Source organism: Amblyomma americanum, chromosome 8 (genome assembly GCF_052857255.1).
Source record: "Amblyomma americanum isolate KBUSLIRL-KWMA chromosome 8, ASM5285725v1, whole genome shotgun sequence".
NCBI lineage: Eukaryota > Metazoa > Arthropoda > Arachnida > Ixodida > Ixodidae > Amblyomma > Amblyomma americanum.
This window is the reverse complement of record NC_135504.1, coordinates 99493400-99565488: the sequence shown is the minus strand read 5'-3', so window position 1 is coordinate 99565488 and position 72089 is coordinate 99493400. Positions and strand designations below refer to the sequence as shown.

The 72089-nt window shown below is 47.0% G+C and overlaps 1 protein-coding gene, 1 long non-coding RNA gene and 1 pseudogene across 5 annotated transcripts in view; 1 reads left to right on the top strand and 2 right to left on the bottom strand.

Annotated features, from left to right (window-relative positions):
• LOC144102641 (prostaglandin reductase-3 pseudogene) overlaps positions 1-5184 on the bottom strand; it is a 6014-nt pseudogene extending 830 nt beyond the window's left edge.
• A 21210-nt stretch (positions 5185-26394) lies between these two features.
• LOC144100584 (pancreatic lipase-related protein 2-like) lies at positions 26395-53636 on the top strand. Of its 3 annotated transcripts, none has more exons than XM_077633481.1 (9): positions 26395-26620; positions 27537-27621; positions 28500-28648; positions 31486-31647; positions 37870-38187; positions 42926-43175; positions 44094-44285; positions 47247-47483; positions 53327-53636. In XM_077633481.1, exons 2-9 carry the CDS (start codon positions 27573-27575, stop codon positions 53329-53331), a joined length of 1362 nt encoding a protein of 453 aa, XP_077489607.1. In that variant the 5' UTR covers positions 26395-26620; positions 27537-27572; the 3' UTR covers positions 53332-53636. The 3 variants fall into 3 exon arrangements, with proteins under 3 accessions (XP_077489607.1, XP_077489608.1, XP_077489606.1); XM_077633482.1 differs by lacking the exon at positions 53327-53636 and adding an exon at positions 52588-52642 and having other exon boundaries at positions 44124-44285; XM_077633480.1 differs by lacking the exon at positions 53327-53636 and adding an exon at positions 52588-52642.
• Positions 53637-68858: 15222 nt separating this feature from the next.
• LOC144100583 (uncharacterized) overlaps positions 68859-72089 on the bottom strand; it is a 9233-nt gene continuing 6002 nt past the window's right edge. For both annotated transcript variants that reach the window (XR_013307745.1, XR_013307746.1), the window contains exons 4-5: positions 71087-71318; positions 68859-69348 (exon numbers count right to left, since the gene is read on the bottom strand). This is a non-coding gene — a long non-coding RNA (uncharacterized LOC144100583). The remainder of the gene's footprint in view (positions 69349-71086; positions 71319-72089) is intronic.

Here is a 72089-nt window from a genome sequence, read left to right as displayed (position 1 = left end):
ACAAATTTTGGCTATTTCCACGAGTTACGTGCACCACAGAAGTTGCTTTGCCTGCAAGCTTCTTGAAAGCTCATGCATTCTTACTCATGACGCTAAGATGTGTTCAGCCACAGCGCCAAGGCTAATGGCGTTTTGGAAATTCTAAAAACTGATATGGGTGTTACAGTTGGCTACAGGCCTGTCAATAATCAGATAGCTGTAGTACTTAAAAAGTTCACTACTCAATATTAGTTAACTAAAATCTGAGTTTGGGCTAGTTGGTTCATACTTGAAATATTTGAGAACAGCATAAAAGATCGGCACAGAAAACAACAGAAACGGCGCCCGTCCTGTGTTTCTAACTTTCTGTTGTCTTCTGTGCCGTTCTTTTGCGTTGCTCTCTCATGTCTAGTTAACTAGCCTGCTAATTATTTCACCTTTGCTGCAATATGACCCATTACGCCACTGACAGTGCAATGTCAAGCGCTCCTCTAACTCAGAAAGAGCTTATTTTTATAAATTGCAGAAGGTCTTAGACGATACACCCTGTATACAGCCACAGGATATAATAACCTACTAGAAAGACATCCCACTTGTAATGAACCGTAAGCATCTTTGCAGTACTTATTTAGAAGAAAAAATATATGAAGTTAGCATCTCTCACAAACAGTCAGCAGTGTGTGCAGTGAACAAAAAAGTCCTCAAAACAATTCTGAGCACTGGTTAACGCCGCACTTCTATTGCAAAAGGCATACTTTTAACGACAAACTTTAGAAAAAAACAGAACTTTCTCTTAGAACATTTAGTTCCTCGTTTAGTTCTCATTTAGTTCATGGGTTTTCTTTCTGTTTTGTACGGCCTTCTTTTGTTTTGGTAGAGCCGGTTACATCATGTGTACACTTGTTTGGTCATCTAGATAGGAGCAGGTCACATGGCGAGAGTCGCCTGTGCATTACCTAAAGAATTGCACTTTACGACGGGTGGTCACCGAAAATGAAACACTGCAATAAGACCTCTCGCTTCTGCAAGGACACCCGCTGTTTCTAAGAAGAAACGCAGGTATCCCCTGATTCTAAAACAGTCGGCCATTTTCAGCTTGTAAGCTCATGAACGGGCCAAATAATCAAGAGAGGTCAACCAGGTATACATGATAGTTTAAAATCAGTTCGAAATTCCAAGCGGTTATAGAAGCACAATAAATGCATCCTGTGCTATTGCGACTGACAGGTAATGTCTGAATAAGGACGAACAGTGCAGTTTAGTTGTAAAGCCGGCGCTCATTTTTGTCCGTGCCAGTGCTGATAGGTCGCTTATATTTAGTTAGGTCTTTTTCTCTTTTCGTTGAGCTCAGGCAGGAGGATCGGCCCAGCACAGAAGAAAAGGAACGTTGTCGCCGACGTCTAAGGTTCTAAGCGCTCATCGCAGCAGTGGTACTTTTGGTTGGTAAATTGGTCTCATTATTGTTTGTTTGTTTGTTTTTGATGTGGTTGTTGTGGTCCCAAAATGTGTGCCTTAGTGTTAGCCGCTGAATACTCTCCTGTGTGGCGAAATCCGCCCTCCACTCGTCTGTGGCCATCATTGTCCGCAGTTTCAACAAACACAGTCTGTAACCCGAAAGTTTCGAATTGGAAAGCAAGATTTCTTTTACCCAAACCATAGTTCCAGCTCCCATTCCTTTGCAAACCCAGGCGAACAATTACCTTGGTCAAACCAACCCAAAAGTGAAGCGAGATTTTCCGAAATTTTCAGTTGGAATGGTATCGTCTAGAAAAAACTTTCCCCTCCATGTTTTCCCAGTGACATTGTGAACAGCGCCGGAACAATTAGAGCAGCTTGGTTTCCTTGCGGCTAATCCAACTCCACCATCGCCACGACTCCTTGCGCCATGTTCTAATTGGTGTATAGCGGTTGCTAGCGCCTGCAGCTGTCTCTCTAATCCGGTTGGTTCATCATTTGTTTTTCCTTAAAGGCCGGGCATTACATTACGTTTCCAGCGCAGCTTTCTGTAGCCGCACATTTGTCAAGACCGCCGAACGCATCGCTACGGTCAAAGAATGGAACGATGGTAGTTATGTCAGCAGAGATGCTTGAGAACATCAGGTAGGCGCTGCCGCTTACTCGACTATCAGTGACGGTCATTTCGCGACATCCACCCTGAGATCTTGCATTCATCCGCCTCCTACTGCTGCCCTCGAGGCCCTCCCTGCGATCATCGGCACACAAGGTGACACCCGGCCGCTCCCTATCCTCTTTGGGTGTACGATGCGGCGGCCGACACCTCGAACTTCGAGCGAGAGTCGCGGCTAGAGCGACGTCCTGCTCAGACTAGTGTGGCCCGGGTGGTCTCAGTGTATATGTTCAGCGCACTCACTGCTATTTAGTTCAAAATATTTTTGTCACACTTTATGTAATTTGCCTTTATGCAAATAAACACGTGCGAGTGAAGACTTTCGTCGTCATTGGTGTGAATGACCCCACGCAGAAAAACAACAAACTGAAATTCGCCGGCGCAGTCCGCAGAATTTGTTAAAAGTTGTTTACCGGCACTAACCCATTAACGCTATCGCGCCATAACCTTAAGGCGGAGATTTCCTCCGATAGTTTTTTTCACAGAAAGCTGATTGGAGGGCTTAGTCGAAGTAACTGTTAACAGAAGCTCTTCTACACACATTGCGACTGCAAGACAACGGCGCCACAAAACAACCAGAACTGCGCCGAGGTTCTCGGGTGAGAATCCAGCCTTTGTTGTCGTCTCGCTTAATGAAAAACGTCAGCTTTCTCAGGTGGCGGTGGGAATAGCTACTGCTCTTTCATCACAATTCCCTGTGCTTGTTTTACGTGGGCTGCTCGACATTGCTAGTGAAGTCAACGTCAACTATGAGGCGGAGACGATGGAGCGATCAGTCATAAAAGCGATTGAAGACTGCGAGAACAGGATAAAGTATCTGAGCAAAGCCGCATTGTTGTCACGAAAGAGTATTGCTGTGACCATTCCAACAGTAAAAAACGGCGTTAAGTCCGCCTCTTCAGTGTGGAGACGTAAGACGGTGAATTGGACGTCTCTTCGACGTCTACAGATGTTCGTGCTTTAGACCCCAGGAACCAGGGGCCATATCCTACTTCGCGTCCATTTGGTCATCTCTGATTAGTCTCTCAAATATACCCTGCAGTTTTCAAGCGTCTGTGGGAAATGACCGAGCGATTGGGTGCTTGGCGACCGGACCTTTTCTTTGGCTGCATATCTCAGCCAATGGGAGCCAGTGGTAAATTCTGGTCGCCTGCTGTAAACAAAACGCTGCGATGCACTTCACCATTGGCTGCATATCGTAGCCAAGGGTGAGGTCCGGTCGCTAACTACCCAATGGTCGGGCCACTTTTCACGGACGTTTGAAAGCAGAGTGTATATGTCAGTAACCAATACCACGATGAAATGGACAAATTGGCAATGGACAGTATTTGGAATACTGTCTCAGATCCCCTCAGTCCCGTGCGCAGGATACGTAAGTAGAGAAGAGAGAGCTGCAAGGGAAGACGTGTGGGTCTTGCAACGTTGACGTCGATGCATGCAATTGTATGGAGCCCAAATCAAGGTGCTATGCTAAGAAATGCAGGGCAGTCAAGGTTGGTTAGCACAGACTCAACAGGAACTTCTTCCCGTGCTACAGGAGTCAGATGTCACTAATACCAATGTATACACTATTCTCAGGTGAATCGTCAGACGAGTTGCTGAGCCATGTGGCTTTCCGGGTAGCGCATGACCTGGAGGCTATTAGCCCCTCAACGGCTGTCATTGACGCTCACTAGCTAAACCCCTGACAGGAACACAGCAGGGCTCCCCAGCTCTGAGAGTATGCTGTGGGCCAACTTGTAGCTCCCGCTAGGGCACACACAGTGGCAGAGGATTGGACCGGGGTGTGTCATCCATGCGAACAGGGCAGTACGGACATGAGAACGACGTGCTGCAGGCTGTGTCGCACACTGCAAGTGCCTTGTTAGTATATATGTGAGTTAGCGCGGTTTGCATGACAAATTTGTGTCAGCCTGGACAGAGATTTTAGCCTTTTATATTTGTGTTCATCTCGCACCACACCTTCGTGCTCAGATTTATTTGTACAAAACGCGGGATGTTAACGACTCGTTCTGGTTACAGGAAGGGGCACGTTGCATAGAAGTTGTGGCCGTCTGCATGACCTGTTGCACCTGCAGTTATACATTGCCCCATTTTGATATGTGTATTCACCAAAGCATGCCGCAGCCCTTGAATAAATTTTAAAGCGTTATGTTAGGTCTAGCTTGAGTTCGCGCACTGTCACTCACTCTTTGGGGTATGGAGAAGACATCAAGACAAGCCGTTGCCCTCTTCACTCAGGTGCAGCGATCTGCGAAGGTGTGGCGCGCTGTTTGGTCACTCTGCTCATGCCTGTACAGCGCACACTGGCTACCTCAAAGCCATTCACAGCACAAAACTTCCCGCTGACGGGTCCCAGACGCGCGCGTGTCCCAGAAGGACGCGGGCTGGGGATTAGCTTGATGAGGGACGGAGGGAAGTGTCTTGAAGACCAATGCGCGAGCTCCGAGGGCTAAACACGACTAAAGCGACGACCTGTTCCAACGTGGGAGACCTGAGCGGTCCCAGCCTTTATGTTTAGTGGGCTCACTGCCCTTGAGTTCGATATGTTTGTATCGTAAAGAATAAATATTTTTTTATGTATGCGAATACAAACTTGCAAGTGAAACCACTCGTCTCCAATACTGTGAGCCACCTTCTTCAGATTCGCAACAACATAAATTCACTGAAGCCAAACAATGTCAACATGCCACAGATTAAACATCAGAACTTCGAAAGCTCGCCAATAGTTTTCATGCCTCCTAATATGCCGCAATAGGGAAAAAAATATGTGTTCCGGCCCTCTTATGAAATGGCGTAAAACGCCAATGCCAGACGAAGCACAAGCATACGCAAGCATAACGCAAGGAATCATAGGCAGAAGCTTAATGGCGCTATCTGTACCGTGTTCGCTGTGTGTTTACCTTAAACCCACCAACGTGGGCACCAACTGCGAAAATATCGCCGACCGACTTGAAGCCCAGGTCAAAACGGGGCTCGAAAATTTCCGAATTGAACCGACCAGCAATAGCGTTGACGTCCGAGACGTTGACTCCTGCATAGCGGGCGCGCACAAGCACCTTTTCCAGCCAGGGCATCGGCGTGGGCACCGTCGCAATGGAGACCGCCTAGCGTAAGTTGGGAGTCGTTTTTACGCAGACCAGCTTGCGAAACTCTCCAGGAACCTCGAAGCTCGTCGCCACGGCCCTCTGCTTTGGACACTGTCCTCACACTGGACGTACAATTGACCTGCGCAAATAGGATAACCTGTACATGCAAAGCAGTTGTTCCGGTTTGCCAGCTGTCACACTCTTGGTGGCCTTGCATAGTCGCAATACACTGAAGGTTCGAAGTGCGAAACAAAAATGCACTGCGGCTTCCGTGGCAGCGTTCATGTCGCCCGTATTCCGGTGTCATAGGAGATGCAACCCTGGAACTTAAAGTGGGACGTGCTGGTAATCGTTAATGACTGGTACTGAAACACAAAACAAAGAAACATAGAGCACGTGGAAACGCACGCACGATAATCGCGCTAGTTAGGAGGCCGAGAAGTGGGGTATGTTCATATAGGTCATGACGTGACTGCAGAGCAAAAAAGCATTCTAATCGAAAAAAGGACGAACATATAGGACAAGCACTTGTCATGTGTCCCTTTCAGAGTGTCTCCTCTTTGTTTTTTTTTTTGCTACAGCACCCGTCGCACAGAGACAAGCTTATCATAACTCTGCGCTGAAGCAATTTCTAAGCAGCCGGGCCGAGAAATCACCAGTTGTGTACAGAAGTAATTGTTGCTCGATCAGGGGAGTCAGATGGTGAAGGTTTTTCTCGACATGCCATGGGCATCTAAATGAGGGGTGTACAGGCAGGCGCCGTGTGTTTAAAGCATTCATCATCATCATCATCATCATCAGCCTTACTACACCCACTGCAAGGCAAAGGCCTCTCCCATGTCTCTCCAATTACCCCTATCCTTTGCCAGCTGCATCCATCCTTTGCCTGCAAAATTCTTAATCTCATCCGCCCACCTAACCTTCTGCCGCCCCCTGCTACGCTTACTTTCTCTTGGAACCCACTCCGTTACCCTTAAGGACCAGCGGTTATCTTGCCTTCGCATTACATGCCCTGCCCAAGCCCATTTCTTTCTCTTGATTTCGACTAGGATGTCATTAACCCGTGTTTGTTCTCTCACCCACTCTGCCCGCTTCCGATCTCTTAACGTTACACCTATCATTTTTCTTTCCATGGCTCGCTGCGTTGTCCTTAACTTAAGCTGAACTCTTTTCGTTAGCCTCCACGTTTCTGCTCCGTAGGTGAGTACCGGTAAGATTATGCGGTTGTACACTTTCCTCTTGAGGGAAATTGGTACACTGCCACTCATGATCTGCGAGAATTTTCCATATGCGCTCCACCCCATTCTTATCCTTCTAGTTATCTCCCTCTCATGATCCGGATCAGCTGTCACTACCTGCCTTAAGTAGACGTATTCCGTCACAATTTCTGGGCTCTCGCTGCCAATTGTGAACTGTTGTTCCCTTGCTAGGCTGTTGAACATTACCTTGGTTTTCTGCATGTTAATTTTTAGACCCATCGATCTGCTCTGCCTGTCTAACTCATTGATCATGATTTGCAGTTCCCCTCCTGAGTGACTCAGCAAGGAAATGTCATCAGCAAATCGCAGATTATTTAGGTATTCTCCATTTATTCTTTTTCCCAACTGTTCCCAATTCAGGCCTCGAAATACCTCCTGTAAACATGCGGTGAACAGCATTGGCGAGATCTTGTCTCCTTGCCTGACGCCCTTCCTTATTAGAATTTTATTGCTGACTTTATGGAGGACTATAGTAGCTGTGCAGTTGCTACATATATCTTCCAGTATTTTGACATAAGGCTCTTCTACCCCCTGATTACGGAATGCCTGTATGACTGCTGAGGTTTCCACTGATTCGAATGCTTTCTCGTAATCAATGAAAGCTATATATAGAGGTTGCTTATATTCTGCGCATTTCTCTATCACCTGATTGATAGTGTGAATATGATCTATTGTTGAATATCCTTTACGAAAGCCTGCCTGATCATTTGGTTGATTAAAGTCTAACGTTGCCCTGACTCTATTAGCGATTACCTTAGTAAATACTTTGTAGGCAACGGATAGTAAGCTGATCGGCCTGTAATTTTTCAAGTCCTTGGCGTCTCCCTTCTTATGAATTAAGATAATGTTTGCATTCTTCCAAGCTTCTGGTACAGTCGAGGTCATAAGGCATTGCGTATACAGGGTGGCTAGTTTTTCTAGCACGATGTCCCCTCCATCCTTCAACAGATCTGCTGTTACCTGATCCTCCCCAGCTGCTTTTCCCCTTTTCATTGCTTCTAAGGCTTTCTTTACTTCATCTTTCGTTACTGGCGGGATGACGCATTGCTGTGCACTGCTGTCTTTCTCATTGGCGCTCTGATTACATTGGCTACTGTACAGCTCTGTGTAGAACTCTTCGGCTACGTTAACTATCTTATCTATATTGCTAATGACATTGCCCTGCTTGTCTCTTAATGCATACATCTGGTTTTTACCTATGACCAGTTTCCTCTTCACTGTTTTTAGGCTACCTCCGTTCTTTATAGCATGCTCGATTCTCTCCATATTAAACTTCCTTATGTCGGCTACCTTGCGCTTATTTATTAACTTTGATAGCTCCGTTAGTTCTATTCTATCGGTAGGGTTAGATGCCCTCATGTTTTGGCGCTTCTTAATCAGATCTTTCGTCACCTGAGATAGGTTCCCGGTATTCTTTCGAACTGTCCTACCGCCTACTTCTACTGCGCACTCCGTAATTATTGATGTCAGATTATCGTGCATTGAATGAACATCAAGATCATCTTCCTCAGTTAAAGCTGAATATCTGTTTTGCATCGCTATCCTAAACTCCTGTGCTTTCCCTCTTACGGCTAACTCGTTAATGGTATTCTTCTTCGCTAGCTTCTTCCGTTCCCTCTTCATGTCTAAGCTAATTCTAGACCTTACCATTCTGTGGTCGTTACAACGTACCTTTCCGAGGATGGCCACATCCTGAATGATGCCAGGTTTAGCGCATAGTATGAAGTCGATTTCATTTTTACTCTCACCATTGGGGCTCTTCCAGGTCCACTTCCTGTTTTCTCGTTTGCGGAAGAAGGTATTCATGATCCGTAGATTATTTCTATCCGTGGATTCGACTAATAACTCTCCCCTGCTATTTCTAGCACCTATCCCATATTCACCTACCGCGTGGTCGTCAGCCTGCTTCTTGCCCACCTTCGCATTGAAGTCGCCCATCAGTACAGTGTACTGCGATTTTACTTTATTCATTGCTGATTCTACGTCCTCATAGAAACTTTCAACGGTCTGGTCATCATGGCTGGATGTGGGTGCGTAGGCCTGCACCACTTTCAGCTTGTACCTCCTATTCAGACTAATTACTATAGCTGCTACCCTCTCGTTAATACTGTGGAGCTCCTCTACGTTGCCAGCTATATCCTTATTATTGAGGAATCCCACACCTAGTTTTCGTCTATCCTCTAGCCCGTGATAGCACAGTATGTGTCCGTCCTTTAGTACTGTATACGCCTCACCTGTCCTCATAACTTCGCTAAGCCCTATCACATCCCATTTAATTCCCGCTAGTTCCTTAAACAGCACTGCTAGGCTAGCCTAGCTAGCTAAAGTTCTAGCGTTAAACGTTGCCAGGTTCAGATTCCAATGGCGGCCTGTCCGGAGCCAGAGATTCTTAGCACCCTCCGCTGCGTCACAGGTCTGACCGCCGCCGTGGTCAGTTGCACTGCAGCCGCTGGGGACTGAGGGCTGAGGGTTAATTGGTTTGATCATAGAAGGTTGTGGCCAAGTACTACACCAGGGTGGCCAAATCCTGCTCTGGTGAGAGAGTGCGTTGTCGGTTCTGGTCACCGAGATCAGGCCGCACTCCAGGCCTGGTTATGCAATTCCATCGATACGCGGATTTTTTTTTAACCCGGTGGAGAATTGCGCGGCACCAGGATTTGAGCCCCGGTCCTCTTGCACGCGAGGCGGATGTTCTACCTCTACGCCATCGCTGCATCTCCCAAGCATTAGTGAAGTTAGTGAAGCATTAGTTTCAAGCATTAGTGAAGTGATTAGAAAGATTTTTTCATCATTTTGTCTACATCATATCACCGGTGGTCTGTTGTGCTCATGTTTCCCTTTTTGCACTTGTGTCTTCTTGAAACTTATTCGTGCTAATTTACTAACACCATTTCAGCTCTCTGTACTCTATGAATTGGCTTGGCTATTGTCTTTTGCCGACCTTCCTTGGGTAGTCTCATAATCATTTTTTTTTAAATATGTTGCATGTAATGCCTAGCTGGTAATGCCTCAACCATTGCCTGGCAGTATTCTTAATAGAAAAAAGGCCCATAGGAATAGCCATAGGTGAGAGCAGTGGTGACATGATAGAGGGTGGTGGGGTCGTGGAAAGAGAAGTCGCAACTTGGTCACAGTTATGGTGTGACGAGGCAATTATATGTGAAGTTTGGTGATAGATTTGATAAGAGGGTGGCAGCGAAGGTGGTTTCAGGGGAGCAGCGTCCGACCAACCCAACTTGAAAGAACGGGCGGCTGACCGGATGATTGCGACTGGTGGTTCGGTGGTCCCAAACAGAATGCGTCCTCCGCTCTAGATACGATACCTTGAAGTGGGCAGTTCCATGATGTGCTTTTCTTCTGAAGCGTCGAGGCCGGCTTGTCATTTGTAGGCAGGGCTTCACTGAACTTCGAGGAAGTTCGTACTCGGACCAGGCCGTTGGGAATGTTGGCAGCATGCGGGCTGTGTTTTTGAAGTTGTGTTTTTCTCCACAGAATGAACGTGCGTTTTTCTCCAGGTTTCCGCAAATACTGGCTGCATGTATTGCAGTAAGGTCTGCCCTACCTGTGGCCGACGTCGCCCACTGATCAATGGCGAGATACGTGATGCAAAGCTACGATTGTGGATCTTAAAAGAGGAAGCGATGTTCGGCACGTTAGTAGAGGATGAACCGATGAACATGAGTACCTTCAAAGGAAACGAGCCTGTCACCAGTCTTCCCCATCATGCACCCAGAAAGGATGGTGCAGTATGGTGTGTAGAGCTTGGCCGTAAGTTCAGCGCAGGCAGTGTTCCCTCAATGCCGCGTATTACTTTGCGGCAGGAGTCAAAGGGTTGTCCACGTGACTGCTTGTGCGATGCGTGGTTCCGTTTAGTTCTGTGCTTTCTAAATGCGCGACATTCCGAATTGATGGGGCTCTTGAAACGAAGAAAACCCCCAGGTTTCAAGCCTAGTGGATGCGCAGTTGAATGACTTGGTATTCGCCAGAGGTGAGCTTAACTGCGCTCCGAGCCGCAAAAAATGAGCTGGACAGGCTTCAACTCGGAGAGGGTCAGTTTTCTTGAAGGCGTGCAAAAATGGTTTTCGACTCGGTTTTTAGGGAAGCAGGCAGGAGGAACTTGGATTTCTCTACCTTAATGCAGCCATCGGGGTCAAAGCCTAGTGCCATCGTGAAGGCTTGAAAAGCCTTCACCATTGCACAAAAGCATCTTCAAAAGCATTTGTTGTGTCTGAAAATTGAGGATCCTTTTCACTTCTCTACTTCCGAGGCTGCAGTTGACTTTCCAAAATCCAATTACCCGGGAGGTGTGATGCTTTCAGCATTGATGTGTAAGACCTATATCATTCTCTACCGCATGATGAACTCATGAAAAGTGTTAAAATGTGCATCGCTGATCACAATAATGAAATTGATTTTATTGCTAGATGTAGTGTGTCCCTTGGGAGCATCTTAGAGATTCTGTCTTTTTACCTCCGTTCAACTGTCATTGGATGGAAAGAAAAATCGTTTGTGCAGAGTGATTGCAGAGTGATGGAGTGTGCATAGGATCTAAAGTAGCACCTGTGATAGCCAATACGTTCATTGCCAGGTTATACCGATCCATCGAGAGTAGATGTGACGGGTTGGTTCTGAGGATGTTTCGGTATGTCGAGATTATATAATTTTTGTTAAGAAGGGGAACTTGAGACGTAGGGTGGTAGATGTACTGAAGGTTTTCAAAGAATGCGCTATGGGCTTAACATTCACGACTGAACTTCCTAAAGAAGTGTTACTTCAATTTCGGGATTTAGGACTGTTCTTAGAAGAGCGTCATGAGTGTGAGGAATACTCCCCTCGCTCTACCAAGTCTTTCTTAAATTACGAATCAGGCCATACGAAATTGGTAAAAAATGGCATTGTTTTTTCTAGCCGTAAATCTGCCATGAACAAGTCATGTCTTGAAACAATCAACCAAAGCATTTTGCGTCAAATTGGCCGATTAAAATCTAGCGGTTACTCTTCCCATGTGATTTCTAGCGAATGCGATAAGCTTCTAAGATAGATCAAGAGAGGGGATAAGCCAAAACAAGAAAAAAGAGAAGTTTGTGGTGGTGCCTTACACACAATGTGTGGGGCATGATTTAAAGAATGTTTCGGCGAGATACGATGTTGATGTGGTTTTTTCAGCGCCAAGAAAACTTAGAGGTGTGTGCAGGCAGGTGGAAAAGAAGGCTATGGCAACAACCGCGAAGAAAAAGAGTGGGGGCGGTCAGACCAACCATAAGAGCCCTTTTGTGCCCTGTAATGTCGGGGTTGTCTAAAGGATGCCGTGCACTTGCGGGGTGACTTATATTGGCCAGACTGGACGTTGCGTTAACACTCGTCTAAGTGAGCACCACAGGTCCTGAGATAATGGGTCATCTTGTAACCTTGCCTGTCACTGGAGAGAAGGTACTTGCACCCCTCTGTTTTAACACCGTCATCCTTGGTAAACATAATGACAGCCTAACGCGTGAGATTTTGGAGGCTTTTCACATCCGCTTGGAATCAGATAGTTGAATTAGTGATCCTTCTGTCACACTAACTGATAATGAGAGGATGTACTTATTAGGCCAAGATGTGTAGCTTGCGCTAGTGCCGATTGTCACCGTTGTGGGCATGATGATTAGCTTTTGCATTGTTTTCTTTTGTTTTTCCCTCTCGTTTGTGTTTGGTGTACTTAGTATTTAAGATGCCTTTGACGTGAATAAAAATGTAGTAGCGAGTCAGCGCTTGTGGTGTCCATTCTTCGTTGTGTTTCGTTGTTTTATTGCGCTGTTCAAATATGAATCAGTACCAACTCGCCCAGTTCGCAGCCTTAATGCTTGAGAAGCAGACAGGTCATGAAACATTCGCGGCAGGCGTTCAGGACGCGCCAATTAACTTCAGTTCCACATCGCTGTTCCTTTACCTTTCAGCGGTAAGGTCAGTGTTTTTTTTTCCTCTTATAATCATGACGGATATGTTGTGCGGTTCGAGGCGCATGCATTTTCGAGATGCTTATGAAAAAGTAGTGTTCGATTTTTACCACTGCATTTTCCTACTTATGAGAACACATGTTGGGATGGTATCTTGAACTGTCCACCAGATGTTCTTATTAAAGCGACAGCTGTTCATTAGGTCATACTCCCCATACTGAGGCTCACAGCACAACGATTCATCAGGAGAGGAGGTTATCTGGTGGAGGGTGTGTTGTCAAGGCACTCTTTGGCATCGTGTTGACTTAGGTATGAATAATATCAGCATCCCTTTCGACAAAATATGATTTTGGTGTCCCAAACTTATCTCGTTACATTTTCCGAACCTTCCTGTCCTGGGAAACTGTAGTGCGGGGAGTGTACTAAGTGCCGGAAATTTACATACCATTATTTCTCCTTTCTTGAAGTAATGTTAATGTGCCACTGATCTTCGCATTGCATTTTATAATCTTTTACGGCACCACTATTTGAGCAGCCGCCTAGTACTGTCTACTGCAGATAGTTAACACTTTTAGTATTACATTCATGATGAAGCGTCGCGTAGAGAATACGAAGACAGACAGGAGCACACGGACAGGCGATAACTCACAAATAACCTTCTCTGCAGTAAGCATACATTTAAATACGGGCTAACTATCCTTCCTATAGTGCCTATCTTATACTGCTATCCTAAACTGCCTAGCCTTGTCTGTATCTTGAGTTTCTTTCTGTCCGTCGCCTTCAATTCGTGTTGTTTTTGTCATGAACGTGCACCAATGTGCCCTACTTTCTGGTCTGATTTTTCTGCTATCGCTAAATCTGAAAGCGTCGGCAACGACAAGAAGGCCCGCATGTCTATGGTATCGGTATACGAATCACAATTCTGGTTGTATGAACGATTAAGCGCACTGAACATATTACATTGGCAGTTGAGCACGCTAGCTACAACCCCTACAGTACGGGTCTTCACGAGCAGCAGCCGCCACCTTGGCACGGTCCGCCAGGCTTGTTTCCGACCCGCCAATGTCCCATTGCTGAAAATTGCGTATATATGCATAGATGAAGAGATAGAAGCGTCCCCTTTGAAACAGGGTGGTGGCGGCTGCCACTGTCTCATCTTCTTTTTCTTTGTATTTCTTTAATGGTCTTATAAATCGGTCTACACATTCGCCACTTTCTTTAATACATTCTTAATCCTACACTTCTAACCTTATGTCACCTATCACCTTTTCGCCACCAATCTTCCAATCGTTTTTTGCTAACTTCCACCACAATTCTTCACATGACATTTGTTGTCTCTAAACCCTAGGGCCACAGGGACAGTGACTGTGCCTGCATCGACACCCTGGTGAATACCATTGTTGAGGCCTTAATAAGTACACTTCAAGCGATTCAGTTGAGTGACGGCGCCAAAGTATTCCTTTTTTGACTGATCCGAAAGCCGTAAATGTGCCATAAAAATACTCCTAAAAATAGCACTGAGCCATATAAAATAGCACTGAGCTGGAGTCCAAAGCATCGGAGTGAGGGACGATTATGAATCAACCAGGCACCATCATTTTACAGAAACATCGTTCTTTTAATCAAGAAGGCAGCATTTTCGCCTCGTCTATTCACTCATCATTGTAATCGTCAGCCTATCTCAGCACATAGGCCCCTGAGTAATATCCAACGCCTTTTGGCAGCTGCAATCATCCTATCGCGTATTTACAGAACGTCACCGGCACAGTACGCCGCTTCCCAATTCAGAGATGTCGGATTTTCGAGCTAAGCCAAGAAGTTTTTTTCAGCAGCGCAGGGGAAAAAGACGTGACAAGTGCACAGACACGGCGCTTGCCTTGTGGTAGAGCATCCGCCTCGCATTCGGAAGGTGCTGGGTTCGATCCCCAGTGCCGCCAGGTACCCACCGGTTTTTAATGGGTACAAGATTTCCCCCGGCCTGGTGCTCGGCTCTTCTGGGTGAGATGCTTGGCAAAAGGGTCTTAACCACAGTTGCTCTGATGGATCAGCGATACGTTCCGCCGTCATCAACGTTAAATCCGCCTCGTGCGGTAAAAGCCCATCTGTGGCCCCTTTTTTTTTGGCCTTCGGGAGGTGCTGGGTTCGATCGCCGGGTACCCACCGGTTTTTAATGGGTACAAGATTTCCCCCGGCCTGGTGCTCGGCTCTTCTGGGTGAGATGCGACGAGTCTGTGCACTTGTCACGTCCTTTGTCCCCTGCGCTGCTGAAAAACCATGTCACACCAACTTGCCCATGATTCTACAGTATAAACCAAGAAGTGATCAGCACATTGAAATGTCCGCCAAGATGTTTAAGTGTGAATTTCTAAGGTTATCCGGAATAAATTACTTATGTCGCCAGAGCCAAAAAGCACGTCTGATCGACACATCGAAGGTGCAGGCGGCTTCACTGCTGGAACCCTGCTGTTTCTCAGCCACCATGTACGCCAAAAGTAACCAGGGTGTCATTGCCGCGGAAAGAGTGGGCTGGCAGCGCAGCAGGGACGCTGCGATTGCCAGCCCTCGTCGGATGTGAGGATGACCAGCGCGATGTAAACCTGCGCCTCTTATATCCCCCTCCTTGATTATAAAACTTGGGAACTAACGCGTCTTTGGAGTTGAATGCATTAGCATAATATATAAGCTCTATGGGTATTTTTGTGTTTCTGAGTAATTTTTGCGCTTCGGTGTTGCTCCTGACACGCTAGTCTGCACTCAACCGGTCCACTTCTATCACACAGCTGAATCAGCACATGAAATTCGATTCGTTGAGTGCTGATGCGCCACATACACAGTGTTTTCTCCGGACATAATATCTTTATTCGACCACTAAGTTCATCTATACTTAACTATTCTTCGTAGGGTGGTTCTGGTTCTTCGTCCATGCCAGGGGTGCATATGCCATTGATGACGTCTTCGCTCGATGGGGTGTGTTCCTTGAGCCCCACCAGCATAGCCTAGTGGTCTGTGAAGTTGCCCGACACATACTTGACTCCCGCCCCGGTAGGCATGCTATGATGACGTCACAAGGTCATCGGATGGTCATCAGAATACAACAGTATGTTTTGTCGTCCTTTCTCTTTGGTCTTTTTAATAGAGCTACATCCAATTTTCGAAAACCAGGTGGTGCTGGTGGAAGCATTCAAGCAAACTTTGCACGAAAGTGGCGTTCTTTGATCAAGAGCACCGACGCAGAGTGAGCAGCGCGGAGTTCAGGCGCGGCAACGGCGGAGGTAGACGTCCGCCTCGGTACGAGAGCAGCCACGTGATGTGACAGCCGGAATGCCGTTGTCGCATCTGTTGCTAAACATCAATGTTGTTTGCCTGGCTGCGATTGAAAGAGGGGAAAGGATCACTGACGTATTACACCTGTACCACGTGCTTTGATACGTACATTGCCGTCTTCTTCTTGTGCGGTGCCGTATTTTATGTCAATTTTTTTGTTGTTTGTGCAATAAATTTATCGATTTGTTTTGACTCATGCAATAGCCCTATATAGGGGCTGCAGAATGTGTAAGTAAATAGACAATCCCGCACGGCATCCCACTGTCTTTCCCCGGTGTGGAGTTATGTGCTGCTTAGTTTGGTTAAAACGGGAGCAAACAATCATTCCAGTGATACCAGATATTATAGTTTGGAACATATATTAGCCGGTGCAGCATTTAGAGCGCAGCTCTTCAGCGCCCGTGTCTGCATTCCGTGTCGTAGTCGTCGTCGTTGCCGGCGTAACAGGCCACCTGACAACAATGCCAGGCAGTAGCAGAGGGAAATGCCACCACCTGCCACGGCGAGAGGGGAGGAATGGATACCCTAAATGCGGCTGCCACGGTCAGATCCTGGAGGGCGGCTAGGAACTTAACACGCTACCTGCCAGCGGTGGCAGGTGGCGTGTGAAGAGATGAGCTCAAATTTCGCATTACCGGCTAACGTAGTCATGTGTCAATTTTTGGAAGATGTTTAATGAGATATAGAGGAAGAAATAGGGAACTGTTTTTGCACTGATAGTGCTCTTGAGCAAAACAAGAATCAACAATCAGGCGCGCACACCTAAAATTCAGTTTTAACGCCACAGCGTTAAGAGCTCCGTGTCGCAGAAAAGCCGTTGTCGTCAGCGCCGGCGGCGTTGGTCATGAGCGAATTGCGGTGTATATGACACCATTCTAGTGGACACCTGAACCGCGCCGTAAGGTAACGGATTTTCTTTCCCTTACGGCGCGGTACGGCTATCCAGCGAGAATTGTGACAGGCATAATTTCCTTTCCTCAAAACCAATTTTTATCTCACTTTCCTTCCCTTACGGCCCGGTTCCGGTGTCCACCCAGATATCTATAACAGGCGTCCTTTCCTTAAATTGTCCAACGGGCCACGCGTCGCGCCGAACGGGAGATGGCGTTCCGTAGACTTTTTGGCAACGCTGCAACACGCCGCCGCGCCTCACTCTTAAAGACGAAGCTTAAGCGTCCTCCAAATTTTTATCCACGCATAGATGACTAACATTGCTTCTTTAAATACTGACTGCTGTTATAATAAAACTGTAACCTGGAAGGTCGCCGAGTGCAAAGGGCGCTCAGAACCACGATTCGAGCTGTGGAGGGTGGCCGAGTGTAAGTAGGCCGACCAAGTTGGCCTTCGCCTGATTTTATGTAACCATGAAGGCTTTTACACTCTGAACACATTCCACAGCGCAAGGGCGTCTCCTATCCACACTTCGCAGCCTCCCCGTCGCTCCGTAGTCGAAGCTCCTCTCATGACTATTGATGAGAGTTTTTACTCTGGCATCCATCTGTCATGGCCCAAGAATTTTAACGCGACAGCGTTAAGGAGCTCGTGTCGCAGAAAAGCCGCTGTCATCGGCGTCTTTGGCGGTGGGAGAAAAATGGCGCATCTCGGTGGACACTGAACCGCGCCGTAAGGGAAGGGATTTTAGTTCACTTACGGCGATGAACGGGTGTCCAGCGAGAATTGTGAGACAGGCGTCATTTCCTTTCCTGAAAACCAATTATCATTTCAATTTCCTTCCCTTACGGCCCGGTTCGGGTGTCCACCGAGATATGTGAGACAGGCGTCCTTTCATTAAATTGTCCAACGGGCCACGCGTCGCTCTGAACGAGCGTTGGCGTTTCGTTTACTCCTTCGCAGCGCTGCAACACGCTGTCGCGTCTCACTCTTAAAGACGAAGCTGAAGAGTCCTCCAATATGTTATTTGGAAACTATGGAACAATTCTCATGGTGTAACACTGAAAAAGTTTGTGGCATTTCACTCTAGGATTCCTTTCCCTGTCTAATCAGGAAGTTAAAGTTGATCAACTATGAGATTAATAAAGATCCGCGAAAAAGTATCAATTAACAATTCGCACAATGGTAAACAGCAGTTTCGGATAGGTGTCTTTCAAAATTATAAGAAACTGGGCCATAGTTGTAAACAAGCTTCATTTTCGAAAAACAGTCTGTCCTCTGTGTTCCTTTCTATACTTATGTTTTTACCCTGAATTCCTTTAAAATGAATGCCTTGTTTAGCTTGCACGTTTGTTTTTTTCGACGTCTTGAAGGAAGCGCTCAAAACCGCGAGGCAGCGCGATAGCTGCGACCTCGTGCACACGGTAATTGGGACGGCGGTAGTTGTTCCACATAAGTTATTCTCATAACTTCTGTCCACATATTTTACCTGAAGCGAGAGTCACTTCGTATGTGGACCACAAACGTTTGCAGAGCCCGTCTTACCTCGGAAATCGGAAACCTTTGGTTAAAGTGAAAGCATCCCCCATTCGTTTATTCTTAATGCGGTTACTTAAAACCCGCCTACAGTGACTTCTTGCACCGTTATAGGTAAAAATAGCGCTGTAATTTGCGCTATGCTTATACTTCCCCATTACAGGAATGCATGCGTCCTGAACCGCGGTTCTGTTTCCCAAGGCGTTCTTACTCTTGCTTCTTCTCTGTGGTCAAAGATCCCGCCCGATGACTCCTTAGATGATCGTGTTGTCAGTCCTCTTCCGTTGTAAAGATCTCGCTTGGAGCTTCCTAAGGCGACCGCGTTCTCAACGATTGGCCGCAGTACTTTTGGACGTTCTCGCCGACGTCGACATCATCGTGTTAGGTAGGTCACAACTACAGCTAGCGTTCCAAATTTTCGAGGCCAGTCATAATGATAATTCCATGTCTAGCGGCAGGTTATACGCGCGCACCTTCCAGTTTGTCCCAACAGAGCAGGCGCGTGCCCCTTCGCCTATAGGGGGTGCCATCGGGCACTCGGATGGTTATTCTTGTGTATAGAGCCTAAGAGGGAGTGCATCCATCACATGTGGATACCACAGATGAAGACACAGCTTTCGACAATGCAATCGCGGAGGCTCGCCGCCGACTAGACGAACTCACCAAGCACCGGGAACAGCGTCGTTCTTAATCCTCTCGAACAATTCTAATAACTCGGGAGCAATCATCAAAGGAATCACCTATGGTAAGCACTGGGCCACAATCAGGTGCCAACCAACTGTTAGCCGTCACTACCCCGACAGTGGATAAGATATTAGCGCTGATGAAGCAGGTGACATCCCCCATCGTGGAAGCTCTTCGGCCTCGTCATGGATAGCGCATCATCATCGGTGCTGGTGCAGTGGAACTGTCGAGGATTCGCTAATAAGGCCTCTGAAGTGAACATCCGCCTTCGCGACGGAAAGCTGAGGGCATGGGCGTTCCTACTGCAAGAGCATAATGCACTCCCACGCCTTTCAGTTTTCTGCGCATATCATTCACCCTCTATCCCTGATCGCCGTTGCACCGCCTCCTCCCTCAGCCCAGGTAAATCTGCAATTTATATTCACAGTTCAGTTCCGCACACACCGCTCGACCTTTCACGGTGGTGCAACACACGTCAAGAGGTTGTCGCCCTTCTCGTAAAACCTGCACGCACACCCCTTATTCTATTTTCTTTTTATTGTCGTCCTGGCTCCGCATCTCCCAATCTGGGATGGGTTCGTTTTCCACGTTCTACCAACTCGGGTATCCCTATTCTAGTTGGTGGTGACTTCAACGGCGCACACACTGCGTGGGGTTACCCATCGGATTCCTCAAGGGGTGCACACATCCAAGGGAGCTTTTCGGATCATTCCTTTCAACTTTTAAACCACACGAATACTTCTACCCGCCCACGAGGTGGCCCGTATTCACCTGATTTGACTTGGTGGTTAGGCCCCGGTAACCCTCGGTGGGCTGTTCATTCTGACACTTGGGGTATCAATCACAGCCTTATTTTTATCTCCCTCACGCCTACGCGTCTACGGAAAATAAGCCGCACTGTACGAATAACATCCTGGGACTCTGTACGCGCAGACAATCATCTATCTGCATTCAACCCCTCTTCAGCACTGTCTACTCTCTCTGCTGTTCTCGCTACTCACACTATTACTCCTACTGTAAATGAAGACGACCCAAACCCGGACATACATCTCTTGAATCGGTGGGCTCTTCGTCGCCAGGCGGAGCTTTACGCTACTCGTCACCCCGATGACCCATCGGCTCTTCCTACTGTTCCCCCCGCAACCGCACGGGCGCGGCGCTATGCAAATCGTCTAGGCAGGCAACGCTGGGCTGCATAGTGTGCCCGCCTGTCCTCTACGCAGGGCAATCGACATCTTTGGAGAGTGTTTCACGCCATGGAACGCCCTTCTCAGGTTGCAGATTACACAGAGAGCATTCGCCTCGCGCTAAATGTGGATGAGGACACATTTGCGCAACAAGCGGCCCGTCAATTTTTCCAAACACTGACTGCACCACTACATCTCCGCCTGACTTATCGGTTACAGAGCCCTCCGATGGGATTACTTCCGACCTCACCATGGCAGAGCTGCTGGCCTCCATTCAATGTTTAAAAACTACTACTACTCCCGGGCACGACGGCTTACCTAACTCCTTATTCCGTAACTTGGAAGGGAGAGCTTTGCAAACCCTACTTGATACTTTTAACGAAGTGTGGCTTTCTGGCGTCATGCCGGGAGACTGGAAGCATTCTATTGTGGTTCCAATACCCAAGTCAGGTCAGCCTCCAGTATCTCTGTCGGCCTTTCGCCCAATTTCCTTTACGCCTACCATCTGCAAGCTTTATGAAAACATTCTAACCACACGCTTGTCGTGGTGGCTGGAATCCCATGATTGTTACCCAGATTCCCAAATTGGTTTCCGCCCGCAAATTGGAACGGAGGACGGCCTTGCTACTTTGGTTGCTGACGTGCTTGACCACTCTCCACAGAGTCACCTTGTACGAGCCGTAATCGCTACAGACATAACAAAGGCATATGATAACATCCTTCACTCTGCCATTCTTGCCTCCCTTCAAACTCTTGGTCTCCCTCACCGGTTCCTCCTCTCTATTCACGGCTTTTTAGCAAATCGAACCTTCAGCGTGCGTGTCCACGGAAAGCCCTTTGGTAACTTCACTTACAATAGAGGAGTGCCGCAGGGCTCCGTTCTCGCCCCCACATTATTTAATGTGGCTTTAATTCCTCTTGTTCGAGCCCTAGAGTCCATTCCTTCTATCCGCGTACTTGCGTATGCCGATGACATAACCTTGTGGTGCTGTCATCCAGATGCGTCTATTCATCAATCGGTCCTTCAACACGCGCTGGATGTATTGACATCTCGCCTCCCACCTCTGGGTCTAACACTTTCTCCTACTAAATCATGTTTCATTCGAATTGGAAATAAAGCCGGCTTACGGAAAGCTCCCCCTCTAAATTATACGGTACATAATTCTCTGATTCCTCAGGTAGAAACTGTTCGTATTCTTGGTCTTCTCCTCCATTCATCTGGGACTGGCACCCCGTGGCTGGCAGCCACCCGTAAATCGGCTCACGCTATTCTAGGTCTTATTCGTCGCATAGCTATGTGCTCTGGTGGCGCACGTGCTCATACGGCCCGCCAGCTTGTGCGCTCTATCCTTCAGCCACGGATAGTATATCAGACACAATTTCAACGTCTCGCCCGCAGACAGTGGGACTCACTTGAAGCTATCAATCGTGAGGCTAAGCGCGTCATAACATATCTGCCTCGTTTAACACCCATACCTGTGCTACAGGAGTTTGCACAACTTAATACACTCAGTGAAATCACCGACCAACGGGTGGCAAATAGACGTCGAAAACAGTCTCTCAAACTTCATCGTTTAAAGACACTTCCACCGTGGTCCTATTGCCAGCTCACTGATAATCGCCCCACTGTTTCCCCGTCGGTAGCAGCAGCGTATCTGCCTGAAGGGTGCATATTATACGCGGATGCATCACATTCTGCAGAGAGGGGAGTTACTGCTTTGTATAGTCCATCTCATCCGCATCTCGACTCTCGCGCGACGTATACTGCGAATACGTGCACTCCCCTGGCATTAGAACTTCAAGCCATTTATAATGCCATTGCTTCTCTTCCTCTCGTTCCAACATTCAATACAGTTCATATTTACACCGACTCCCGCGCCGCCCTTAAACAGCTTAAGGCTGTTCGACGAACGTTCCAGATTTCACAATCAATTCATGTGCTCTGCGCAAAGTATCCATGTCCTGTGCGCATACACTGGATTCGCGGTCATGCCCAGGATCCACATAACATTCAAGCGGATGCTATGACTGATCTTCATACATTAGACGATCCGCCACCTTCCCCTCTTCCCCCAGATTCGTTCCTGTCCCATGTTTCCGATTCCGAAGTTCTGCGCCAGCGAACACGCGCTCTAATTCCTCCGTGTTCGCACCCTCTCCCCAGTAGTCTTACTCGGCAGGAGGAGGTATCCGTACGCCGGATTCGGGCAGGGGCGGCTCTGACACCATCTGTCCGTCATCGGTGGCGTCCCAAAGATCTGCCAGTACCAGACAGGTGCCCTCACTGTAGCGCTGCACCGGAAATTTGTGATGTGCGGCACTTGTTGTGGACGTGCCCAGCGACGGCTGCTATCAGAAAGCGGCTCCTCAGGGAGGTGGGCCTGCGGTGGAACCGCGAAAGTGACTACGTGAAGTGGACTATGGACAACCGTTTCATTAGCAACCTGTGCGACTACCTCAGCGCAACGGTTCTTCACTCCTTCTTTTAACTTTCAATCCCGTGCATTCCTTCCCCCCTTCCTTTTTCAACTTATGCCTCATGGCACGCTTCTCGAATAAAAAAAAAAGAGGGATTAGAGTCACTGGTGACCCTGAAAGGGCCGCGTACCGTGCGCCCCTTATGCGCATGCACTGAAAGCACTTCTGGACTTTCGCCTCCTGTTGTCACAGTAATCTCCTTGGGATGCCGTGATTGTTCGTGTGCGCAACGTCGTTATTGTAAGCGATAACTTAAAAGCCTGCTTAGTTAGCCCAGCTTAAATCGATGATATCGCAAGCTGTGGGGCTGGATACAAGCCCCTGCGATCTGGAGGGGGGGGGGGGGGGGGGCTACTACAATGTCTTTCACCTAAGACATTACACAATTTTGTAAAACAGCATTTTTTTAGTTAAAAGAGCACTTTTTTCGGCATAGCATTGTCTGCGCTGTAGGACATGAGAATACAGCTAAGTCGTGCTAACTAACAGGCTCGTTAACCAATAGTGAATAGTAAATTTTTTACGTATTGCTGTTAGGTCTATGAATTATTGAGAGGAGTGTAGCCAACCTTAAGTAATATACATATCAGTTTTTAAAATTTCGAAAACGCGGTTACTTTCGGTGCTATGGCCGAACAAATTCTGGCTATGTCGCACGAAATTGCATGCACTTTCGAGAAGCTTGCAGGCCTTAAAGCAGGCTCTCCATTGGACATAACTCCTCGAAATAGCCAAAATTTGCTGGGCCACAGCGCAGAGGGTAACGGCGTTTTCGAAATTCTAAATACTGATATGGATATTGCATAAGGGGAGCTGCAGCACGTCTCAGCTCTATTTTAATGTACTACACCGCTCGTAATACTATGACGAAAAAAGCGCTATTCTAACTACCAAAGCGAATTTTTAAAAATAGTGTAACGTCTTAGGTGAAACACCCTGTATAAAGACGTGTCAGGCATGCCGAACCGCCATACGCGTGCTTCAGTTTGTCACAGTATTCGTATGACAAGTTTGGATCATACCTTAGTTTCAACTAAGTTCTGTAGACAGCCTGCAACACACGTCGAAGCGTCCGCCCATTTTCTTTCCTGTTCTTCATCTACCTTACATGGGATGGACTACTTTTTAAGAAAATGGCTCTTTATGCCCGTCCGACATACAAACAACACAATACATTGTTTACTCAGCTACTAACTGCATACTTTACTGAATTCAGGCACTAATTTTTATCTAAGAAATACTTCTCGGGCTAATCTGAACTTGCTAGCCTAAAAAGCAAAGTATAACAATTTATAATTTAATCATCTCCTCATAGTAGCCGCCCTTTCCCATGTTAGTCGGCATCTTCGACCACTAACATTCGGAACACTAAATGTAATCAACACAATGACTCTATAGAACTCTATAGAGTCCATGCAAGACGCATCGCATAGGCGATATGTGATGGCAATAATTTGCATGACGTTACCCGAAATCCATTCGTTTTATGACACTGTTTACAGCTCTAATGTCGTTTTATAAAAAGACTGCCAATAAAATATTACTGGTGATATCTATTACGGATGCCAGCAGTCGCGTTTGCCGGCAGCAGTCAGCGCCACTGGAAGCGTAGTAGCAGTTTGCCTGTATCAAAATATTTTAAAGGTGATGAGAAATCAAGAACCAAAGTAATAGGTCCTAGTAGCGAGGTTTTAGTGGCAACGCGTAAACATTGTGGTTATTGCAGCTGCGGCCAAATGCAGAGCCGTCGCCGCAGGTGACACCAACGCCAACGCCGCTGCAAGCATAGCTGCACCGTGGGTTACGAAATTTATATTTCTAAACTATTTTAGACTATGACCAAGAAAGGTAAAATAATGAAAGGTCGTGCAATTTGTTGGAAGAGCAAAAAGTGCTCTACTTTAAGTGTATATGCATAAAACTAAATTCGCTTTTTTATCAATAAAGGGCTGCTCACTCTTAGCTGTCTTCATGAAGCTGCGTCATAGTCTTGAAATCCAGTATATTCACTGTACGCGTCTACCGCGTTAGTGGAAAAAAGAAAACAACGCGCGGCACTACCTACCGCTCAGACCTGACTTGCTCTGACCAATGTAAAATAATTCCTGGCTTAACAGCAAGTTCTGTCATCGTCATTGGCATCATTAGGAAAAATCTACCAGAATATGCCGATATTTTAGTACTTCTTTCCGACATTAGACTCGTTTTAATGCATAGAGGTAGGAACATCATTTCCGATGTTGTTCTCAAAGCTACACATTTAATGTCATACCTGCCATTACCGGTTGTCCCCATTAGAGACATACAAAAATCTTGCGCTATATTGTGGAGCCAGGTGCATAATGAATATCTATTTAGTTTCATTTGCTTAATTATTTTTTCGCCCATGAGACGCATATATATATCTCTGTATAATGTCTCAGGTTTTAATGAAAACGTAAATGCTTAATTAAATTACGCTATTGGGCACTACGTTGATGATAACGGCAGGAAGTAACAGGGAGAATGTAGTACTTTAAAATTAAGTGATCTTTAGGAGTTCAGCGATTATATTGTTTATAAACTTTCTTGTAGTAAGCACTGTCCTTTTTTTGGCATTGGTAAGTCGAGAAAGCAGCCTGTAATGACATGAGTTTGCATACCACACATTGCCAGTCAGAGAAGTCATTGAAAACGGCGCCTATCGCATCAGAGCTGTTATAAAGCCTTCTTGTGCAACAACAGTCGAAAGTTTGTTGCTTGAAGTGGTTGAGAACTAGTATGCCATTCTAGGCTAGAAATGAGAGTAAGATTTCACATGTTAACAGTCTGGGGCAGACTCGTTAAATTGCGTATGGTATCGAGGCAAATGGCCTTAAGTTAGCTGGTGCGGTACAGCATGAATGGAATTAAAATATACATGTTTACGCGCCTTCGCACGGCAGAGTAATCTTTCTATTCAAAGTAATATGACGGGAATGATTGACAGAGTAAACATTGGATTTCGCAGAAATGTAGCGTTCGGAACATTTTACGGGGGGTTAGTTATTAAGTCAGAACATGTGCCAGAAGTAACTAGGACATGCGAAAACGTCTTTAATATTTTCACAGCATCCATTCCTGGAGTCACGTATGCTCTTCGGAACATTTTACGGGGGTTTAGTTATCAAGTCAGAACATGTGCCAGAAGTAAATTGGACATGCAAAAACGTATTTATTATTTTCACAATAGCCATTCCTGGAGTCTCGTATGCACTGAGGGCACAAACTGCTCAATGCCAGCGTCAGTTACGGTACTCGGACACACCTGCTTTTGTCCTGAATTACGGCGACAGTCACCGCATCTCCACCGTCCCTCGCTCCCACATCGGCTGATTTTTATCTCTAACTGCACGGAGAGCAAATATAAATTTAGACTTTCCTTTTTAATGTATATTCTGATGAACCCAGGATTCCTATTTTTTTACTGCCTTCGCGAGGCCTCGTGGTCTGTACGTTACTTTCGAGCCCCCGTATGCCAACGAACACTTCCTGCCTCGTAACAGGAGAAATTATTCCTTCGCTGGAAAGTCAGATACTGCATATCAGTTCTTCTCTACACCACCCCGTACTTTATCCATCTTGTCGTCAAATATTGTCTGGCCTTCTCTTGCCCTTAAATGCACCTATGAATCTCACTAACGAGCAAATTAACCTCTCGGTGACGTAGTACAACCCTAGCATGTGCCAGAAGCAAGAGCCAAGCCTCTGCTTGTCACTTCCAACCTATAAACAGCTCTGAGGCGGCGCAGGTGTTGAATAAAGATGTCAGAGTACTTTACGAGCGTTCGCGTGCGACACCTTCGACAGGCAGGTGGCGCCCAGTCCCACCAATGCGCATTTCTTTCGGCCTCTTTTTCCGCACAGCTTCCGTGGGCCCGGATTTCGGCCTTTCACAATGGCCGAACCGCTTGTCACTCCGTGATTGCTCAAGTCTTTTTTCTGCCCGGCCAGCTCCGTCCTCTTTTGTGGTGTAGGGAATAACCTCTTGCTAGGGGCTAATCGCTCAGCTCGCCACGATGCCCCTACATAAGAAAGCGGAACCTTTGGGACAGGCATCAAGAATAACCGAACCTCACTCCTAGCGTTGCCGCTGCATACGCAGAAGTGGGTAAGTGCTTGACACTCTAAGATACGCAGTGCAGGCCGAATCAAGCGAGAAAATTTTCAAATAATGTCGAAAGCTGTGCGCAGGTACAAACGCAGAGGCACTATTTCAAATGTAATTGACGAGTTCAGCAGCTTTGTATGCACCAAAGGCTAGAAATTTTGTTGCATACTGACTCGCCGCGATCTGCTTTTCTGTTACATTGTCTTTTAATGAAGTAGCAAGCGTTTGCTCGCGTTCAGTGGGGATCAAATATATCGCACATGTTAAACCACATAATAAAGGGCATAATTCTGCATCACAAACACGCCACTGTAACTGTTCCTATATTGGCAGCTACTCTTATCGCAGTGACAGCCACAAAAGACATAGGCTGGCTCTAAAGTGCTCTTCGTGGTGTCCCAGTGATGTATATGAATTGCCTTTGCTGGCTTGGCATTCGTATATCTTAATACTAGCTGTGAAATGTCACAGTTAAACCTGTCGCCTTCAATCGCCAGATATTGCCTTCTTTGCGATGATTTCGTAATAAGGGGACCTTGAGGCGTTTTCTCGATGCCCCAAGCAACTGCCAAGGTCACTTTTCAGGTCATCTCTGCTTACCAATTTTTGAATCCTGGTCTCTTCTTCCGAGAATAAGGCTGAGGATGAGTCTATGAAGTTTTACCCGCTGAGGCTGTCTCTTGCGGCGATGACGAAGTATGTTGGGCTGTTAGTTTTTGCCTTTATCGAATAAGCTAAATAATTAATCACTTTCTGCTCCGTTCGCTCCAGCCAGAATAGCATGCGATGATAAACCGTCCACCATGCTTCGAAATCGTTTAGTACGACAGGTGAGAAGGTGTGGATGTTGGATGACATGACTTCTGAACTTTGTGAGATAACCTTTTTTTCACATTGACGTCATTACTGCTTTCAGAGAACGAAACCTGAAAGCCCATTGTAAGGGGTGCTTATGCGCACGCTCTTAGGACGACTTCTAACACTGGTGGCGTGTATAACACGTACGTAGTTTTCAATTGTTGTCTTTCGGCGAAGAAAACGGGCGCAACAATTCTCTTCTCTAGGCGCTGTACCACAGCGGTGACCTAGGAGTTTGAGTATCCGCCTAGCATGTGGGAGCTTCAGGGTACGATCCCCAGTGTCGCCGGGTAGCAACCTGTGACACAATGAGTGAAAGTTTCTCCGCAGCCTGCTGCTCGGTTATATTAGGGTGAAATGCTTCGGAAATGGGTCATTGACACCACCTTGAGTGGATGAAAAAAAAAACACCTTGTGCCATGGCTCTCTTTGGTGAGAGATTCCCTTGTGCCGTAATAATCATCGTCCCCATCTCTACCCAAAGAACATGGCTTTAATAACTGAAAGCCGGCAGCAAAAAGAACACTTCCTAATGAATGCTCCTGGTAGCAGATATGAAGAGCAGCTGGCACAGGTTGACGCATTGCTGTCTGAATAATAATGCAACAATTTAAACGTGCGCTATTCAAAACAGGCGTCTGACAGGCCAAGAAAGTCCGCCTCCTTGTACAGATCGCGGTAATGCTACAAAAGGACGCTTTAAAGCCCGAGTAGATTCTACGTAAGTGGAGTACTTGCAAACACAATACTATCAAAACCTTGGTTAAACCTATTTCCAAAAGATCCTGCACTTTCTTTGCGCCTTGCGATAAACGGTAAAACTATTCTTGTGGTTCAAGCTACGGAAGTATGCTGCTATCTCTGGAGTTTATTAGCAAGCTATTGGCACTTAGCATCTTCAGCAGCCTATATACAGCTGCGCAAATCTATCGATTGATCGCCGCTCACTCCTTTTTTTGCGTTCAGGTCAAACTTGCCTTAAGTCAATGACGATTCTGGCATTCGCTTTTGCATTTTTCAGTGGCTTTACATCAACGATTCTGCGAAACGGTCGGCCATGACAGAGCAGAGAAAGACACTTTACGTGACATGGTTAAGGACATTGACAGGCGTGACAAACTGAGAAATGGCCGCGACCATACATCGACGTCGCCAATGAAGACACTATTGGTAAAAAAAAACAGGAATTCTTTTTTCTGGCTTGTCTGTGGCATTACTGACAGGTTTAGAACAGATTGTGATTAAGATTAAACACATTTGCTGGATTCGTGAAGCAAATGTGTGCGCCCGACTCCGTCCTCATGCCGACGCCTAGCAATGCGTCACAGTTGCCTGCCGTTTTACTGTGGTGCTACAGGGCTCCAAATGACGGCTTTAACCTGGGAAAACTAAATTTACAAATCGAACAGCTTTCTCCCGCTTCTGGATCCAAACCCATGGCGTCAGCACCTTAGAGAAATCGGTGACCATCATTTGGAATTCATTTTTGTTGTCGCCTCATCTTTACCATCAGCCTGACGACGCCCACTGCAGGGCCAAGGCCTCTCTCATGTCTCTCCAATTAATCTTGTCCTTTGCCAGCTGCGCCCACCCTATGCCTGCGAACTTCTCAATCTCATCAGCCCCCCTAACTTTCTGCCGCCCCTGCTAGGCTTGCCTTCTCTTGGAATCCTTTCCGTTACCGTCAATGACCAGCGATTATCTTGACTTCGCATTACATGCCTTGCCCAAGCCAATTTCTCCCTCTTGATTTCGATTAGGATGTCATTAAGCCGCGTTTGTTCCCTCACCTACTCTGGCCGCTTCCGGTCTCTTAACGTTACGCCTGTCATTTTTCTTTCCATAGCTCGCTGCGCTGTCCTTAACTTGAGCTGAACTCTTTTCGATAGCCTCCATGTTTCTGACCCGTAGGTGTAGCCAGGCCCGTTAAAAAGAGCTTTGACGTCACTTGTGGCTCCATGCTGAAATGCATAGTGGTGGAAATACTTTTATTTTAATTGCCTATATTTATTTAGCCTTTTTTTGCTTATAAAATGTTCGTTTTTAGGGAGAGTAGCTCGTTTGTGATCAGAACGCCATAATTTATCAGTAATAGTTAACCTCAATTTTCATTAGTGCCATTAACAACGGCTGGAGACGAACGAAGAGATCTACCGCCGAAGGGAAACGGTAGACTTCTCACGGATGCTTTAGCAAGAAAAAAAAATTAGAGTACAGTGAAAACTCAACAAGTGAATGCTCATTAAATCGTCGTTTTTCGTACTTTAGCAACGGGAAAACCTTGCGAAAGGCTTCAAATTAGATGCAGTAGAGCACAGCGAGTTATAGAAAAGAAAATGACAGCATCAAGCGACAGAAAGACAGCAGTTTTTCAGGGAAAAAACGCGATTTCTAGGCACTAGCTGAAATTAAGGAGAGAAAATGGATGTGGGCAAGGCACGTAGTGCGATGAGCAGATAATTCATGGTCGCTTAAGGTAACGTAGTTGATATCAGGAGAGGACAAGCGTATCAAGGTTCGTCAGAGGGTCGGGAGTGTGAATGAGATTACGAAGTTTTGCTGGGATAAGGTGGCTGCTGCTGGCGCAGGGCTGGGTTAATTGGCGAAACATGGGAGAAGCCTTGGTCATTTAGGGAACGAAGTTATACTGATGATGATGGTGGTGGTGGTGGTGATGATGATGAACCACAAAAACGTTGCCGCTGCAGCAGTCACTTTCGCTAGTGGGCGAGCATCGAGTCACAAACTTCATTCCTTTTCTTGAGTGAGGGATGCGTCTAGCTACATGCTCTATTGACCACTTCTGGCGTGCTAATTGCAAATACAAGATAGCAACTGGTGCAGTTCTTACCGATGAGTGTGACCAAACGCAATCTCTGGATGCTGTCACGCTCGTTTCAGTCTCATGCTGCATTATGAACGAGAAGGAAAGGACTCAAATGATGACACTTATTTTCTACGAACGATGTCATTGACGCCCTACAACTTTAACAGATCTTGAGAAATCAATTCACATTGACTAAAGCTGAGATTTTAGCGAGGTGGTAAGCATTAAGGGTTGGCGAACAGCGCAACAAAGGCGGGACAAAGCGCTTGTCTTGCCTTTGTCCCACCTTTGTTGCGCTGTTCACCCACCATGAACTTCATTCACTATTTCTTCGTAATGAAAAATTTACTGCATTTTTGTGACTGCGGACATTCCTTCTCCAGCAAAAGAAGAAATTATATGTCGGGAATGCGGAGTTTGAATTGGAATGCAATTTCTCAGCTCTCGCTGCAAGCTCGTGACGTGATGGTGACGTCGTGAGAGTTTGGACACCATAACCGTCGCCACATGTGATGTAGGTGTTGTGTAGCCTCAGAAATTGCACGCAAAAATGTACTTACCGTCATCGCAGTTTGCTCGTTAAAACAGCTTGAGGCAGCGATACCAACATTTGAATTCTTGAAGTTTTGTTCCTTATAGCTACATGGTCATATTGCTGAAGAGCTCAAGTCAAGTGCTCAGAAAATCTTGCGCCCAGTTGACCAAGTATTCCACCGCCGCCGACGACACTTGGGCACTACAGAAGTGGGGTAAAGGGAAAGCGGTGAGGCGAATGAGCCCAGAGACAGGAGAAGAGAAAAGACGGTGTTGTAGTTTTGCGTAGTGAACACGGCAGTTGGGACAGGAGATGTTAGAACGTAACCGAAGCTTTGAAAACCTCATTTTCATTTAAAGCATGTCCTTTTGTTATTGAACGCGGTCACCGGTCAATACAAACCAATTTAAGTTCGTCCTTAGTGTCCTTTACCAATTTATAAATCAATTTTTGCGAATACCAACCAAACCTACTCTCACATTCTCTTATGTATTACTGATTTGCGCATGATTTCAACTCTTATTACGGCACCGGGTGTTTGTGCACCCAGTGACGTTATGCTAGTCGAACCGCCCTCAAGCATTATATATATCGTCTGAAAGCGGTTGCACATGGCATATTGCGTTGCTTTCTTATTCCTTTCAGTGGGCAGCAGATGGCACAGGAAGCAGCGCAGATCTGCTTGTTTCGCAACTGCTTGCACCAAGGGGAGACCGAAAGCGAACAGCGAACAGACGCTCCAGAGTGAGGCGGTTCGCTCCCCTGCGCTGGTTCTACAACGGAATGAAGTCTACACTCATTACGGAGGTATCACGTAGAGAATTGAATGCAGGTTACTTTAAGCAACTGGTGGAAATCAGCCTTGCGGTTGTCCTACAAACAGTTGCTACATCGATGCGACACCTACATGTTAAGGTTAGAAACTTGAGGGAGAGATCAGTAACCGGGCAGACTTGTGTTACCATGGACACAATCCTTAAAAATAGTCATTAACTGCCGCTGTCACCATCTGAAGTCCAGATCAGAGTGTCGAAGGAATTTCAGAAGGCGGGAGGTCTCCATCCTATGTCACTGGTTTCTGAGCTGGTTAACAATGTGTTGAACTGAACACTGTGGCGCTCTGGCCATCTTGAGGGAAGAGAGTAGGGCACACCTATCGCGTGTTGTAACCTGGGCCGCACATAATATGATGTTCTATATTCCCGCACACACCACATGAAGAACAGAGTTGAAACGATTCCAAGCCCATCTCATGAATCCAGGCTGGTTTGCCGCTGTGCCTTTAACATTCGGATACTGCGAGAGTCGCGTTTGGAATCATGGCTGCGACGGCCAAATTTCTATAGAGGCGAAGTACAAAGACACCCGTGTGCTGTTCGATGTCATTGCACGTATATAGAGTCTCAGGCTGTCGATATTCAATTCAAATCAATTTATTTTCCAGAAAATTATGGCTGGCTGGCAGGACGAAAAGCTGTAGGTGTACAGCTTGGCGAGGCCCAAGCAGCCGTTACAAGGCATAGGAGCAGATAAAGTTGAAGATCTTTACATGCACAAAAAGAAATCAAAAAGCGAACACATAGTCAGGTTACAATTTTCACAAAAACAGGACAGCCAAAAAGCGCAGCCATCATTAATGTAAACACGGAAGTGCAAAAAACATCTTTGCAAAACATAAACAGGAACAGCTGTACTTGGGCGCGAATTATAAGTCAGGAAATATTTTTTAAGAAATATTTGCAAAAACAATGGGCGAATTTCTTAAGAAATAATTCACGCAATGCTTTCTTAGTAGGGTTAGTTATTTTATATTAATCATAAGTCCTTATGGAGTCCGGAGTCCATAACTTCGTCTCTTTCGCTCATCCTTCTTTCAATCCGTCCTGATATGCTGTGTTTTTACGTGACCAAATCTCTAGGCGTTCTTTGTTATTTTAAAGCACGAGTGTGTTCTCATTTTAATACGACAGCTTTAAAGCCCCCGTTCGGCGGAGAACTCGGTGCTGTCCAGTCGGCGTCCGAAGTTTGTTGCGTCAAGAAACACCGGATTGGTCGAAAATGTGGACGTCACAAGTAGAGCGGCCTGATTAAAAAGGAATGAAAACATTACCTAAATTGTGATTACAAGGTCGCAGCATCCCTGAAATGTCATTACGACATGCAAATATATCAAGTAAATTATTGCGGTTCAGACGCGCTACCCCTAGGCACCGCAGACAGGTTCGTATGGATTGGTTAGAGCGGGGTTTTATATGTGTGTAGTGTGGTGTTTCACGTAACGTGGTAGTTCACGATGCATAGTAATCAGTATGTTCATGATTAGGTGACTGTAATTAAAGGAATAGTGATTAAGCAAGTAGCAAAGTGCATGTCGGTGACGTGTGAGTGTACGCGAACGATTGTATGCTGGCGTCACACCACATTTGTGTCCTATGCGATCTGGTAACATTAGTCCAGCACGTGATCGGTTAATGAGCTAATGAGATAAAGTGGAATCACTGACGGCGCCCATGAACGCTATCGCGTCATAACCTCAAAGCCGGAACCCCAAATGTTTTCCACCACCTTTAAACTTCCAGAAGTCAGGTAGGCTCACAACAGCCAGATCTACTACAGTTTGGACTCTGTTAGGGCGCGAAGCAGCTGTATATTTAAACAAGGATTGCGGCATACATATGCGTGGACAGATCTCTCCAAAAGGGCGGAAAAGTTCATGGCAGCGCCACTTCGTGTCTTCTGGATAGCAATGAAAAATATTTATTTATTTGTACCTCGAAGGCCCTGCAGGGGGCATTAAATATGGGACACAATAATCGCCCCTCTTCCACAGGCCTATTTAGGGGTGCCACTGCCCCCTTGCACCCACGGGTTGCCCATGCGGGTACATGATTATGGATATATGTGGCACTTAAAGCCACCAGCTTGTGAAGACTAATGGAACTGCAGTGGATTTCGCCCAACCCAGGTGGTGTCAATCCGATGGTGGATTGTGCTCCTGAATAAGCTCACATTATAGAATGATAAGCATTAGCACCATTCAGAGATTCTAAACCGAGACATTCAGCCACAAGCGTGTACCTTGCTTCGTAGGTGCAAGCCGCACAGCGCTGTCCAAATTTTTCAATTGATTTTTAATCGACCCTTCTACGTGACAGACCTAACCGAAATCGCTCAGTGCCTTTTTATTCAGGTTCTTCTTTACTAGCAGGGTCTACACACAGCTCAGCTGCTTTTTCTTTGTGGCCCCCTTCTCTTCACTTGCAATTTATTGTAATAGATTCAGCGCATATGACGCGCAGTCTGTTAATCAAAACGGCACAGAGCTCATTTCCACAAATCATCGCTTTCTATTAGGCGGCACGTGTCACGTCGCGCCCTGTACTATTTTGACCACTTCTTATCGTACAATCCTTCTCTCCCTCTTCTTTCTCTCCATATATGCTTCTCGAGGAAGCAGAATCAAATCGTGGACGCGGTGGCCGCGTTTCGATGAGGAAAAAACCACAACGAGCTTGCACACTGTGCGTTGTCAGCGAACGTTAAAGACCGCAAGATAATGAAAACCATTCCGGAGACTTCCACTGCGGGCTCCAAGGCGTCCACCGTGAAAACTAAATTTATGCTCCTTACTCCTTTCATGCGACAGCCTAGAAACCTCCTTGGAGTGAAAACCCTGCGACCACAGCCATCCCACCTGGTAGGTGGCCACACCTGCCACCTTCCAAACGTTCTCCTCTCCTCCCACCACCTCTATCTTCCTCTCTCCTTCCCTTCGCGAGGAGGGAGGCGCCGGACTAACAATGACCCAGCTCTTATGAACATGAATAAGACTGACGCAGCAAAAGTTAATAAAGGAAGCAATCAGAGTAGAGTCGCATAGAATCACAATTGGAACAGGGTCAAGATTGGAAAATAGTTGTAAATAAAATATAATTGGAACTAGTAATAGGTTGACGTGTGAAAGAAAAATGCCATTGCATTTCGTCCGCATGAATCCTATTTATCGCCCCGACATTTTTCTTCTCACTGTTCTCTGTAGAAGCTGCAGCCCTTCCCGCTTCTTCAGGGTCTATTGCAGGACCACCTAAGGTCCTTTCCCTCTCATGTTCTTATTGCTACCGATGCCTCGCAGGATCGCGAAAAGGCAGGTGTGGGAATTTTTTCACCTTCACTGGATTGGTCTTTTTCTCTCCGTCTTCCTGACTTCACTCCAATTTTTCTGGCTGAATTATTAGCAGTAATCTTAGCCTTACGAAAATTAGAATCTACCGTTTCCCAGGTCGTGGTTATGACAGACTCTCTGTCCATTTGCTCTTCCTTATCCTCGCCCACTGACTCCCGGCCATTACGCCTCTTTAAGTTCCTGATTCCGCTGCATCTAAATTCGGTAAGGTTGCTTTGGGTACCAGGTCACATGGGCTTTCACTTAAATGAGGTTGCAGATTCCTTAGCAAGAGCCTCTCTCAGCGGCCCAATTGTTGCTGTCCTACCATCGTGTGCATATACAGCTGCGGTGAGGTTTCGCAGCTACACAATATTTCAGGAATTTGCTGCCTCGGCTCTTATATCGTCTCCCGAATATCAGCATCTTCTGCATCCTTGGAGTAGCAAAGACTGGCGCTCACGCAGACTAGAGGTCTCTTTCACGCGCTTGCGTTGCCGGGTTCCCCTTCTAAATCTCTACCTTCACAGATCTGGCCTGGCAGCTTCCCCACTGTGCCCTTTTTGTGCCGAACCTGAGACAATAGATCACTTCCTGCTGTTCTGCCGCCGCTTTTCTCATTTGAGGAAGCGTCTTTTGCAAATTCCATTTCATCAACTGGGCTTGCCTGTGTCTTCCGCGGTTGTTCTTTCCATTGGCGCTTCTTTGCTTGGACGAAGCGACAGGAGTGTGCGCTCTGCTGTGCAAAATTTTCTTCAAGAAACGCAGCGACTCCCATTCTAATTTTTTTTCCTGATCTCTGTCAGTAAGACATTGCAACATTACAGGCATTGTGTACTATTATGCACATTAAGCAATTGTCCCGTCTTCGATCTCCAAGTTAACCGGACCCCTTTCCTTCCCTCTTCCAATCTATCAGACTACATACTATTTCCACTGCTTTTCCCGTCAAAAATTTTCTGTATCCAGTAATTAACCGCCTGTGTCTTGGCCACTCCCCCGTAGTGGGTATGTGCCAGCAACGTCTGAGGCCTTCCTTCCTTCCTTCCTTCTGAGAGCGGCATGAAGTTTGTTCACACAGCGATTTTTTGCGGTCCACTTATCACAGCCGCATTCGCGGTTCCAACATATTCCCGCCTCCCTAAAGAAGCGTTTGCGCGCAGGAGCCGTCACTGGGCAGTGTCCACTTAATGTGTCCCCCATCAAACGCCCTGTGAAGTGCCACTGCTGACCTTCATTTCACTGCCACAAAGCGGAGTACCTCAGTCAGGCATTTCACATTCCAGAGCACCTCTCGAGCCAACCTCTATAAAAATGATCTATATATAGGGTATAGACTTCTTATAGATTATTGCCTTCCTAAAGATATTTCTTTTTGTCTATTCATAGTTTGTAGACTGTCTATTGTCAAAATTCTACTAAAAGTGAATGGCCATAAATCCATAGTATGTCTATAGACTGCAATAGGATTTGCATTGCCTACGACTATTCTCTAGCATTTGCATAGATAGTCTAAAAACTTTTATACAAAAGTCTATAGACTGTCTATAGACTGTCTAAAGGAATCTTTGTAATGGAACTGCGGCTTCAGTTGCCGCTCATGAATCCTGGAGACTTCGGTACCTGGCAGTACATGTAATTCGCGCGTTTCTATGCATTCAAACGCGTGCGCCTGTGTATGTGTATGTGTGCGAGGCGTCAGCGAGAGCAGCGGCTGACGAGACGACGCTGGCGAGCAAACGGCGTTACTCTACGCGAGTTCTTAACTAGGCTCACCTTGGAGGTTAATTTCTGCGCACTCATGGAAGAGCTTCTGCAACGCGCAAGCTCCTTGCACGTGACGCGCGTGCTCAAGCAGGCATACCTGAATAGAGGAACTCCGTTTTATGTCACCAATAAATTCCTGCAGACGACTGCGCGTGGTACAAAATCATGTTTTCGGTCTCTCTCTCTCTCTATCTATCTAACTCTAGCTACGCACACATGAGCTATGCCGTCCAAGACACATTACACTGGGCATTTCTTGAATTGTACTCGATGATGACAGGCTCACTCTAAGAAGGCATTTTATCTCCGTAGGCTTAGAAAACCAGTAATGTTCACTCTCGCAAGGAACCAGCTGAATTAGTAGCGAGGGGCTGGAAGTGGTAAAGGAATAAATCTACTTAGGGTAGGTAGTGACCGCTGATCCGGATCATGAGAGAGAAATAACTATAGAGTGAGAATGGGATGGGGCGCATACGGCAGGCTCTGTCAGATAACGAATGGCAGTTTACCAATATTCCTTAAGAGAAAAGTATACAACAGCTGTATCTTACCGGTACTCACCTACCGGGAAAAAACGTGGAGGCTGAGGAAGAGGGTTCAGATTAAGTTGAGTACAATGCAGCGAGCCATTGAAAGAAAAATTCTAGGTGTAACCAACCTTAAGGGACCGGATGCGGGCGGAGTGGGTGAGGGAAAAAACGCGGGTTAATGACAAAATAGTCGAAATCAAGAGGAAGAAATGGGCTTCGGAAGGGCATGCAATTCGAAGTCAAGATAACCGCTGGTTCTTAAGGGTAACGGAGTGGATTCCAAGAGAAGGCAAGCGTGGCAGGGGGAGGCAGAGGTTTGGTGGGCGGATGACATAAAGAAGTTTGTCGGGACATGGTGGCCGCTGCTGGTAAAGGACAGTGCTAGTTAGAAAGACATGGGAGAGGCCTTTTTCCTGCAGTGGGCGTCGTCAGATTGTTGGTGATGATGATGGTTGTTGCCTGGTAGCCGGTGTCGCTGTTAAAGTGGCAAATAGCAAACATCCATCTCACGGGACAAGAGTGTACGCATTTTTGGGATGAAGAGGTGTCTATTCTGGCGAGTTCTTCTAGGCCGTACACCAAAAGCGGGCGCTGGGCTCCCGCGGTCTCTGCTACCACGGCCTGGGCTGCTTCACACTGCGGGACAGGATGCGGCTGCCGTACGGATTTCCTCAGTCTCCCAAGAGCATCGACACTCAATTCTGGCTGGACTGCGCTCAAGAAGGCGGAAACCGTCGTAGCCTTAAGGCCACAAAGCCCTCCTCGGAGTCCAGCCTGGTTGGCTGCTCCCCAACCGGCGAGCGGCCACTGGTGGCGATTATACACGGCTTCAGTGAGAGTGCGGAGGCTGCGTGGGTGACGGACATGGCGAATGCTTTTATGAAAGTGGTAAGTTTGAGATGGAAAGGCACCGACAGAAGCAGTATTGTGCAAGATAGGGACAAAAGCATTATTGTTTTTTTTAGGAACACCGGTTTGGTGAACACACTTTGATATTCATGTGCGTATGTGAGTGCGTGCGTGTTGAGCATGCTTGTTTCCACCTTTCATCCTTTCCCTCTCTTTTTCACCCTCTTCTCTGCTTTGGCCCTCGCCTGGAGTAGCATGCTAGGCTAACAACCACGCAGACCTCTCCTGTATTAATTGAAGTCTCTCCTCCTCCTACTAGACGGTAGGACAAAAGGATGGAAAGAGGGAGGGGGTAGATCTTGCAAGGTCCTGTGTCCCGAGCACGGCCCCTATCTTTCGGAATGGTGGAGAAATTCCAGTGCAGAAAGTTTTCCAGTGAACGGGTAAACTCAGGAGGCCAAAGTATTGGCTTAATAAAGTTGACAGCAAGGCTGTCATGTTTTGCAAGAAGAGGCAACAAATTATCTGCACAGAAGTAACCGTCTTTGCCAAAAGTAAGCGAGCAGCCGCGATGGCGGCAGAAAACACCTCGCAGCTACTCGCAGCCGGGGAGCAGCGGCGCTGCGGTTCCCGGCTGATGCAAGCCTGCGCCCTCGCTCTCCTTCTTTCGATGATAGGAATATTTGAAGAGGACATTTTTATCGGGGAGCGATTTCGCGCCTTAGGATCGCTGTTGTTATGAGCGAGGGCGCAGGCTTTTGTCAGCCAGTTAACACTGGCAGCCGGAGAGCAGTGGATAGCGCTAGAAAGCGCCGTGCCGTACCGCCACTCGGCTGCAATCCCGCTTCGGCCGCCGGCACAGCTGCTTGGTTACTCATGTCGAAGACTGCACCATTCGAAAGTGGAACCTTTGACGACAGACTGCATTGCACCCGGCCCTCTTGCGTTCAAAACAGGACGGGTGCTGCCTTGTCGGTCGAAGGTCAGACTGCCAATGCGTGACAGGCAACTAGGCTTGAGAAGGGTTAAGAGCCACGTCACACTTGCAAGTCGCAAAGGGCACGCGACCAGAAGTCGCTTGCGACTAGATAGCAGCCGAAAAACGTCGTTGTGTACACTTGCGAGTGCTGGCTGCGGGTCTCCTCATTCCATTGTCGTTTAATATCAGAACTCTTGAGAATGCCGTCATTCGCGCGCTTACGAGAGTTTCGCCTGCCTCGGCAGCGTCTCCTGCGCTTACGCTCGGTGCTCAAAAGTGCTATATATATATATATATATATATATATATATATATATATATATATATATATATATATATATATATATATATATATATATATTAGCAGACAAGTTAAAGGAAATGAGGGGCCCGTTTAACAAATTTTTATGAAGGGGCCAACAGTCACCGAAACCAAGGTGCATAGGGGAACGTTAATTTTTTTTTTTTTTTTATTGTGTTATGCTTATGAGTGGGATAATAATACTTAGATTAATAAATTGCTTAAAGAAAATTACTTATAAAGCAGCAGAAAAAACAACCATGCCGCCGGTGGGATCCGAACCCACGACCTCCGAATATCGCGTCCGGTGCTCTTACCAACTGAGCTACGGCGACGGCTGTCCAATCTGCTGCTCTCGTGGGTATTTATGTTTACTAGGTATAAGCGAGCCTTGAGAGTGTTCACCAGCGCCACCCTCGACCATAGCGGCGGACGTAGCACGTCCTGTAAGGTGTAAGGCTCGCTTACACCTAGTAAACATAAATACCCACGAGAGCAGCAGATTGGACAGCCGTCGCCGTAGCTCAGTTGGTAAGAGCACCGGACGCGATATTCGGAGGTCGTGGGTTCGGATCCCACCGGCGGCATGGTTGTTTTTTCTGCTGCTTTATAAGTAATTTTCTTTAAGCAATTTATTAATCTAAGTATTATTATCCCACTCATAAGCATAACACATAAAAAAAAAATTAACGTTCCCCTATGCACCTTGGTTTCGGTGACTGTTGGCCCCTTCATAAAAATTTGTTAAACGGGCCCCTCATTTCCTTTAACTTGTCTGCTAATAGCTTAACGAGGGTCTCGGTTCAGGCAGTCTTGATGCCATAGGTAGCATAAGAGGGCTCTCGCACAGTTTCCGCCCTCACCGTTAGTTGACGTTCTACGTCACGCTCGCGGTATTACAGGACGTGCTACGTCCGCCGCTATGGTCGAGGGTGGCGCTGGTGAACACTCTCAAGGCTCGCTTACACCTAGTAAACATAAATACCCACGAGAGCAGCAGATTGGACAGCCGTCGCCGTAGCTCAGTTGGTAAGAGCACCGGACGCGATATTCGGAGGTCGTGGGTTCGGATCCCACCGGCGGCATGGTTGTTTTTTCTGCTGCTTTATAAGTAATTTTCTTTAAGCAATTTATTAATCTAAGTATTATTATCCCACTCCTAAGCATAACACATTAAAAAAAAAAAAATTAACGTTCCCCTATGCACCTTGGTTTCGGTGACTGTTGGCCCCTTCATAAAAATTTGTTAAACGGGCCCCTCATTTCCTTTAACTTGTCTGCTAATAGCTTAACGAGGGTCTCGGTTCAGGCAGTCTTGATGCCATAGGTAGCATAAGAGGGCTCTCGCACAGTTTCCGCCCTCACCGTTAGTTGACGTTCTACGTCACGCTCGCGGTATTACAGGACGTGCTACGTCCGCCGCTATGGTCGAGGGTGGCGCTGGTGAACACTCTCAAGGCTCGCTTACACCTAGTAAACATAAATACCCACGAGAGCAGCAGATTGGACAGCCGTCGCCGTAGCTCAGTTGGTAAGAGCACCGGACGCGATATTCGGAGGTCGTGGGTTCGGATCCCACCGGCGGCATGGTTGTTTTTTCTGCTGCTTTATAAGTAATTTTCTTTAAGCAATTTATTAATCTAAGTATTATTATCCCACTCATAAGCATAACACATTAAAAAAAAAAATTAACGTTCCCCTATGCACCTTGGTTTCGGTGACTGTTGGCCCCTTCATAAAAATTTGTTAAACGGGCCCCTCATTTCCTTTAACTTGTCTGCTAATAGCTTAACGAGGGTCTCGGTTCAGGCAGTCTTGATGCCATAGGTAGCATAAGAGGGCTCTCGCACAGTTTCCGCCCTCACCGTTAGTTGACGTTCTACGTCACGCTCGCGGTATTACAGGACGTGCTACGTCCGCCGCTATGGTCGAGGGTGGCGCTGGTGAACACTCTCAAGGCTCGCTTACACCTAGTAAACATAAATACCCACGAGAGCAGCAGATTGGACAGCCGTCGCCGTAGCTCAGTTGGTAAGAGCACCGGACGCGATATTCGGAGGTCGTGGGTTCGGATCCCACCGGCGGCATGGTTGTTTTTTCTGCTGCTTTATAAGTAATTTTCTTTAAGCAATTTATTAATCTAAGTATTATTATCCCACTCATAAGCATAACACATTAAAAAAAAAAAAATTAACGTTCCCCTATGCACCTTGGTTTCGGTGACTGTTGGCCCCTTCATAAAAATTTGTTAAACGGGCCCCTCATTTCCTTTAACTTGTCTGCTAATAGCTTAACGAGGGTCTCGGTTCAGGCAGTCTTGATGCCATAGGTAGCATAAGAGGGCTCTCGCACAGTTTCCGCCCTCACCGTTAGTTGACGTTCTACGTCACGCTCGCGGTATTACAGGACGTGCTACGTCCGCCGCTATGGTCGAGGGTGGCGCTGGTGAACACTCTCAAGGCTCGCTTACACCTAGTAAACATAAATACCCACGAGAGCAGCAGATTGGACAGCCGTCGCCGTAGCTCAGTTGGTAAGAGCACCGGACGCGATATTCGGAGGTCGTGGGTTCGGATCCCACCGGCGGCATGGTTGTTTTTTCTGCTGCTTTATAAGTAATTTTCTTTAAGCAATTTATTAATCTAAGTATTATTATCCCACTCATAAGCATAACACATTAAAAAAAAAAAATTAACGTTCCCCTATGCACCTTGGTTTCGGTGACTGTTGGCCCCTTCATAATATATATATATATATATATATATATATATATATATATATATATATATATATATATATATATATATATATATATATATATATATATATATATATATATATATATATATGTATATATATTGTCAGATAATGCGCTATTATATTTCTTGTTCGCGTTCATATCATGCTCCGTATAATAGATACTCAAAAAGGTCCTTGACCAGTAGCGATTTGCTGGGTACCAGCAAATTTCTTTCCATAGCCGTTTTGCTGCTGTTGTGAAATATGGCTTGATCGCTGGCGTCTGCTTGCTCCGCTGCTGAAGGCGTCGTAGATATCGAGAATATCTTTTTTATATGACACTGGGTTCACAATAAATCGGTGAAGAGAGTAGCACCTTTGTTACAGCGCTGCCCAGTTCCGCAGCGCCCTGAGCTGTGACATCGGTGTGAAATCGGCTAGACATAGCGACGACTAGGGCAGCCAGGAAGCAGCTCAGCTCGCCGCCCAGCGCCCCCGAAAGCAGCGTGGTTGCCGAAAGCTCGGCTCGCTCGCTGATTGTTAAGCGGTTTGCGAATTGCAGTCGCAAGGCTGGAAAATAGAGCAGTGAATTCCTGGCCCCCGACTGTCGCCTTTCGGCCAAACCGCTCTTAAAGGAGTATTGAAGCACCCTTCGTCGACCCTGGTGTTTACCCCTTTCTTTGGCACGACGATCCTGACCATACCCAGTTTCATTATCAGCAAGGCCTTTCTACACCCCTTATGTCTATACCACGTAGGTAGGCGCCAACGTATTGCTTGTGGACTGGCGCAACGGAGCCGCTGCACCCATGTACTCCCTGGCCGCCGCCAACACGGCCCTGGTGGGCGCCGAGCTGTCGGTGGTGCTGCAGCTGCTGATGAAGGCCGACGCCAGTTTGACCCCTGCGAAGGTCCACCTGGTGGGATTCAGCCTGGGTGCGCACGTGGCGGGGTTCTGCGGGAGGCACTTCCTTATGCAAACGGGCCGCACAATTGGCCGCATAACAGGTGCAGTGAATAATTGAACTGTTGTTTGAATAACGGATTCGAGGCTTTATTTATTAAGTGACTGAGTGCTGCATTGCTTGTCTGTGTGGTTTGCTGATTGAGTTTGTCTGTGTGACTGACAGATCGAGTAAGTACATATTTAACAACGAGCAGTAGGGAAGCCTCTGACCGCTAGCCAAATGTCTAAACAAAGGAGTAGTCCAGTTATGGCTACGCAAATTCACCCTGATCAAAACATTGGCCATTGGATTGAGGCATCCCTATTGCCTCTTTAGTGTTTTCAGAGAATCCCGTCTTCCCTGCTCTATCTCTAAAGTGAATGGACCAGTGGGACTAAATTCTCTTCTGAATGAACACATGAGATAAACTTAGGCACTTTTTCAGTGTCTAAGTTTTGATTGATTGATTGATTTGGGCTGGAATATACACCCACTCACACTGAATTTCATGATAAAAGATTTGGAACGAGATACAGCATAAAGGAACAACAATACTATTTTCTGCTTCTGGTTCACGCGCTTCCATTTTCCTTCGCGCAGTTGATAAACGATGAAATCCAAACCGCCACCTCAGTAACCGTTGAATGTTTCTATAATTGCAATCTGGTTTTCCTGTGTAAGCCATCGAACGTATGAGGACAGACTAAGTTTTTTTTCGGGCATCCGTCAACCTAAGAGGTCAGCAGAGCCCACGTGCTATTTGCGCTTCCAGACCAATGTGTTTACTGCTATAAGCGATGTCGCGGACGTCTAGAACCGTCAAATACTCTCCAAATCTCCGAACTGATGAGGAAGATGTTTCTCCCTTCCCTAAGTAATATGGAGCGTTGGGAATTCAGCATGAAGCGCAACAGAGGTTGTAGAAACAAACATCCGGTCGCCTTAAATGCTGCCTGTTTGTTTGGCGACTCTGGTCCAGCTCTGGATCCTGCTGGCCCTCTCTTCGAAGGCACCAACGTGACGGTGTCGAGAGGGGACGCCGACTTCGTGGACGTCATTCACACCAACATGGGTCACCTGGATGGCTTCCAGTTCGGCCTGGCCGCACCGGTGGGCGACGTGGACTTCTTCCCCAATGGGGGATCACTTCAGCCTGGATGCTTCCGGATCGGTATGCCCATGGTATTTCAGGCACAAGTGTAATGAATAAGCGCGAATGTGCAATTGTCATTTACGGTTGTAGTGCATGCATCGGCAACGTCGCATTATGAGGTGAATGGATTAGTAACTACTTAACGGTGCCCACAATGCTACCAGAACTCTTGCTGCTCAAGTGCGTATGGACATGCAGACATCGACACCCGCAAGAGAACGTGATGTCTTCGCTCTTGGTTACCTTTGGTACTCAGATGATATAGATAGGGCTGTATTGTGATAGAACTTCTATCCCACTGCTGGTGCCATCAGTTGTTGCGAGTCATTAGTTGTTGCGCGGTAATGCCCCGCACGGGAAATGGCGAGGAGACAGGAAGGCTCAGGAAAACTAACAACAAATTTCTAATTATACTTATTTTCATCATGGAGCCCATGAGAGACTGTATAGAGTAAAATGACACTGTGAGGGAAGTGCGAGAGGAATACGACAGCCGGGCGCTCTTAAATACCGCTTTGATTTCCGGTTCCCATTTCTTCCCGTTAATCACCAGGGCTCTTTGTGGACGCTGTCCTTCGGTAGTAACGTTGAAATTTTCCCAGTGCTGTTGCTGGTGATCTTCCTTGTTTTCCTTGACCTTCGAAAACATCCGGCGCTAATCAGACGCGAATGCTCGGCTCCTGTATTCGATCCGCCTCGAGCCTCCAGGAACGGCCGCAGCATGGTGGTTATAGCAAGGTCATGTGTCGTACGACGAACCCACAGCTGTAGGGAAATTAGAAAATGGTTGGGAGGAATGAAAATGGTGCAGTATCTGTATTACATATCGGCGGACACCTGAACTGCGCCGTAAGGGAAGGGATAATTGAGGGACTGAGAGAAGAAAGGAAGGAAGAGCTGCCGTAGTGAAGATCTCCTGCATAACTGCGGCCGTACGGGGATCTTTAACGTGCATTGACATCGCAGAGCACACGCTCGCCTTTTGCATTTCGCCTCCATCGAAACCCGGCCGCCACGGTCGGGTTCGAATCCAGGTACTCCGTATGAAGGTGAGGTGACGGCGGGCTCCCAAAGAGCAGGGAGGGGCTGGCAGGTCTCCCCAACCTTTACAGACGTTGTGCGTCATGGCGTCCGCTGCTCATTAACTGGCCTGAAGATGAGCTCTTGTGGCTTTTTTTGTGACAGGCCGCAGCTAAATAAATCCATCGGACGCTGGTGAGAAGCTGGCTTTTTCTCAGATGCGTTCCCTTGTGATTCGCCAGTCGTTGGCTAAGTGGGAAAATGGTATCCTCGGTTGCCAAGGCAATCGGGATGAAAGCAGGGTCACAACCGCAGGAAGATGGTTTCCTGATTAACAAAAAGTACAGAAGAGAGAAGAATAGTAAAGAATGTTGCCAGGCTACTTGGTTTAGCATCTTGAAACTTGGAAAAACACCTTGGCCGGAAAAAAAAATCGCATACACAAAAGAGACAAGGAGACGACGAACCGGTGCCGCATGGAGCCTGTCCGTTGTCTTCTCGTCCCTTTTGTGTGTGTGAATTTCTTCTTGGCGCCAAGGTGTTCTTTCAAACTTCAAACTTTTTAAAGAAAGGAGAAAGCCTCAGTACACTTGGCAATGTTCTGACAAGAATACTTGTATTGGTAGTCTTGTTAAAACTTTGGTAAGAACACTGAGGGGTTTCCCTTCCTTGTTCACTTGGTTCGTAATCACAATTAAAATAAAAACAATTTTTAGAAATGTGGGACAATGAGACGTCTAATCTCATAATTCTTGCTGAGCAGTTTGGTTTACCATCGATGATTACTTTGATGCTGTTATTCTAATCAATATACCACAGAGTATAGAATAGGGCAGTGCAAGTAATTTTTCTGATCCATTAGGTACTGCTGGTGACCGGAGAAAATTGCTTCGTGTTGATCCTGTCTGGTTATCGTATTTTTTTGTAACGTTATTTGTTGCCTCAGAGCATAAAGAGACTTGGGAAGGTTAAAAAAAAAAGGGAGGGTGTCTGTTAAGGTTAGAGTGGGACTCAAAAATAGCTGATAATGATGCACGTCACAGGCATGAAAGCAGCTGTCCGAAGGTTTTCATTAAAAAAAGCGCAGTGGCAAGACAGAGAAAAAGAACGAGGCATGTGCGCGAGGGAGAGAAGATGAAAGGCAGGGATGTTATCCAGATGGTTTTCTGGTTGGCTGCACCTGCATCTGCAGGTGGTTGTCTCAAACCTGTTTCAAGAGTGAGGCAGAATAATGGAAAGGCAAGGAGGTTAACTAAGCAGTGTCCAGTTTACTGCACTGCATATGACAAAGTGTATGAAGAAAACGAAAGAAACCGTTAAGAGGAAAAGACTAGAACACAGTATAAAACGTGTTACTCGTGTGAAGCATCTCGAACAAGGTAATATTTGAAATTCGTGTGGTTTTAACATCCCGAAGCAACACATGGGCTACGAAGGACGTAGAAGTGAAGGACTCCGGATTAATTGAGAGCACTTGTGGCTCTTTAGCGTGCACTGACGTCGCACAGCCCGCGGGCACTTTTGCATTTCGCCCCAATCGAAGTACAGAAGCGGTGGCCCAGGTCCAGCCAATTACATTACAATCCGCAGCTGAACACCAGAGTCACCGAGCCACCGTGGCGGGTTCTCAAATAACATGTTAACTTTCCAATTCTTGTGCCAAAGCTACGTCATAAATAATTCGAGTGTAACTTACTGAAAAGTGCGTTTTTTTCCAGATTAATGTTCAAATTAAGGCTTGATGTTACGGGCGCATGTGTTGCCGGCAAAGTGAAGTTATGCGATGAGTGTTTTCAAACGAGCATTCAGGCTTTGTTTAGTGTTCGTTTTTTACCCTCTCGACAATGTATTTCTCTTTTTTACTCTTATTGGTTTCGTCCCTCACAAAGTAACCACGAATGAGCTCAGCTTGTTTGCAGCTCAGCAAACTAATTCTAGCCGCTTGCTTCCCTGATGCAGGTTGCAGCCACAGAAGGGCACATGCTCTGATGATCGAGTCCATCACCAACCACGGGTGCGTCTTTGTGTCACGTCAGCTGACTGGTCACGGTAGCGGACACAAGAACGTGATAAACTCGAGGTCGTTGAGGGAAGACGACGTGAAGGCCCGCGGGGCAATGGGCTACGACAGCGTCCGGGCCAAGGGACGAGGCATTCAGTACCTCGAGACAAGGAGCGAACCGCCCTTCTGTACCAGTGAGCATTCCAAGCCTGCATCTATTGTCTTAGAGGCATTGTTACCTGGCCATAGATGTGTGTTATTGCATGCGGCGGTTACATGCAGTTATTGCGTGTGGCATTGTATTTAAAAGATCGGGCATATATTGCCACATTGCTGGCCATTTACTGGCGCCGCCATGCGGTGCGTTAGCATCCGCCTGTCTTCCTCGACTTCCCCTGCTCGATTGTGGGTCCGATGAGTGTGCCTGCCGTGCTAGTCCTGGTCTGCCCCTCTGCCCTTCTCCTAACGCTCTACCTGCTCTTTTTGACATTTTGTGCTGGTGCGGAGTAGCGTCTTGAGAGGCCGGAACTCGGGATCGAAACCTCGCAAGCGGTGGCTTGCCTTGTGCACAGGTGTGTACACGGGGTGTAGATGGGCGTTGGATGCTCCCGGGCGCTCTTCGCACATCAGGATATACCCAGCACCTGCACCAAAATGTCCCAGTTGAAAACACTACACTTCTTACTTCCGTCACAACAGACGCTTTCTTTGCGATTGAGACATTCGAAGTTGAGGAGATGACAGAAACTCTTGTAACATGACCGCTTTGCATAGTATTACTTTATCACCAGTCTCGACGACAGAACTAGCTCTCTCGTGCCATTAGCAGCCGTGCAAAACTTAATATGCTGGTGTTAAGACAAGGCGACAGAAACTGTTGTCGGAATTTGAGACAATTTGGGACCCACTCGGTCGTCATTTCTAATTGGGATCAGCTAATCCTAAATGTACTTAATATATTGGAATACGTCTTGATGATTTCAACGCCGCAACCTTTTCTCGTGAGGAAGAGCATGGATCCACGTCCAGAGCAAACAACAGGAAATATGGAGTGTTTGCTGTAAAAATAAAATACGCTGAACAGCTGGTGGATGGAACCACCGCTCCTTCCACCCACAGACAGTTGCAACCGCACCCCATTTTTTATGGATGCCGAAGCTGCAAGTGGGATTCACAAGCATAGCCAAGCGTGCCCATGTCTCTTCCGCGGTTAGAGCGGCTGTTACGACCTGTATCCGCCAGGATTTGTAAATGGCTGCCTAGGATTGTCAGTCTCCGGGCTTCCTAATACTATAGGGGCAACAAGAAAGGGTAGAACAAAGCGTCCGTGTGTCCCAAGTGAGCCTTGAGTATACTGAGTCGTGTTTTATTGCGAGCGCTGCTTTAAATACGTTCCTCAGTGTAGACGCCAGCGTCCTAGGCGTAGCATGAGACCAATGAATGCTGCCCCGTTCTTGGAATCAGCATCGGGCTTTGGGTGCGAAGTGAACAGTACTAATAATAATAGTAATAACGGTGATAAGATACACCTATTCAGAATCGGGCTATTACAATAGCGTTGTCCTTTGACTTTCTTGCGGCTCCGTTCCTTACTTTCCTTGATGGTCCCAGAAGATATCTGAGTCCTACTTTTCTTTAACTTGGGAAAGAGCGCAACACACTTTTTTACGGCGATAAAACACAAAAGTGCAACGGGAACGAAGGCATATTAAGGCGGAAAGTAGTTTGAACGGTTCTCTTGAATTCAATTATTTTAGAACTTATAACTGGCAACCGATAGTCGTTAAGGGAAACGAAATGAATTCCAAGAGAAGGTAAGTGCAGCCGGGAGCGGAAGAAAGGTGGGCGAGTGAGATTAAGAAGTTTGCGGTAATCAGGTGGCCCCAACCGACACAGGAGAGGGTTGATTGGAGAGATATGTGAGAGGCCTTTGTCCTGCAGTGGGCGAAGTCAGGATGATACTGATGATGATGATGAAAAAAGATCTGGGGCTAAAAGTACATAAACACAGGGGGCTGACGCTAGGTGCCCTTTTATTAACAGTGTCAAGATATTTATATGCATACATCACGAAAGTCAGGAGCAGCAGAAGCATAGTTGCACGTAACAAACTTGAAAAGCAGACGCCGACCGTAGGTTGATCAGTGACAATACCACACTACCGTTCTTCTAATTTAAAGAGCAATATTTCTAAAACAGGCATTTCCCCTTGTAAACGCCGTCTTCGCTGTCCGTTGTACAGTTACAGTGTTGCCCGGATATATCGAATTATTGTCTATGTCGAACATTCAAAATATCCTGTTGCAAATGCCGCGCAAAAATAATGCACTACTGTTCGCGGTTATCGAAATCGCTTCCAGCAAAACATTCGATATATAAAATGCATATATCGATATGTCCTGGCCGCCTAGACCTGCCAGGCGGGCAGGTGAACCGACGTGTGGCCGAAATATTTAACATAATGACACACTTGCGGTCGCTCTACCCTTGCAACGTTTCCTTCTTTGCCAAGAAAAGCTGTCATCTATTATAGTATTTGGGAAGAATCCCATCAGGTGAGGTGTAGGTGACGAGGATTCCTCGTAGAAGCAATGAGAAAAAGGGGCAGAGGAGAGAGGTCCTGCCCCCAACTGTCCCTACAAAAATTTCGATGGAAACTCTATAGGCTGTCCATAGACTTTTGTCGATAAAGTTTGTAAGCTTTTTTTACATACAAAGCTTATAATATAATTCATAGGCAATACGAATCCTACAGACATTATATAGACAATCTATAGATTTATTCCCAAACACATTTAGCAGACATTTTAGTATAGACGGCTAGGCTGTAGGCAATGAATAGACAAACTGAAATATTTATGGGCAGGCAATGGAGTCTATAAAACGTCTATGCACAGTCCATAGAGTATTTTATAAGGGGACGGCAGCAAATGTTTTGCAGGCGACAAATAAGTGCTTAATTCATTGAACTACGAAGGATAGATTAAGTCAAGTAAGGTTAGCCTACGTTCAGTTTTTTTGTCAAGGTACGCGTGCAGAAGTTTTCTCTTGGGTAGTTGGTGCACTTCGCCAGTCTTTAATCGCCTGTCTCTGAAGTCAAAAGGCGTCCAAGCAGCGCGCACGCAAGACTAACAACATACACGACCAAAGCCAAAAGACAAATGCGAACGCGTTGGACAGTAGCCGAGATGTCTGTCAATAGTCACGCGAGTGTGTAAGGGTCCCGTTCTGCAGAAGATCCGGCGTCGGCGTTGCCGTTGTTGTAACGAAAAAATCCGGTTTGGTCGAAAATGCAGCTGCGTCACACTTAGAGAGGCGAGTTTAAAGAAGGGTTAAAACCCTAGAAACTGGCGATTAGAAGCTCGCAACATTTCTCAAACGTTATTAACACATGTAAGTATATAAAGTAAATGAATTGCGCTGAAACGAAACTTGGGGGTATTCAGGAATAGAAAACCTGATCTTTGTGTCGCGAGTCAGGCACGCTGCCGCTAAGCCATGTAGGCATTTTTTTACACTTGGTAGTAATATAGTGAAGTACCGTTCTACGTTCATGAACTGTGCACGAAGGATGAAGACAACAATCGCAAATCTACACAATGCATAATGCGACACACCTAAGCCAAGCACGTGAAAAGGAGCAACACAGGGCACATTACTACACCGTAATAGCACACGCCTGCATAATACGACGCACCTAAACAAGCACGAGTAAAGGCGCAACACAGGGCATATAACAACTACACCATAATAGGACACAGATAAGCAACGATGCGCTAGAAAAAAGGCAATAAAGAGCCCAGCCCTAGGATTGGTTACCACTCTGGTTCAAATTCAGCCTGGCATACAGTTCTTTTAAATGAACAATCAATCTGCTGAAGGGCACTTTTGAAGAAACGGCAGTTCCAAAATGTCGGTCCATCATGCGCGTTTTCCAGAAGCTGTGTAGTCCAATCAGAAACAACATGTCTAAGAGTGCGTCAGCGAATGGTTTTGCAGTGAGATACTGCACATAATACGGTGTCAAATTAAGTCTTTTTTAAATTTCTGTTGCAACATGTCCCAAAACAGTATGACATCTTTGCCATTGATGGAGGAATGCTCATCGTTTCTGAAACTTCAAAAAGGTGAAAATTTACTGGAGACACAAAAATACTTTTTTTTCTATCCATGTTTTAACAGGCAATGTAATGCCTTAATACGCCGCGCGAGGGGCATTGTACGCACTTTCTTCAGTACGTCATGTCCCGGTAGACCAAAATACACAAAGCTGTACATGGATAGAGGGAAAAGCATACCAGTTAAATCCATGTACAACCGTTTCTTCGGCACTGAAAACAGATTAGTTTCTCCACTAGGCCATGTAGACGTGCACGCTGGGCTTGGTTAAAGTAGGGCTTTATATGTATGGCGTATAGGGATGCCAGTAAAGGTGAAGCTTTGATATATCCCGCTTTTTTTTTAATTGGTTGCTTCGGTTTTTGGCGAAAGGAAATGGCGCAGTATCTGTCTCACTTATCTCGGTGGAAAGCCGAACCGGGCCGTAAGGGAAGGTGGTGGTAAAGGAAGGATTAAAGGAGATACTGAGAGAAGGCAGGAAGGAAGAGGTGTAGTGGACGGCTCCGGAATAATTTCGACCACCTGGGGTTCTTTAACGCGAACTGACATCGAACAGCACACGGGAGCCTTTGCCTTCCGCCTCCATCGAAATGCGGCTGCTGCGGTTGGGTTCGAACCCGGGTACTCGCTTGTTTTTTTTTAAACCGGTAGCGTTAAGGACCACGTTCAGCAAAAACCCTGCGTCGTGCCGTGACTCGAAAATCCTCCTTGGTCGGGAGATGGGGGCGTCAGAGCCACCTTAACTTCGCTCAAACGAAAACTTCGTTGGCCAAGCGCTGGAATCGAAACTATGTTCTAGAGGTAGAGTCTAAGTGGTCTAGAGGTAAGGGCGCTAACTGTAGTTCACCAGGCAACGTTCTTTCAGTGAGGTTAGACGGGGGCCTTGAACGAGCACTCCGTCCCACACACTGTGTAGATTGAAGAACAGCAACGCGTACGTAATTAGTATCTCTAATTCGTCGCACTAATTACTGTAAGTCCCTGATAAACAGTTTCCGCGTTTTGTTCTAGAGAAATATGTAATACCTTTTGCTTGCTCCTTGTTTTGTTGTTTGTTCTGTTTGTACTTTTTATTTTCTTGTAACGATCTATAAGCAGCCTACACGGCAGTTTTTGTCTCCTTTCCCGCTTAACGCCTCACTGTTTAACTTAGTATATACTGTGTGTGTCGTATGGCAGACTGTACTATTACGTCATCCTGCTGAGCAACGTATAGGTGGCCAGGACTCGACAGGCAAGTCATTTGCCTTTTGTTCCGTTACCTCGGTCCAAGTTTGTCTGAAGTAAAATATCAATCTATCTGATGCTATCGCGTAACGCTCTTAAGTCGAAATTAATTATCTCCCCTAGATTTTTCCATGTTCTTGTTTTTCACAGTGACGTTTTGTTCAGTCCATTTAATCAAATCCGCTTGCACTATCCAAGCAACACAGATTATTCGCCCAACATCGCGAATGGATGGTCTTACACTGGTCATTTGTAGGACCGCGTTTTGCCCATATATTTGTAATACTGGGCCGATTCAATGTGCTGCTTGGATAAGTTGCGGTAGCGCCCTTTCATGCAGTTTTGTCATAGTCCATTAGCAATACTTGTGAACTGAAGTGTAAGGGTCTTTCCCCTTAGAAGGTGGCCTTAACGAAGAAGGAACAGCTGCAAAATGCAGCTCACAGAGTGAGAGTTGTAACTTCAACGGTGCGCAGCTTTCAGTAAAAATTCCAAAGCTGCAATATTGAAGGGAACAAGTTGCGTGTGATATTCCGCTTCCCGTTACTTTCATAGCCATACTTTGGCACAGCCCCTGATGGACTAGTTTTATGCGCTACGCAGCTGTTTTATAGATTTTCATTCATCGCTGATGTTTGTGCTTTGTCTTCGGAATGCTGATAACTAACCCATTTTCCTTTTTTTATTTTAGCTTAGCGCTGCGCAAGTGATGGAGGACGTCGCTCCTAGGATATCACCTCAGCAATGCATGCAAAACAGACAATAGCATCCCGTCCCACTACACGTGGAGTAAAGGTAAATGCTCGAGTCTTGTGTGCCGCGAGCTTCTTGGCACTCAACTAGATGGCCATACCAAGAACGCCGATGGTTCGCCTGCAGGCCGTCTCGCCAGAAGCATGAACAGCCAGGGGTAGAATGTGCCAAGCGATTACTATTGCCGCACTCTGTATAATTCAACAAACTCTCAGTCCGGTTTCCCAGGTGAGTGCAATAAATAAATATGGAAGCCTGGCCGCCTTCGACATAACTGTGTAAAAATTCACTTGTAGTCGGCCACAGATGTATATTAGCTAGTCCTGAAGGTGCTCATACCAGTACTCTAGTTGTGTGCCCGCTGAACCAGCGAACACCGACAACAGAAAAATGAAAAAGCTCAAAAGATGGTTTTGCATTGTGCGACGCGACATTCAGCCACAGGTGTGCAAGTATTTTTATTTTATGAATGCGAATTCTTCGCACTCTCCATAATCTCCTCCTTCCACGGTAACCACCCTTCGAATGGTTTCCGTGGCAACCACTCACTGGTCGCATACTACTACTACAACTTGGAATCCAGGGACTGGCTGCTTAACATCGGTCGCTGTAAAATAAGATCGGTAAAGACACTTAAGACTCCTTACGTGTGGGAATATAAAAGCGATACTTTCCCTACGTACACTCACACACGCCCAAAACTACGCATACGCATATGACACCACCCGGAACGCTGTACGACCACCGGTTGCTACACAATTTTGATGGGAGAATTAGCTTTAAAGCGAAAGCTTTACTGGCCTAGCAGCGCCAATTTCGCCGTGGGTGGCAGTTCCACCTTCATTTGACCGCAGCTGCGCCGCCGCCGCCGGCTTGGCGCATGCGCTCTGCGCAGCTGGGTCACCGCCTGACTACATGACTCGCCGCGCGCCTGGATGGCGGGGACACATGTCCGGTGAGGGCTCCGAAACCAGTCCGGCTCGCCGCGTCCGGCGGCGCCGTTCCGGCCAGCCGGCGAGCGCCGGATGCATCAAACCGCGTAGATATGTCCTGCGCACCGCGTTCGATGGATGGATGGATGGATGGATGGACGGACGGACGGACGGACGGACGGACGGACGGACGGACGGACGGACGGACGGACGGATGGATGGATGGATGGATGGATGGATGGATGGATGGATGCATGGACGGACGGACGGACGGACGGACGGATGGATGGATGGATGGATGGAAGGTAAGAGCGCCCCCTTTGAAACGGGGTGATGGCAGTTGTACCATGCTCCGTTTTTTTCTCTTTTTTTTGTTTAACTGTCTTGTAAGTAATTAAAATTCGCCATTTTCTTTAAGTACGTCTTCCTACACTTTTATCCTTACGTCACATCTCTGCTTTTGAGCCACCAATTATCTAATCGCTTTTTGCTAATTTCCACGGCAGATTTATTTGCATGACTCTTATCTCTAAAGCCTAGGGCCTCAGAAACACTGACTGTGCTTGTTGTAAACTTGGAAGCGCAAAAAACCGCACGACGGACAGAGTAAGGGAACACAAAAAACAGGTTCACTGTGCCTGCATCGAAACCGGGATGAATACCATCACAATTTCGTATGTGGTGTTCTATTGTTTCTGCCGATTTACCACACACAGCACATGTGTCATCTTCTTCGTTAAATATCTTTTTTATAGCTGCGCGTTCTAAGAGATCCTGACCTATAGCTTCGAAGAGTAGGGCACTGCCTCTTGAGTTATCATAAAACGCTTCCTTCCTGATCAGCTGTTTCCAGTATCGATATAGTTCTACACTATGCTTCTTTTCCATTGAATTTATCCAATTTTTACCTTCCGCGTTTTTACCCTGTTGTTTAACGCTCAGTCTTTCTCCGGCCTCGAGTCTTGCATACTTACTGGTTAGCTTCCTAGTTCTTTTCCCCCATTGCGAGTCAACGCTTTTTCTGTATAAATATTTAAATACTTTAGCTGCCCACCGGTTATCACCCAATTTCCTCAGGCGTTATTCGTATAGTATTTTACTCTGAGCTTCCCGTGCTTCGAACGATGTCCGGCCCATATCACCCTGTACTGCCTTGTCTGTGGTTTTCCCATGGGCGCCTAGTGCTAATCGTCCAACAGCTCACTGATTAACTTCTAATCTCCACTGAACTTCTGCCCTTAAGCACAGAACCGCATCCCCAAAAGTAAGCCCCGGCACCATTATTCCTTTCCAAATACCTCTCAGTACTTCGTACCTGTTGTACCTCCACAATGCCCTATGTTTTATTATCCCGGCATCTCTTCGCCCTTTTGCTATGAGAGACTGTTCGTGCTTTTCCGTGTACATCCGCCCTTCGTTTACCCATACCACGAGATATTTGTATTCAGCCACTCGGGGTATTTCATGGCCTTGTATTGTAAGCTCCTGATCAGTTGTATCATTGAAAATTATTACACCGGACATAGCTGCGCTAAAACTGAAACGTGGACTGCCTCCTTCATCTCCACAGCAATTAACCAGGGTTTTCAAATCTTCCTGGCTATACGCTAATTGTAAAATATCGTCCGCACACATTACACCCGGTAGTCGTTGCTTACCAACCTTTCCGCCTAAGTTGTACGACAGATTATAACCTAGATTGGTTCCTTGTAGGCTTCCTTTCATACTTATCATATAAAGCATGAACAGCAGCGGTGATAGAGGACAACCTTGCCTTAACCCTTTGTGTACCTCGACAGTTGTCGTACTCCTAATTTCTTCCAATGTTATTTCAACTTTATTTTCTCGATATATTTCCTGTAAAAATTCATTTACCTCATTACCGATACGTTCATACTTTAATATGTTCCACAGGAGTTCCCTGTTCACGTTGTCGTATGCACCGCTTATGTGCAGGAAAGCTAAATACAGAGGTCTGTTTTCCGCCTTAGCTATTTCTATGCACTGGGTAAGCACGAAGAGGCTGTCATCTAAGTGCCTACCAGTTCTGAACCCGCTCTGAAGTTCTCGAAATATTCTATTACTTTCTACCCATGACTGCGGTATTGGCACGCAACGTACAGTCGGCATCAAAAGTTTACGGAACGCGCGTGCTCGGGAACAAATTTACTGTAACGCCGCTACGCGCCCCAGTCGCCTGGTAATGATGCCACTTCCGGATTGGCCATGAACGTCCCATCGTACGTGCATGGACTTCAGCGATTCGCGTGCGTGACTGCGCCGAATAAACTTCTCTCATTGCACACCCACATCTCGTAAACTTCCGCTGCCGACTCTACGTACCTCATATTTATACTAAGATTGCAACTGAAATAAACCGTTGGTTCGAATAAACCGAAAGTTCGAATTAAGCACGGTTGGATTAACTTTACTCATTCTACGTTCCTCTGCGGAAACTTGGCATAGAACAACAGCGTGTACAGCCTGTGTATGCCGATACCAATGTGCGGCGATAAGGCGTAAAAGGAAAGAATGTGTCCCACTGACTTTGCGGAGGCAGGAGTCGGCCCGCTATCTACATCTTGCCTCATTATCCAAAATAATACTTCTGTAGAAATAGCCTGCCCGTGCAGGCCCTCTGTCAGTTTACCACGACCGGCAGGCAACCATTTTGAAAGTATCACTTGCTAGGGGCATCATTTCTTCATGACATGTGTGTTCAGTGTTCATAAATTAAACAGTACGAACACGTCTCAGGCGCTACTGCAGAACTGAGAAGTACATTGAACGGGAGAACAAGCAGGACACTTTTTGAGGACCGACTTGCTTATTGCAGCTTTGAAAAATACCTTATCTGAACCTTGAACAGTCTTGGAATGAATGAGACAGTCCTAGAAAATACCACTCTAGAAGAATGACCAGTGTAGTAAGCTGAACAGTACCGAAAGCTGAACAGTCCCGAAAGGAGGACAGCCTCAAAAGGTGAACAGTCTCGAAAGCTGGTTGAACCTAACTAACAGCAGACTTGAACGCCGAGCGTACTTGACCACGCCGAGCGAACCCGCACACCGAGCGAACCATGCAGAACACAACGAGCGGGCTGAAAATAGGAGCATTTCTCTTGTGGTTTAACTATATCATCGCGTCACCGCTTCCCACAGCAAACGCAGCTAGAACATGCCTGGGCGCTGCCTGAAGGCCGGTGCGAATGAGTGATGTGCGCCCTCCGAGGCTGGAAGTCGTCCTTTGGGTCAGCAGCACTTTCACTGAAATCGCGCAAAAGTGACTGTCTACTCCAGCGTTACACTTTTACAGGCAGTGGCCCCAAGAAAACGCAGGCTTTAGGGAATTCTAGGAACGGCCCCCACCCTAAGTGAGGTTGTGCGTCGATTACTGTCGTTAAATTGTAGGCTGCAAAGGGCGGTGTATATCAACCCGGTTGACCGCAATAATTGAATATTTAGCTGAGCAGTGCCGGTCTTCTGAGCCTGGTAGTTTAGCGCCCAGCGTATACTGTGTAACTGGTGTTCCTAGTACCTGTCGGCAGTTAAGGCCAGGCCTGCAGGAAGGAGATGTCGGCCAAGCGTTTTATAACCTTATTTACATTTTTTTTCGAAGGACGCATTTACCTTGGATCGTTAAAGGAGGGGATAAATGAAGGAGTGAAAGAAGAAAGGTGCCGTAGTGAAGGACTCCGAATAATTTCGACCACCTGTGGTTCTTTTAACATGCATTGACATCGCACAGCACACTTACGCCTCGTGTCAGGTTGAAAGAGAGTACCAGCTACTTGGTTTATCCAACCGTTACCTCTGTGTGTATTCTTGGTGTCGTCACACTCGCATAAATTTCGAAACAGCTTTGGATTAATTAACGCCCTTCTGGCGTTGTAAGCGTGCTGACTACGACTCCTTTTGGATTGAATAAAGCCCTTCTGACATCTTCAATGTGCTTATTACACTCCTTGCGTAGTCGTCGATCGACTTCTTCTAGCCTTGTCAACATGCTACTCCTGAGATAAAAGATGCGAACCCCAACCGTGGGCACATACAAATGTCAAGTTGCCGCTTCCGCGAGTGCTCGTTTCTCTAGCTGCTGACTCATTTCACGAGCGGTTGACTTTCTGTGTCTGCGCTGTTAAGTTTACGGGACCAGATCGGTGTGCAATTCACCGCAGTTGGAAAGAAAACTGTTCTTGAGAACTGCTCCTATCGCAACGGTCTCCGAACTCGCGCTTTTTCAGCCTCGAAATAGTGTTGGCTTTGTAAAAAATTAAAATGAAAATTGGCTTTTGAGGAAAGGAAATGTAATTCCTCACATATCTCGATGGACGCCCGAACCGCGCCCTTAAGGGAAGGGATAAAGAAGGGAGAAAAAGAAGAAACGGAGAAAGAGGTGCCGTAGTGGAAGGCTCCGGAATAATTTCGACCACCTGGGGTTCCTTAGCTATTACCGTGGTGGCTCAGTGGTTAAGGCGTTCCTCTATGGAGCTGGAGCACCGGTGTACAAACCCGACCGCGGCGGCCGCGTTTTGATGGAGGCGAAACGCAAATGCACCCGTGTGCTGTGCGACGCCAGTGCACGCCGAAGATCCCCAGGCGACCGAAATCATCCGGAAACGACCACTACGGCAATTCTCTCATTTCTTGCCCTGCTTGCCCCACATCTCTTCCCATGGCGCGATTCGGGTGTCCACAGAGATATGCGAGCCAGTTACTGCGCCAATTCTCTTCCTCAAAGGCCAATTTTAATTTTGGTTTGGTTTATGGGGATTTACCGTCCTAATGCGACTGGACTATGGGGGACGCCGTAGTGGAGGGATCCGGAAATTTCGACCACCTGGGGTTCTTTAACATTCACTGTAACGTGCACTGGCATTGGACAGTTCACGTGCCTCTAAAATTTTGCCTCGATCGAAATTCGGCCACCGCGGCCGCGATCAAACCAGCGCCTTTCAAGTCAGCAGCCGAGCGCCATAACCAGAGTCAGAGCCACTTCGGCAGCGAGTTTGCATTTTAATAATAATAATTGGTTTTGGGGGAAAAGAAATGGCACAGTATCTGTCTCATATATGGTTGGACATCTGAACCGCGCCGTAAAAAAAGGGATAAAGGAGGGAGTGAAAGAAGGAAGGAGGAAAGAGGTGCCGTAGTGGAGGGCTCCGGAATGATTTCGACCACCTGGCGATCTTTAACGTGCACTGACATCGCACAGCGCACGGGCGTCTGAGCGCTTTGCCTTCATAAAAACGCGGCCGCCGCGGTCGGGTTCGAACCCGGGAACTCCGGATCAGTAGCCGAGCGCCCTACTATCCTACGTCAGCACTATCCTACTTCACTATCCAGCACTATCCTACTTCAGCAGTATCCTACTATCCTACTTTCAGCACGCGGCAGCGAGCGTGGTCCGGCTTGAGCGAGTAGGCAGACCCGTGCACTTTCCTTTCTTGCTAACAGCAACAGCAGCAGCAGCACCCTGGGATCCCAAACGTGCACCGGCATCGCAAAGCACACGGGCGCCTTCGGGGTCAGGTGGAGGGAGAAGTTCTGGTGCTTGGTTTATCTAATCATTATCTGTATCTGGGTTCTTCGTATAATGTTAATTGATAATTGGTTTTGGGGGAAAGGAAATGGCGCAGTATCTGTCTCATATATCGTTGGACACCTGAACCGCGCCGTAAGGGAAGGGACAAGGGAGGGAGTGAAAGAAGAAGGGAAGGAGGTGCCATAGTGGAGGGCTCCGGAATAATTTCGACCACCTGGGGATCTTTAACGTGCACTGACATCGCACAGCACAAGGGCGCCTTTGCGTTTTTCCTCCATGAAAACGCAGCCGCCGCGGTCGGGTTCGAACCCGGGAACTCAACACACGGAATTTGCACAGAGTCCCAGGCCGCATAGAGACACAACTTAGGTGGCACGGGGACGCCAGCCGTACACGATATTCTTGTGACAGCCACCTCTCCCGACCGAATGGTTACTCTGTCGTGAATACCTGGGCATGCCTCGATCCCCGCTAATGAGCGCGTTGATGCGCTGGCCCGAGAACTCTCTCCCGTACCCCGGATGATCAGGCACCCAACCCCAAGCAAGAGTTCACATTCCATTAACTTGGAGAATGTCCTTCTCTACCGGCAGTACCACCGTCCCCAATCCCACTCATTCTCCCTCGGAGGGTGCTTACGGACCGCTCAGCCCGCCGGCCAAAAAGGGCTGGTGGCTCGGGCAGCGCAAGCTTGTGGACTCCTGGACGAGGGAGACCACCCTGGAAGATTTCTTTTTTTTGTTCATTAATAAAATTGTTGCCATTTATCCACACGCACGCACAGATAAACACTTTCAGACTGATTAACGCCCTTCCGGCGTTGCGAGCGTGTTGGCTACGACATATTCCGTAGTCGACTTATTAATCCTGAACTAACAGATACGAATCCAACCGTGGTCACACGCAAAGGAGGCGTTATCACTTCCGCGAGTGCTAGTTTCCCCAGCTGTTACCTCATTTCACGCGCGGTTTACTTTCTGTGCCTGCGCTGTTAAGTTTACGGGGCAAGGTGGGTGTGCATGACTCCGCCTTTGGAAAAAAATTCTTATTCTAAAGGACCGCTACTACCGGAACGGGCTCTGAACTCGCGCTCTTTCAGCCTCGAAATTGCGCTGACTTGGTGCTCTAACAGTATCACGGCACGGGCTCTGAACTCGCGCTCTTTCAGCCTCGAAATTGCGCTGACTGGGTGCTCTAACAGTTTGTACATATTACTTCTCCCCCTGTCCTCTATTCCTGTCCCCTCACCTCTTTCATTTCATTTCTCCATTCTGCCTGCTGTCCTTTATTTCCGCTGCCCCAGCTCAGGTGCTTCAGTATCGATGGCAGATGCCGGGGCTTCCTTTTTACTATTATTTTTAATAAAACCACTACCACCACCACCTTTTTACTATTATTTTTAATAAAATCACTACCACCACCACCACCTCTAACAGTATCACGGCTTGATGTACGGTGTGGAGGACATTAAAAAAATGGAAAGGACACTTAAGCTCCGCCATAAGGGTGTGACGTGGTAGCGTAGTGCGTTAGCGTTTCCATCCTTAGCAGTTTGAAATTGAGAAGTAAAATTTGTTTTTTGTGGAAAGGAAATGGCGGAATATCTCTCTTACACATCTCGGCGGACACCTGAGCCGAGCAGTAAGGGAAGGGATAAAGGAGAAAGAGGTGCCGTAGTGGAGGGCTCCGGAATAATTTTGACCACCTATGGATCTTTAACGTGCACTGGCATCGCACAGCACATGGGCGCCTTTGCGTTTCGCCTCCATCGAAACGCGGCCGCTGCGGTCGGGTTCAGACCCGGTGCCCCGGGTGAATAGGCGAGCGCGTTAACCACTGAGCCACCACACGAGGTCGTTAAGGGCTTCGTGTCGCAGAAAAGCCGGTGTCGCCGGCGGCGTTGGCACTGAGCGAAAAATCCCAGAAGCATTAACACATAAAACGGAGCAGGAAATTGGTTGAGTTGGGGACTCGAACCAGGGCCTTGACGAGCACACTAACTACTCCGCCATGCCAGCTCTTTTATTGTCTTTATTGCTTGCTTAGAGACTTTACAACACATCACATACATATGTTCTGCGCTGCACTCTCAAACATCAAGAATGGACATGCGTTTCACTCACGTGAGAAAAACCAGTTTCAAATAACACAACTCTCCCATTACCTGGATAACTTCATCTCCAAAACATAGCTCCTTGTACACTTCACGCAGCTTAAATATGTTTCTTTTACAGTAATTTCGGACACAGCGGGCATCTTCATCCCAGTGTCGTACAGCCATCCTGATTCCCCAAATGCTGTGCAGTCCAAGAAGGAAATTTATCTCGTATTAATAAAGATCCGCCTCAACCTCCAGGAATCGTATCCCATACGGCGTCAAGGGTGTCTCTCTTTATTGTAGGCTGGAGCACGTCTCAAAAGAGCATAGCATCCCTGCAATGAATAAAGATGTGTTTTATTGACTCTTGTTTGTGACGTAAAAAGCAGTCAGCACCTCATGGCACAAACAATCCGTTCTCCTCCCACTGGCCAAGCGAAGAGGAAAAGTAACGGAAACGTACTTCGCTACTCGCTTAACTCCGAGTTCTGTAAATTCCACGCTCATAATTACTGATATACACCACACTACCAGTGTCGAAAGCACCCTTCTAAGACAACAGCGTATTCATTAGACGCGCCTTTGCTCCATCAAACCATCGAGCTGCCATGGCGGACTTCGTTGCACACAGGTGCGTTGACGAGGATTCCGCCATGCCAGCTCGATTGTTTGGAATGAACAAAGGCGCGCCTTGTGAATACGGTGTTTTCTTAGAAGGGTGATTTCGAGACATGTACTCTGGTGTATGTTAGTAAATATGAGCATAGATATTACAGAACTCGTAGTTAAGCGAGTAAAAATAATAATAATTGTTGGTTTTGGGGTAAGGAAATGGCGCAGAATCTGCCTCACATTTTGGCGGACACTTGAACGCGCCGTAAGGGAAGATATAAACGAGTGAGTGAAATAAGAAAGGAAGAAAAATGTGCTGTAGTGGAGGGCTACGGAATAATTTCGACCACCTGGGGATGTTTAATGTGCAGTCACATTGCACTGCACACGGGCGCCTTAGCCTTTTGCTTCCAAAAAACGCAGCCGCCCCGGTTGGATTCAAAACCGGGTGCTCCGGAAGAGTAGCCGAGCGCTCTAACCACTGAGCCACCGCGGCGGGTAAGGCGCAGCGCTCTCGAGCTGATCTGGCTACTCGCCCGTGGGGAAGGAAGAATAATAATATTAATAAATCCGCTTTCCTGCTTCTCCACGACGCGCCTCGCCGGCCAGGGAAGAACACAGCACTGCGAAACTCCCTCAACGTATCCCTCCCCTCACCCCGACCTGGACAGGGTGCAAGCCACTATACTCAACGCCTACAAAGGCCATTCTTGGCCGATATCGATTATGTTAATAATAATATTAATAATTGGTTTTGGGGGAAACGAAATAGCGCAGTGTCTCATATATCGTTGGACACCTTAACCGCCGTAAGGGAAGGAATAAAGGAGGGAGTGAAAGAAGGAAGAAAGAGGTGCCGTAGTGGAAGGCTCCGGTATAATTTCGACCACCTGGGGATCTTTAACGTGCACTGACATCGCACAGCACACGGGCGCCTTTGCGTTTTGCCTACATAAAAACGCAGCCGCCGCGGTTGGGTTCGAATCCGGAAGCTCCGGATCAGTAACCGAGCGCCCGAACCACTGAGCCACCGCGGCGGAAACGAATTATGTTGAAAATTCATTTTTGAAGGAAGGAAATGGCGCAGTAATTGTCTCACATACCTCGGTGAACGCCCGAACCGTGCCGCAAGGGAAGGAAGGAAGGTGGTGGTGAAACAAGAAAGTGAGAAAGAGGTGCCGTAGTGGAGGGCTACGGAATAGCCACATACCCGCCTCCGGCGGAGTTGATACAGCTCCCTTCTCCCGAGTGCTGGGAGGCCGTGCTGGTCAGCACGGACCCCAAGAGTCAAGTACGGTCAATCGAGGGGGCCAATGAGGTCGCCACCATCCATGGGCTAGCGGCCATTTAGTATGTGTCTCCTCTAACCTGCTTCAGACGCGACAAATGTTTTACAATCCAATCCAATCAACCACCTTGGGATCTTTAACATGTACTAACATCGCACAGCACAGGGCGGCATTGCATTTCGCCTCCATCGAAATGCAGCCGTCGCGATCGGGCACGAACCCGGATACTCAGGATCAGTAGCCGAGCGCTCTAACCACTAAGCCACCGCGGCGGGTCTACGATTATGTTTAATCACAAACGGGGAATATAACCCTGCATGCCTGCACTGCGGTGACGGACGCACGCCACCTAAGACCACATATTATGAGAATCTGCTAGCAATCCGCTTCTGACTACACCCTTGCCAGCTCCCTCGGCGGAGAAATTCGACAAGCTCTTGGCCAGCTCAAAAAAAAAACAATGCAGCTCGCCCCCATCACACGGGCTCAAGAGGTCGCCCCCGACTGGAGGTCACCCTGGACTCACCCCAGCCCCATCTAATTTCTTCTATTTTGTGGCAATAAAGTTGTAACAACCACCTCCCTTGCGGCGCGGTTCGGGTGTTCGGGGCGCGGTTCGGGGCAGCGATTTTGCTGCCAGTTCTTGAATACGTTTGTCAGTCTTGGCCCACGAAAATCTCAGACGCACCAGTGAACTCAATCTCTTTTTTATTGCTCACTGAAGGTGGTTGCTCCATCAGTGTGCCGTTCTTAAAGTACACGCATTTTTTCTTATGCAATGCAGTTGTCCAGCTGGTCGGCTCCTTGTGTGATGAAAGCGGCCTGGTGGGCGTTGAAAGCTGGCAACTGCTGCAGCCGCCTTGTTCGCCGCAACCTGCAGAGCACGCGCCACGTTCCACCATATCCGCGTTCCAGAGTGTAGGAGAAATCGTTCCTCTGCATGTAGAGGCACAAGAGTGGTTAACATGTTGTTCGCGCATGGGGGTTCAAACCGTCTTCGGAAGACATTCATGTGTACAGCACTCAATGTACGAGTGTCAAGCACATCGAACGTGGGATCTCATCTTTCTCCGGGACGAGTAACTGCTAGGACTAACCCAAGAAATTCAAATTACAGGCTTTAAAGCGGGCTTCAACAGCTGCTCCGGAAGGTTGGGAAATCAGGCATTCTTTAGGAGATTTGCGTCGGCAGTGGAGTATGTACTATATACAAGCAGGCTGAGCCCTCGTTACTATCCGTGAGCTGAGCAACTACCCAAGCAGCACAGTTGATTGACACATTATTGGCAGGGATGGTTTCACACTGCTCCTTTACAAGCCCAGCTATTGCAAATACAGTACCAATATTTGGCCGATTACCTGTGCTGCTCTGGTGAATTGGCGCATCCTGAAGGAAAACCATATTCTGCCGATCGTGGGTCCTGTGTGAAGAAGGAAGTTTGGTTTATATAGTTAATGGGAATTTAACGTCCCAAAGCGACTCAGGCTATGAGGAACACCGTAGTGAAGGGCTCCAGAAATTTCCATCACCTGAGGCTCTTTAGCGCGCGCTCACATCCCACAGTGGACGGGCATTCATTGAGTAGTAATTTCCAAAACAACTCATGCGAAGAGAATATTCCTCCTTATTAGGCCTGTCTCCAACTGCACAGATTTTCCAGTGAGTATTCGGGACAACTGCGGAGAGGTGCCAGCTGACAGCGGAGATATGCGCACACTTGCCACAAGGGCGCGCAATCTCTTTACATGTGTGGTCTTAAGGCCAAATGTATAACAAACTTTGACTGGAATGCCTCCTGTTGTTCTGTGTACGTTACAATACTTAAAGAGCTTTTAAAAAAGCACTCCCTCAGCGCATTGGTTCTTCACTGCTTCTTTTAACTTTCAATCCCGTGCATTCCTTCCCCCCCTTCCTTTTTCAACTTATGCCTCATGGCACACTTCTCGAATTAAAAAAAAGAGCACTCAGTGGACAACACGTATACCCCTGGCGGCGTTTCACACCTTTATGGATCTTACCGGATGTGACGTAGCGCAAATAACCTGAGGGCTCTCCCTAAATCGGGTACATTAAGTGCAAACAAATAATGGACGAGGAGGAGCAAAATGCTAAAGGCTAATATGCAACTTCTCAGTCCTAAATCTAACGCACGGGCACTATGCCGTAAGGATGCAAAGCCGTCGCGAGCACGAACACGCACGCAGCATATTAATAAAGATGTTAAGTCTTTTCGAAGTGCGGCAAGCAGCGAACGATTTACGACATATGGCGATCAATTTTCATTTCGGTCCGCACTGCACTGAATTCGCGTCACTGCTACACGTCAGCGCCACTGCACGCGTCTGCAAAAAGCGCCCGCTTTGCTCCAGTGTGTTGAACATTTAACCACTGCTGATGGAGTTATCAAATTCCGAGTGTTGTCCTCATTGCGAACCTTCCGGAGGCGGCTACATGTCAACACCTAAATTCATCCCAACCGCAGTCATAAACCCAGACTTAAGTTCACGCATGATATCCCATTTGGTGGATGAAAGTATTTTGGGCAAAAAACAAAAACAAAAATCAAGTTTAGATGTTTTCCACTTTATAGCCTCCTTTCTGAGTCTGGTAATTTAGGTTATAAACATTTGCTATCAAGAGGCGCACTGGAATGTTAACCAATGAAACCTTTCCATGCAGGACCCAGTGGACCCTACTTTCTTTCTGGTCCATGAAATTTGACTTGCCTGCAGAAATAATAATAATCTTCGGCCCACAAGAAAAATAAGCGAAGGGCACACAATCGACATATTATTAAAAATATGGAGACCCGCCGCATTAAGTCAGGTAGGGAAAACAGCTCGAGGCTGACACTGGCATCCTGCTAGCTTCTTTGCTTGTTTCTTTGGATTGCCCGCACCTTATGACGCGTCGCAGTAAGCCGGAGGGCGCAAGTGAAGATCGTGCGTGGTTTAAAATGTCACAGTAAAGGACGTTGATGACCACGAAAACGAAATAGAAAATAGTTTCAATCTACAAATACGAAAAGGGCGCTAGTGTTGTATAAAAGAGGATCAAGACCGCGTTGGATTTCACTGGCCACTTTCCTCTCCGGTTACGTCAACGAGCACAGTATTTCAGCGACAATGTACTCCTAATGAAAAGCTGTGCAACCTGGCAACAGAACCGCTTCAATAGCGGAGGCCAATATGCAGAGATTCATTTAAACGTACGGGAAAATCGACAGGGTGGGCAGAGGGGGCAAACAGCGTATGGCGGTGAATAACCAATTAAAAATTGAGGCTCATTTCGAATGACTTACGTCCGATAAAAATCTCCTACGCCATGTGCTCCAATAGAATGACGTGTTTCTAGGGATTCCGTTTAAAATTGCAATCCCGACCAAAGCAGAGCTACTGCCTTTAAAAACAAAAGATTATCTGGGGTTTAACTTCGCTTAAACCGATGTGTGACGTGCGAAAGCACGATGACGTAATTGGTGACGTCATACGCAACACCATGCCAACGAGATGGCGCTAATCTCAAGCTGTGAACTGCCTTTTCGGGGATATCCAGGACCAAATTTTAGGAAGCGGCCCGTGTCAAATCTGGAGGTCGCCATCGTGTCTGGCGTGGTCATTTGTTGCTGGACATTGATTGTGGTCTAAATTAGCCGAGGTCAAATTTTAGGGGTCGCTGATGATTCACTGGGCTCAGCCAGTTTGGTCGGACCACAACCAGGAAGCAACGCCATCCTGAACGCGCCTGAATTTACCGCTTTCGCAGCTCAGCTCAGCACAGCTTTTCAGTCAAAACAAACGTCACGAAATAAGCACAAATGGTGGTGGCGTTGTTTTTTCAGGATCTCAATCATTTTACATCGAAATTTGCGTCTCTGATTTCCGAACAATACTCTTAACACGGTGAATATTCGGCAGTGGGCAAATGTCATTGCAAAAGAATTTTACAGCGAGATCTGTTATACAAAGCTAACCGTCGGCTTCGTGTAACTTAGGCCAGTGGAATCTGTGTGGAGCCCGGATGTGCATCCACCGGAGCCCGTTTCTATGGGAGCACCCGCTCACTCACCCCTACGTGCTACCAGCTTGCCTGCTTGGAACAGCACCGAATCCTATACAGACACAGACCGCGGCCTCTTGACCTAAGAGTGGGGCGGGCCTTGCACTGTCCACCCGGACGAGGTCCGTGCCAGTGTAGGAAGCGTATGCGGTAAGGAGCCGGCGCCTCAATGTGGGATTTGCGGCGAATAACAGCTCTCGCTGAATCTAAAGCCGTTGCCTAGCTTGTGCGATATCCTTTTTTCTTCACTAGATTTTGAGAACAACCACTTCCTTCGCAGGGTCAGGGTGGACAGTCACAGATCCCGCAAGCGTTCCGAAGCATCTCTCTATTTGTTCATACTATCATAACTGAGATTGCATCTTTAAACGCGATGCCGTTAAAGTGTCCGTGACGCAGAAAATCCAGCGTCGTCGTCGGCGTCCGTTGTCGGCATCGTTTAGCGTGAACAAATAATCCACGAAAAAATTGGCAGTGGCTTAACTTGATTAACCCGGAATTCAGCGAAAAGCAAGGAAGCTTGCTAAGCATCTGAGGATCGTCCATGGCAGCTCCGCTACACGCTCGCGACAGCCGATCTGTATGTATACCTACACGACCACGTGGCTATGACGTGGTATCACATGTCTTTCGACACCCCCATCGGATGTCATCACGTGGCTTTACATCACCCCATCGGGTGGTCTTAAGGTCAAAGGTCACACAATGTCAAAGGTCAACTAAAGGTGATGAGTCAAGGTCAGGGGTCAAGAGTTACACACAATTGTTTTCATCACGACTCAATCTTCACTGGAACGTCTTTTACTTTTTAAACTACACTAAAATACTATTTAACTCCTTATGATAATAGCATCATTATATGCTAGGTCAACACACTCAGTTCGTTCCACACGAGATCCAAACCCAAAAGATGTGTCATACTTAGGTTTGCTCGGTTTGGTTTATTGGCCATATAACAGACTGGTTACATCATCAGAGTGGTCGTAATGTGCGAAGTAGCATAATAAGGCTCGTTTTATCCTCGGTAGTATGTAAAGTTCGGTAGCCTGGTGGGCAGGTTGTCACCTGCCCACCGCGGCAGGTGTAGTAAATTAAGTGAGGGATAATCCAGGAATGAGAAAGGATATAGCCGCACCAGTGCATCGGTTTACCTGCGCGTTCTACACGCGTAGCCGACAGGGTGCTCCACAGTTTCGCGATGAAAATTCGATGTCTCTACTCAAACTCTACCGACAGATCCCTCCTGCAGGAACCTCAGATAGAAATAGCCCGACTGTAGTTCAGAATGCCCGCGCCACACATGCCGCATCACAGCCAGCACACGAGGCACACCAGCTCTGCAAGTTGAGGTTGGACAAGGTGACCAGGCCGCCAAATGCCCAGCTGATATCGGACACACTCCACATCCGAAGCACGGGTGGCTTCCTGCAAAGACAAAGCACGAAGCCATAGACCAGATGTTAAACCGAACACTTTAATTTTATTTTATCAATAAACTTTTTGGGGTAAAAATATCATTGGCAACGTTGGCAAACACCAGAAAACAGGTGAATCGTCGGTGAATCGGTGAATGGTAGTAGCCGATTAACTAATATTTAATAACTGTTTAACCACGAGATTCAGACGCCAAGTAGTAATTACAGATTTCTAGCCGGTCGTTAGTAATAGCCAAAAAATTTTCAGAATTGTGAAAACGCGATTACCCTTGGCGCTTTGGTTTGCCAAACTTTAGCTTTTTCGACTAGATACGTGCATTGGAGGGGTTGCTTTGCCTGCATGCTTCCGAAAGGGTGCGTATTTTGGCACGATGACACCAAACTTTGTCCAGCCGCAGCGGCGAGGATAAACGCGTTTTAGTAATTCTAAAAACTAATATGGCTATTACTAACGACCGGCTACAAATCTCTGATTGCAGCTTTACGCCTAAGTCTGCTAGTTAAAAAGTTAATTATTAAAAATTTCTTATCCAGCCTAATACATAAAGCTATCCACCAATTTTCTCGTGTCCGCCGACACTGGTAACACTAGGCCACAGAAGATATATTTACCCCAAAAAAACCTATTTTTGAAAATTTTTGAAAGTGTTCGTTGAAACACCTGGTACTTCCTGGCATACCACGCTATAGCCGTATCTCCAGATTCCTATGACGATCGAAGTTACATGGCACACATCCTAGTGAGCAGAAGAAGCTCGGCAATATCTCTAGGAGCAAACGTCGGCATTTATCCTCTAGCCATCGGGGAGCTACTATGAATTAAATTGAGTCAAAAGCATTTTAACCTAGAGAACTTAATTTTAGAAATACTTTCTTGCGTGATACGCATCTACTTGTATTCACAAAAGACTGGCAGGTTAAGCCAAATGAACACCACACGAATTGTTGCACCTTTCCTGAATTTTTATATAAATTTTTTCCCGTGGTCCGAATTGCCACCTCAAAAAACAACTAAGTGCCTACAACTTCAGGAAGAGAGATAGCGAGATGTGTGACTGCCATGGTTATTTCAAAACAAGATAAGAATTCTTAACACCCTGCCAAAAAGATTATAACCGTAAATAGAAATGTTCTTTCCCTGGTGTCTCGTCTAGTGTAAGGGGAGTTCTAGGGCTGTAAATATACCATGCCAAATATCATTGTATCAAATATCAGAGCATTTTCTTAGAATTGTGAAATTTACCATGCAGTCGGCAATAAATATACCTACCTTGAATTCGAAACACGGGGAGTCGTCCTAAGGTGACTCAAAATATCAGGGACGCCGTAGGGGAGGGCTCCAGATAATTTCAATCACCTGGGGTTGATTAACGTGCATAGACTTGGACAGTACACGTTCGTCGATTTCATCTTCATCGAATTGCGACTGCCGCGGCCGGGATCGGACCCACGCCTGTCGGGGTCAGCAGCCAACGTAGTGGCTGATAACCGCTGACTTCTGTCCGCAATAATGGTTCCCTTTTCAATGCGCGCAGCTCATGCCACAGCTATGTAACCTTAAACAGAATCGCGAGGACTGTACTAATCTCCTATTTACTTACTTGTTTTAGTGTATATGCCACGAGAAATTGTCACAATAAACAATGAACCTTTTCAGCTAAATGAAGGATTCCGCATGCGTATTCAAGTATGATGGACTACAGTGAGGTACGTACGTACGTACGTACCAAACGCTGTTTCCGCAGCTGCCAGAGCTCCGCAGAAAAGGTCCGGCTGGACTTGTCATTCGAGCTGGGCGCCGCAGAACGGTTACCACTGGGCCCACACGTTATCTCGGCCCCAAGGCGCGTCCTAGCGATCGAGATCGGCCCACCACGACGCAGTGGCGCAGCAGCAATATCCTGTCCGCTGTCTGTTGTCACCATGAAAACGAAGGACCGGCGCCTCTCTGGCCACGTCCTGCGGGGTGCCGCATATTGTGGAACATGTTACGAAGCAGGTTTAAAGCACGCAAACCAGATCCCCCGGACAGGCTACATAAATGAGAGAAAGGCACTAGTAACAGTGGCATGCGTACGGTTGCATCACTGGAGCATTTCGTCTGTCGAACTTATCCGTGTTTCCTATGTCTCATTTTATATACAGCCTAGAAATATTAAACATTGTTGAGGTGAGACATGTATTCCCGCAAGAGGATATAAGCTTGGGAAAGATGGTATAGCGTCATGGTAAATCTAGCAGCACAAAAGACACGTCTGTTCACTGCGCTGTTCACTTCAATAAACTGCAATTGCGAGTAAGCGCTTGTTTCGTCTGCTTTCATGTCCCTGTCGTACGCACTGATATATTCACCAAGTATTCTCGTGGGCTGGAATTCCTTAACTCCTCGCCCTACAACTATTTTCATCGGCCACCGTGTTTTTTACAATGTGCCGTGCATTTCGCTCTTATTTCTTTCATGAAAGTTCAAGTATCCAATATCGGAATTTATGCATTCTTGCTGCCAACCTGAGACGTCCTTTAAAGGAGAAAATGAACGAAGCCTAGAGAAAAATAGGTACTACAGCAGGTTTGAAGACGAAAATCGACACACCCCTAATGTGCACTCCCATCGTGCAGTGGACATGCTCGTTAGCATTTCTACTGTGCCTCTAAATGTCAAAGCCCTAGTTCAAAAACAAAAGACCGCACAGCGGAACTAACCGCCTTTCCATTGAGTTAAAACCCGCG

Excerpts from the sequence above, each read along its gene's own strand:
- LOC144100584 (XM_077633480.1), top strand. The coding sequence starts at position 27,573 with ATGCGCACGCTCTTAGGACGACTTCTAACACTGGTGGCGTGTATAACA. Across the intron at positions 27,622-28,499 it reads ACTGGTGGCGTGTATAACAC|TGGCTTTACATCAACGATTC; the intron begins GTACGTAGTTTT and ends TGCATTTTTCAG. Across the intron at positions 38,188-42,925 it reads CGAATGCTTTTATGAAAGTG|GTAGGCGCCAACGTATTGCT; the intron begins GTAAGTTTGAGA and ends TATACCACGTAG.